Source organism: Mesoplodon bidens, assembly GCF_964165515.1.
Source record: "Mesoplodon bidens genome assembly, chromosome: 8".
In the NCBI taxonomy this organism is placed as follows: Eukaryota; Metazoa; Chordata; class Mammalia; order Artiodactyla; family Ziphiidae; genus Mesoplodon; species Mesoplodon bidens.
In genome coordinates, this window is record NC_138165.1 from 7,250,633 (window position 1) to 7,322,721 (window position 72,089).

Genomic DNA, 72,089 nt, shown 5'->3' on the forward strand with positions numbered 1-72,089 from the left:
TCGAAAGCTCCACTGGCATTTCTCCAAAGCCTTCAGAGGAGATATGTGTGGCCATCCATGGAGTCTGCCTGACTGGGAGCCTGGGGAAGAGGTGTGGGAGCCATCCCGGGTGCCCGAGGTGGGAGGCACGCAGCGGGGAAGGAGGCCAGCCTCCACTCCCAGTGCCCTCAGGTGCCATAGACTGATGCAGCACCGTGATGGAAACACACCCAGAAACAACCAGCACGTGGGCGCACAGCGGTGGCTCAAGCCTGGGGGTCCTCGGTGGACTGGGATCACTCAGAGACCCCAATTCATCCTCTGTCTGACAGGAATGAGAGTTACCCCAGAGCAGCATGTCCGTTCCCTTGTAGGGGGGCAGGCCCATGCCAGCCAAGTGAAAGGACTAGCCGGCCAGCCAGCAGCTGTGATCCACTCAGCTGGCCACGCTCCTGGAACCACGGCCTGGCCATGGGGCCCTTGGATGATCCCCACGGCATGAGTCCTTGGGGGCTCCAGTTGTCTTGTAGATCCCCACGTGTGGAGTGGAGGGTCTGAGAGTTAGAGGGCTAGAGGCCCTCACCAGGCTAAATCTGGACCAGGGGTGCCCTGCTCAGAGGCTCTGCCAGCCCTGGGGATCTCAGGTACCAGAAGGGACTTCAGAAAATTTCAAGGAGCGTGCAGCTGGAACCTGGGAACACACGGGATCTGGTCGGGGCCTGGGGTACCCTGCTTGGACACAACTCCTAGCCCCAGCTTGTCCTGGGTACCCAAGGGGTCTCAGAGAATTTCAAGAAAAGCAGTGCCAAGCGAGGCCCCTTAAGGTGCAAGGGCCAGGGCAGGGGTCTGCTTGCCTAAGCCTAAGGGAGGTGCTTCCAAAGAAAACACTGAATGAGATTTTACCTCTAAGGTTCATGAAAAACCAAACTGCATAAGAATTTCTCTGCCCCAGCCAACATTAACCTAATTGCTATGGGCCTGTCTGGCTGTAGTGGGGCACAGGGGCTTGGCTTGGGAAGGGATGACCCAGGTGCCCCAGGGAGGCCGCTGTTTGAAGAGGGTAACTCAGCAGGCCGGTGCTTCTCCTTGGGCCTTGCCTTCCGGTGCCAGGGCAGGGGTGCCCCACCTGGTGAGTCCTGGTCCCACACCAGACCAGTTAAATCAGAATCTCTGGGGGCTCCTATGCTCAGAGAATGCATGAAGAGGTAGCAGAGATCTGACTCCAAATCCTAGCTCCTCCATCTAGAAGCTGTTTGGCCTTGAACAAGTTAATTAACCTCTCTGAGATTCAGTTTCTGATTCCGTAAATGGGATAGGACTCTGCCTCTCTGGACTGTCACAAATGCAGTAATTGAGACCGTGGACTTGGAGGTCAGGCAGGTTCTCTGTTCTTTACTAGCTGTGTGACCTTGGGCAATTTTCTAACCTCTCCTGAACCTTCATTTCTCCAGTTTTTTTTTTTAATTTATTTATTTTTGGTTGCATTGGGGTCTTCGTTGCGCACGCACGCTTTCTCTAGTTGTGGCGAGCGGGGGCTACTCTTCATTGTGGTGTGCGGGCTTCTCATTGCGGTGGCTTCTCTTGTTGCAGAGCACGGGCTCTAGGCGCACGGGCTTCAGTAGTTGTGGCACGTGGGCTCAGTAGTTGTGGTGCACGGGCTTAGTTGCTCCGTGGCATGTGGGATCTTCCCGGACCAGGGCTCAAACCCGTGTCCCCTGCACTGGCAGGCGGATTCTTAACCACTGCGTCACCAGGGAAGTCCTCTCCAGTTTTTAAATGGGCGTTATAGTGTTACCTCCCAGGGCTGTGGACATGGAGTAGGATAAAGTATTTTAAATACCTAACATAGTACCTGGTTCATGATTAGGAATTTCTTAAAAAGATGATTCTCTTGCCTGTAGCCCTGCCTATAAGGAGTGGATGATACAAATCCCCCATCGGCTTTCAGCGGTCTCCACTGTTGCTTTCCTGTCTGCTCCCCCGCCCCCAGTCCTGACAACACGCACCTCATCAATCCTTGTCTCCCCTAACTGCTCCAGTCATATTAATCTCCCTTGTTCTTTCTTAGCTCCGAGCCTTTGCTCCTGTCAGGGGCAACAGAATGATCTCCCCTCTCCTCTCTGCCAAACTAGGCTGAGCACCTCATTCATGTCTTTGTCAAATTAAAATTTTCTCCATGGCAAAAAAGACCATGAACAAAGTAAAAGGACAAACCAAGGGAATCTATTTACATATTCATATCCATGCAATACGAAGAGCTCTTACAAACTAGTGAAAAAGAATAATAACTCAATTAAAAAATAGGGAGTGACCACATAAGGCAGTTTCCAAAAAGGGAAGTACAAATGGTCAATAAACATATGAAAAGCAGCTCAGACTCACTCATTATTAAAAAATGCACATCAAAACAATGAGATGCCATTTGCACAATTATATTGGCAAAATAAGGATGACAATATACAGTCAGACAAGAGGATGGGGAGAAAGACAGTCATGCACTGTTAATGGGGAGGTAAGCTGGTGCAGCCTCTTGGGACAGCAGCTTGACAGATTTACCGGTATTTTAAACACTAATTCCCTTTGAGAGGGCAATGTCACGGCTAGAAGCTCTTTTACAGTTGTAATTACACGTGCACCTCTGTTCAGTCAACAAATCTGCAGTAAACTCCTGCTGTAGGCACTGTTCTTGGCGTTGGAATGCAATGAGGAGAAGGCAAAACCCAGCTATGCCTGGATTCGTTTCCTATTGCTGCTGTAACCAATTATCATAAACCGAGTGACTTAGAACAACATGGATTTATCAGGTTACCGTTATGGAGGTCGGAAGTCCTACAATCAAGGTTTCGGCAAGGCTGAGTTCCTTCCGGAGGCCCTAGGGGAGGATGCATTTCCTTGATTTCCCAGCTTGTAGGGGCCTCGTGCCCTCCTTGGGTCATGGCCCTTCATCCTTACTCTGACTCTGACCTTTCTGCCTTCCTCTTACGAGGACCCTGTGATTACATTTAGGGCCCGTGGGGATAATCCAGGATGATCTTCCAGTCCCCAGATCTTTCATTTAAATCCCATCTGCAAAGTCCCTTTCGCTACAGAAACGAACATAGTCACGGGTCCTGGGGAGGATGTGGGTCTCTCTGGGAGCTGTTGTGCTGTCTGCAGCACAGCCTTGTGAAGTTACTATTCTAGTGATATCACAAAGATATTCATGGCAGCATTACTTGTAACAACAAAGAACTTAGCAAAGAAAAGCCTAACCATTCACTAGTGGACTAGTTCAACTGGTTATGATACACCCACTTAGGGAAATCCTAGGCTGCCGAAGACCTAAACGGTAGAGCTGGGATCCATCTCCCAGACACCTTGCTGAGTGAAGAGGTGACACCAGAGCAGGATGAAGAGTAAGCTGACAACCGTGTAGAAAGAAAAGCACGTGTGCTTCTACAGGTATAGACCATATTTGAAACTATACACAAGAAACCGCTAACGGACACCGGGATCGGGAACTAGCGTTTGAGTGAGGGTGAGACTTACTCTTCATAATATACCCCATTGTAGTCCTTTCCTGTTTTACTGTTTGTGAAAATAACTTTTCAATGAAAAAACAATCTCGCTAAGGAAAAGATAGAAACGATACCTTCCGTGTCTTACCTGCAGTCTCCATCGCTTCCCCAAAGCTCTGCCCCCATCCTCTTCCTCCATGACCTCTCCTCCCAGGCGCCCTGGGGCAGGAGGGAGTTGTCTGCAAACTTGAAGCCTCGGATGCCCCACCCTGGGAGGACTGCTAGAGGGCCAAGGGTGCTCAGAAACTTCAGGCTGCGGCAGCAGCAGAGTGAGGAGGTGGGATCTGAAGGAAAGTGAAGGCAGGACAGATAGCAGCTAGCTGTTCTCCATTTCATTCATTCATTCATTCAACACATAGAAGTAGGAAACCGCTGTGTGCAGGGTCTGAATCAGGGCCTGGGAGGAGAGCTTGGAGATATCCCTGGGGGATGTGCTGAAGCCCCATCTCTCAAGGTCCCCCGTCTCACTTCAGACCCACAAACCTTTGTCAGCTGCCCACTCTCTGCCTGGTTCTGGGCTGGAATTTTGCCCCATGGAATGATGAAGTCAGATTTGAATGTTAGAGATGCCTTTGGGCTGCAGCGGGCCCAGAGATTGGATGGGCTGAGGATTGAGGCAGGCAGCTAACTGGAGGCTGGTTCGAGGGGAGAGAGGACAAAGATCCAGATAAGACAGTGGCTGCCGGGGAAGAGGAGAGGATCTGAGGATGACTTGTGACAGAATTGAAAGGACTGGGGGAACTGGAGCGCTCGCTCCGGGAACTGCTGCCTGTCGAAGAGACTGCACGGACGACAGCATCTTCCAGTGGGAGAAGCGATCTGGTGAGAAGGTCCTGGTGCGGGACTGTGCAGTGGAGGTGCTCGTGGGGCGCCCAGAGGGTGGTGAAGCTGCAGCAGTCGGAAGGTGAGGTGGCCCAGGCAGCAGGGGTGACATCCGGGAGGGACAGAGAAGCCGCACTGCTGAGAGGGGAGAGGCCGTGTGCACGTGTACAGCATGCTGCTCTGGCTCAGGGTACATCAATAGAAATAGCAAGGTTTTCTAAGGTGTGTTCAGTCAAGCTCTACTGGAGAATGAGAAAACATGCACTTCACTCACCTTTTTCCTCTCCACTTGCTTCTTCATCTGCTTTGGAGGGTGCTTTGGGAGGAAGCAGATGGAGTTGGAGGATAACCACCCCCAGGCACCCCTTGGCATCATCCCTGCTAGGGAGCATGGGGCCAGTGAAAAGAGAGAGTGAATGTCCATTTTTAAGCCACAGGCAGAGAGAAAGAAGCCAGGGAGGAAGGCTGAGGAGGGGTCAGGGAGACAAAGTGGGGTGAGACTCCAAAAAAGGTTGAGAAAATCAGGGGGAGAAATGTTTCAAAAAGTCCATAGTGCATTTTGAATTTAAAAAACATTTTTTGAAAGGAGGCAATGATTAACATGGTCAAATACCTCCAATATCTCTCTCTCTATCTCTCTCTCTATCTATCTATCATCTATCTATCTATCTATCTATCATCTATCTATCTATAATCCATCTACCTAGTCAGTAAATACTTAAGACATGCCTGCCAAGCACAAGGCATCACCTTAGAATCTGCAGGCAATGCTGTTAAGGCACTGTATATTCTAGTCGGTTGAAAACTGAAACTAGCTATAAAATATTTAAATAACAGTTTAACCCTGAAGCCACAAAGGAAAAGGTTGATAAATTTGACTCCACAAAAAATGAAAAGCTTTAGTACAAGGGAAAAAAATCTTCAGGACAAACTGTAAAGGTATTTGACAGACAAAAGACTAATTTCCTTCATTTACATTGCAAGAATCACTGAGAGACAGACCCCGAATGAGTGGATGTGAACAGGAAGTTCTTAAAAATGAAAGCTGATATGGAAGTATTCTCAACCTAACTCATAATGAAAGAAATGTAATTCAAAACTTCATTAACCACATCTCAGGTTGGCAAATATTAAAAGGCTCATTACTACCCAGTGCCATGAGGAGCGTGGGGAAAATAGACAGCTACTTACTACTGGTACCAGTTAACTGGTACAGCCTTTTTGGAAGGTAATTTAGGACCATGTCAACATTTAAAATACATATCCCATTTGACCTAGAAATTCCATCCCTAGGAATGAGCTCTATAGGTGTCTTGCATAGACACCAAGGTGGACCGGGAAGGATGCACACAAGTGGCAAAGATTGCACACGACCTAAATTCATCAACTGGGGACTGGATAAATAAGTGAGGCTATGTCCAGACTGTGGAATATCGTGTAGCCATTAGGAAGGATGAGCTAGAAGTGAAACCAGCTCAATAGAGAACAGGGTGTCTCTCATTAGGACATTACACTGATAAAAAGCATATATACTGTATATGGATTATACTAAATTTTATTTTGGAAGTAGACATGTGAAACTAGTAACCATTTCTGTCTTGAGACACTATGTGATTGATTGTTCCATCAAGTGAGATAAGAAATGCAGGAGCAGGTCTTTGGGTGAAAATCATGACTCTGGTGACTGTTGAGTTTAAAGTACACTTGGGAGGAGGACTGAGCGGGGTTCAATATAGAAAGGAAGGCTCCTGTTATCTAGTTTATGTTTTCAAGTACTCTATGAACTTTTTTATTAAGTACATGTATTATATTTTATAATATATAAAATATTTTAGAGTAGATTGATTTTTTTTTTTTTTTTTTTTTTTTTTGCGGTACGCGGGCCTCTCACTGCCATGGCCTCTCCCGTTGCAGAGCACAGGCTGTGGACGCGCAGGCTCAGCGGCCATGGCTCACGGGCCCAGTCGCTCTGCGGCATGTGGGATCTTCCCAGACCAGGGCATGAACCCGTGTCCCCTGCATCTGCAGGCGGACTCTCAACCACTGCGCCACCAGGGAAGCCCTAGAATAGATTTTAAATTAAATTACATATTAAGACAATACTTGAGCAGTTGGCCCAAGGCCACATGTGACAAATATCATTGAATTTTTCCCCAAAAAATGGCCAGGACAGGAAGTCTCTCTGATCACCCCTCTGTATCATGTTATTTCTCTATTTTGTGAAATCCTTTTGTCACTGCATATTGTTCATGGAGGCCCTTAGGAAAACCCCCTGCAAGATGCCTGAGATGTTCCCACCCACAGCTAGCCCCACCATCTTGCCTCAGTATACAGCCAGGACAGGAGTTTGTTCTGAGTAGTTTCTATTTCTTTGACATGCCAAAACATCGGTAGGGTCTTGGCCAAAGTTAGAATGAATCACTAATTGGGATAATTTTGTGTGTGTGTGTGTGTGTGTGTGTGTGTGTGTGTGTCCCAAGGTGAGCAGCACAGCTTGATGAGTGGGAGGAACCCTGACTTAGGGACCAGGGGCCTTGGGTTCTAATCCAGCTCAGCAGTCGACCAGCTGTGTCCTGTGGCCACCACAGTGCCTCTCGATCTCCATCACCTGTCTCTAAAATGAAGGAATCTGAGCTTCCCTGGTGGCGCAGTGGTTGAGAGTCTGCCTGCCAATGCAGGGGACGCAGGTTCGTGCCCCGGTCTGGGAAGATCCTACATGTCACGGAGCAGCTGAGCCTGTGAGCCATGGCTGCTGAGCCTGTGCGTCCGAAGCCTGTGCTCCGCAACAGGAGAGGCCACAACAATGAGAGGCCCGCATACCACAAAAAAAAAATAATAATAAAATGAAGGAATCCAACTGAGTCATGGTCTCTAATGATCCTCACAGGTCAGACTTTCTGGTTTTTCTACATTTCTTTCTAGGCCTCAACTCAGGCCTTGGTTATATATTCTTGCATTTCTCTACTTTACCTGTAGAGCCTCCTGTAGGACTGAGCCTGCAAAGGGCTGGAGTCCATAGCTTCCTGGGGTGGAGAGTTTGGGCCTTGGAGGCAGATATCCTTGGGTTGGAATCCCATTTCTGTTCCTCACCAGCTGTGTGTCCTGGAATAAGTCAATTACGTTCTCTGAGCCTTGGTTTCTCGCTCTATACAGTACTTTCAAGGTGGTGGTAGAGATTAGAGATGTACCATCTCCATCTCAGGGGCCTGGCATATAATAGGTGCTCAATAAAAAGGGAAATGCTTATAATGTCCTCAGAAAGTAATGACAGGAGGACACAGGATGCCTACTTCCTCGCCTCCTTCAAGTCTTGTCAAATGCCCTTCCTCTGGGCGTTCATGTCCCAACCTCTCTGACCTTCTGTGTCGTGTCCTACTGAAATTGTCTGCTGATGTCTGTCTCATCCACTAGACTGTGAAATCCTTGGGGTCCTGAATCATGAAACCCAGTACCTGGCACAGTGCCTGGCACAGAGGTACCTTTGTCAACTGAGCGTACCCACCTGGTTACCTGCCTCAGGTAGGCCTGAGAGGCGTGCAGGCTTCGGCGGTGGTTATGCCTCAGGCCCAAGCTATCCTTGGCCCACATGTTTCAGCTCCGATTGAGCTAACCTAGGAGGGTTCCTGTATGGATGGGAGCAGGGAGGGCTCTCTGGGCAAACTGAGGTAAGCAGTGACCCCTCGGCCCCGTGCCTGGTGGGGATTCAGCCATCAGCCAGGAACCTCAGGGAGAGGCAAGTCCATTCATCCAGGAGATAAAGAGCCCTCAGGCGCTCCGGGGAGCATCTGTAAATGCCACTCACCAGGGAAGGAGGCTCATTTTTAATTAATTGCAGCCTCTTTTATCAATAACAGCAGGGGCCACAATCAGCATCACAGAATCGCTTTAATTGCCTCTGAGAACTCTCCACACTTCGGGTGCCCTGGGACTTCCCCCTCAGCAGGCCCAGGAAGCCCCAGTGGGCCTTCCTGTTCACACCAATTGCACAGCTCCTCAGGGCTTCCCAGAGGTCAAACCCAAGCTTCTCTCTCCCTGAGACTGCCCTCCGTTTGGATGACTAGCACACTACACTCTTGGGTACCCGAGCCAGGAACCCAGGAATCAGGCTGGAGTCCACCCTCCTCTCCAGGCACTGAGGGCCCACCCCGTGCCCCTTGCCCCTGTTCCAGGCCTCGTCCTCTCTCAGCTGGGCTGCTGTGCCAGTCTCCTCACCGCTCTTGTCCCCTAACCGTCCAGCTCCCTCTCTCTGGAGCATCTTCCCTCTGCCCTCACTCCCCTAGCTGACTTTACTCATCCTCCCAGCCCCGGGGGAACTCTTTCAGGAAGCTGCCCAGGATCTCCATCACCCCCAGCGGTTCACCGTCCTCCGCTGGGTCTCCCTGGACCCCGTATTGGATGGCCTAGCTGTCTGTTGATGGTTCTGACTCCCCAGCTGGACTGATAACTCTTGAGGGCCTGGCTGCAGGTCGCCTCAGTCCCCATGTCCCACAACTGCCGCAGGGTCTGACACGTACCATATGCTTGCTCAGGGTATGTTGGAACAGAATGAAACCCGACACGTTCATAGCAGAAAGAGCCGGAGGAGACAGACAGCTTCCCGCAAGGAAAAGGTGGGCTGTCCAGTGCTGGGGGCACCGCCTGATGCCAGTGGCCGTGGGGCTCCCTGAGACCCTGGGTGAGCACCTGCTGGTGTGGGTATGTGCTCCCCTGCCCTCCCAGACCCCTGGCCACCCTCAGGCAGGCCTGGGGTGGGGCAACTTTTCAGGGGCTCTGGTCCTCTGGTACCCAGACCTCACTTCACAGATGGCATAACCCCGAGACAGTTTGTATAAAGGCTCCCTCCTGGCTCTTTTCTGACCTCTCTGGCCGGCCCTTGGAGGAAGCCCGAAGTCGGGGAGTCCTCCACGCACAAACCGTTGGAGATGCCGGGGGCCTTGGGAATGACTTAGTCCCCTGTCACATTTTCCAAACAAGGAAATGGGCGCTGGAAATCCTTGCATCAAACCTGCTGTGGCAGCCCCTCCTCCCGCCCAGGTTCTTTACCCTGGGGTGTGGGTATGGGAGGCACTGGCAGGGATGGGGAAGGACATGGACTTTGGGTCAGCCTTGGGTTTGGACCGTTAGCCCTGCTGCACACCAGCTTGCTGGTGACCCTGGGCAAATAACCTAACCTCTCTGAGCTTCTCAGTAAAATGGGAGCTATAGAATCTCATGAGACTGTTCTGAAGAATTAACGTATTTAAAGAACCTCGCACAGTACCAGGTCACAGTGAGTGCTTCGTGAATGGGAGTTTCCCAACATCCTAAGGACCCCCTGCACGGGCCCTTTTGAACGGCTTCTGCCCAGGGTCAGCGGTAGATTGGTTGTTAGTGCGCTTCGGGGGAGAGAACGAGGAGAGAGCTTCGCGGAGGCCCGGACGGGGCACAGATGAAGGGGGTGGATTTCTTCTGAGCGGTGCGCTGGATCCGGCCCTGGAGCCTGGACCAGTCTTTCTAGGTCCGGCCCCGGCGGCGCCGGGCAGAGACCGAGGCCGGCTCCTGGCGGGCTGAGCACGGCCTGCAGCGCCCCCTGGTGTCCTCAGCGAGAAGGCGGCCTCCCCAGCCGCAGCGGGTTTGCAGGTAAATGCCCCCCAGGCCTTGTGCCCTGAGCGGAAGCGGGGTCCTGCAGATCACGCGGAGGGGCAGGCGGCCAGGTTATGTTTGTGGGGCAGGAGGCTTGAAACCCGCGCTTCCCCCAGACGGTTCTCCGGTCGCAGCCCTGCCACTGCCTGCAAAGGTCGGTCACCGCCCAGTGTTTACCGATTTGCGGGAGCGTCGCCAAGCCTGTGGTACCAAGGGCCTACTGTGCTCCACGGTGCACCCGCTGTGTTCTTCCCAGACCCAAACAAAAAGGGGCCGAGGGCCAGAGAAGAGCTGCCATCAGCTTATGAGAGGACTCCAATCAGAAAATCCAGGAAAATGCCATTTAAACATGCATTTTAACACACATGCAAATTTCATTTGTTATTTGGTATGATTTTGAGCATATTTAGAGGGGAGATACCATGCAGCTGTTTGGTGTGTGTTCTTTAAGATGTTACCATAGAGATTTGGGGAGGTCGTAGGGAAGGGATCCCAGCCTGGCCCTTGGCCTGGGGGTGTTCACAGAGCAGAGACCCCTCTGGCCCTGACATTCCTGGGCCGGGCCAGCCCATCAGTCTGTGCTCATGTGTCCCCCGTGAACCCTGGCCTCAGGGGTCAGGAACTGGGTCTTAAGTCTTTGTGTCAGGGGCTCCCAGCACAGCGCCTCACACACAGAAGGGACAGGTAGAGGCCAGGTTACAGAGGCAAATGCAAGTGTGAGGCGGTGAGGCTGGGAGCAGCATTGTGGCAGGTGGAAGGAGAAGCCGCACTGGATTAAGCACAGAGGGGCCCCTCGTTAAGAACCCCCTAAACTCTTCTGGTAGGACGTTAAACCTCCGGCACTCATTCACGTATTAGAGCCCCCCAATTTGCTGGTCCTGCAGGGAACGGACTTGACCAGGAAGTGAGCGCTGGGATGAGGAGGTGCCCAGAGGGTTAGAAGGGAAGGCAGGGCACCAAGGCTCAGCGAGGGCACGTCCAGCAGGGTGTGCGTGCAGAGGGCCACTCGTCCCTGGCATCTGCCGCACCTGGTTCAAGTCCGGCCTGTGCCTCTTGCTAGCTGTGTGAGCTTGGACCCACAGCTCCTCATCTGTACAGCGGTCCCAGGAATTCCTACCTTGCAGATATTCTGAAGATAAGTGAGAATGTGTGCCTCGCACAGAGGGAACCCTCAATGACAGTTGCCCTATGACTCCTAGCATTTCCAGTAAAGGTGGCAGTGCAGTCCTCCCCACCCCAGCTTCAGATCTTTCTCCCTCAATGCCCCCAGCACCCATTCTTCCCCTGAGCCCGCTCAGCGGCTGACCTAGGCTCGTGCCCTCTGAAAGAATAGAAACAATCAGATGAGAACTGCCTTGTCCCTTATCTTGCCACCACCAAACCCACCCGCTTCTGCATCTTTATTCAGATTTTCTCCTTCCTTCCTGCTATCAGAGGGGGACTATTCCCACCCCCAACAATTGCTCAGAACCCTCCAGTCCTCGTGAGGACCTGGCTCCTGAAATTGTGTCGTCCCTCCTGAATTATTAATTTCTCCCTTTCTACTGGGTCGTTCCCATCAGTTTACAAACAGGACTTTATCTTTTTATAAAAAATAAAGTCCTCCCCTGCACCCCACCTGTCTTGCTCCAGCTGCAGCCCCATTTCTGTTCACAGCCACACAGCAAAGGTATTCTCTGGAGTCTGTACCCCTGTCCTCCCAGATGCTTGTGCACCAGCGACACACAGAGACACACAGAGAGACTGGGACGGAAAGTCTGAGGTCAGGAGGGGGAAGATTCTGGACTCTTTGATGATGCATATTGCACTCTTATTGTTTACTTTAAATGACAATTTCTTTTCTGCTTATAAATATATACTCATGGAAGACAACCACCAAATCATGGAAAAATATAAAAAAGAAAAGAAAAAACCATCACAATTCTACTGCCAAGCAGAGACATTTTGGTGTGTTACTTCCAATTTTTTTCCCTAAGCATACATTTATTTTTTATTTTTTTTATTATTATTTTTTTTGCGGTACGCGGGCCTCTCACTGTTGTGGCCTCTGCCGTTGCGGAGCACAGGCTCTGGACACGCAGGCTCAGCGGCCATGGCTCACGGGCCCAGCCGCTCCGCGGCATGTGGGATCTTCCCGGACCGGGGCACGAACCCGCGTCCCCTGCATCGGCAGACGAACTCCCAACCACTGCGCCACCAGGGAAGCCCAGCATACATATTTAAAAATGTATAGAAATATATATACTGTGTGCCATGCCCTGTGCTCAGCAATAGGAATAGAGGGATAAGTGGACACACCCTAGAAGCATCCGAGGGAGAACTCAGAGGTCTTTGGTGCTTGATTGAATCTGGGGTAGGCATGGTGAGGAAGAAGGAGGAAGCTTTTTTGTGTGTGTGTGTGGTACGCGGGCCTCTCACTGCCGTGGCCTCTCCCGTTGTGGAGCACAGGCTCCGGAAGCGCAGGCTCAGCGGCTATGGCTCACGGGCCCAGCCGCTCCGCGGCATGTGGGATCTTCCTGGACCGGGGCACGAACCCGTGTCACCTGCATCGGCAGGCGGACTCCCAACCACTGCGCCACCAGGGAAGCCCTAAGATGCTTTCTTTTAACTTACCTTTTCAGTTAATCCTCACAAGACTCTGACAGGGAGGAACTGTTACTGTCTTTATTTTACAGATGAGGAAAGCCCAGGGAATTTCAGTAAATTGACTGTGCAGGTAAAGGCCTGCTACGTGGCAGTACCAGATCCTAACCCAGGCGGTCTGGCTCCAGAACCTCAGTTCCGAGCTGCCCCTGTCCAGCTGGATGCTGGGAAACTCTCTGTGCTCTCCCTGCCAGGCGGGGAAATGATGGGAGTCTTGCACCCAGAGGACCCTGCCGTCTCCATTGTGCCCAGCCAGTATGCTCAGTGCTGGTGTCTGTGCTGCCGGCCTCAGACAGGGCACAGAGTCCCCAGGAAAGGGAAGCAGGAGGGAGGAGAGTTATTTCAAGTGGACGGTAGTGTCACACAGAGGTCATGCCCAACATATGGCGGCCCTGGCCGCCCAGCCTGTTCTCTGACCGTTGAGGATCCGCTCCTGCTAATTTTACCCAGTTCCTCTTCAGTCCCACCGTCAGCCGCCGATCAGCCACAGCACCAGCGTGCCACACACTGCGGCTACTTTCTGTGGTCTCTGTGGTTCTGAAGGGACTTCCTCAGCTTTGCTCGGCCTGAGAGCTTAGCAGAGGACCCACCAGGCGGAAGTGCAGGCAGCAACTCTCTGGGCTCTGTGAATCCCCCTCTACTTCTCACTGGCTGTGGATAGTTTTATTTAGCCATTATCGCTGCATAACAAACCACCCCCAAACCTAGTGTCTTTCCGTTGCAACCATCTGTGATTACTCATGAGTTTATGGGTCACTTGGGCAGTGAGTCCTTCTGATACGGGCTTGACCAGTCTCTGCTGGGCTCGCTAACGTGGCTGGGGCCAGCTGTTGGCTGGCTCGCAGAGGATGGCCTCTGCTGGGGTACCTGGGTCCTGCTTCGCATGTGCACTCCTCCCCCAGCAGCTTAGCCTGGGCTTGGTTTCATATCGTGGCAGGAATTCCAAGCGAGGGAGTGGAGCGGTAGCAGCCTTGGTTCCTGTTGAGAAGAGCTGTGGTCACGTCGCAGAGGCAACGTGAATAGGAAGGTGGTGCGCTGGGACCAGCGTACCCCGGTACTGAAGCTCTCAGTGACTCAATTTGCTTATGTATGAGATGCGAATGATCCCGCCTGTATCATGTGATGCCCTGGTGTGCTGTGTCCTTTTAGGGGTTGGTCGGTCAGGTGCAGCCTCAAGAGGGGACCCAGGAGGGGCGCGGGAAAACAAAGTCTATTACACTCACAGGTCCTAGTGAGATAGAGTCACTGCAGGCTGAGAGGGAGCCACCCACAGGGAGCACCAAGGGGGTGGGCCAGCCACGCAGGCAAGGAGCTGGGAAAGGGTGAGAACCCGGGGGTGAGGGCCTTTGTCGGGGGGTTGGGTGGGGTACACAATCCAACAGTGCGAGGGGATTTCATTGGTGCGTTTGAATGTCATTAGGTCACAGCGACAGGAAGGGAGGAAGGGGAATTTGTGGCAGGGCCCAGCTTATCACACTGGTGCACCTGGTCACCTGGTCACCTGCGCTGGTGCTCATAGCCTGTTTGTGGTGATGCTTAGGCAGCAGGAAGATAAGAACTTTTTTTTTTTTTTTTTGCGGTACTTGGGCCTCTCACTGCTGTGGCCTCTCCCGTTGCGGAGCACAGGCTCCAGACGCACAGGCTCAGCGGCTGTGGCTCACTGGCCCAGCCGCGGAGGACCGGGGCACGAACCTGTGTCCCCTGCATCGGCAGGCGGACTCTCAACCACTGCGCCACCAGGGAAGCCCGATAAGAACTTTTAAACTTTACAATACACCTTGTAAAAGTTGGACCCCATGATTTTGTTTTGAAAGCTAATCTTGTAAAAGGCCTCAGATTAGATTTGCCTCTGGAGAAAACCATTCCTCTGTATGGGGGAACCTGTTTAGTGGGTGGGGATGCAGGGGTCTTTAGTCACAAAAATTAGAGTACAGGCACAACAGGATGAGCCTCCCATCTGAGGAAAGACTATGACGCAATCCCAATACGAGAAGCTAAGTGTTCTGTTTAGCATTCCTTCATTTGTTCAGGCAGTCATGCATTTATTCAGGGAGCCAGTCAGAAAATATTTATCATGAGTCTATGGTGTAAGAGACATTGCATAAGAGAAACTGCATGAACAAAGGACTGGATGTGATCGAGGGGAAACAACACATTAAGGTTGCTGGAGGACCAGGTGAGATTGTCAGGGACACATCCTTGGAAGCCGTGATGGTGAGTTTGACCCACTGCCTAAGGGAATGGGGAGCCACTGAAGGCTACAGGCAGGGAGTGGCATGGCGAGCTGTATCATTTCTAAAGATCTCTCAGGCTGCTGCCTGCAGAACGAATAGGTGTTTGGTGGAGCACTGTGGATACAAGAGACTAATTAGGAGAAGTTCCAGGCACCCAGGCCGCTGGGGCTGGGGCCTGGACCATCCTGGTGGCAGAGATGGAGAGGTTTGGGAGGTAGAATGACTGAGACTTGGTGCCTGGCGGAGGCATGGCATTTGACACTCAGTTTCTGTCTTGGACCCTGGATGGAGGGAGCCATCGGCTGAGGTGGGGACAGGCTTTAGCTGCCTGACCTTCGAGATACCCGTGTGGAGGCACTTGGTGGACATACAGGTGGCCAGAGCTCAGGAGAGAGGTCTTCACTGGAAGTATAGGTTGGGGAATCAACAGCCAAGAGATGAAAACCCAAGCCATGGAAGGCAAATGTTGGGTGTGCTGGGCCGTGTCTCTCAGCTTCCTTGCTGTGATGGGGGGGTGGGGGATGGTCCATTCTCTGCAAGGATTTTTTCTCTTCTGTGCCTGTAAACTGTTGTTTGTTCCTGTGGAAAGATGTGTGTGTGTGTGTGTGTGTGTGTGTGTGTGTGAGAGAGAGAGAGAGAGAGAGAGAGACAGAGAGACAGAGAGACAGAGAGACAGAGAGAGACAGAGCATGCCTACCGACACATCCCTAAGGATGATGGAAGGGGTCCCCCAGGCAGGAACCAGTCCCACAGTGCATCATTCTTGGAGGACGCAGATCCTGGGAGAGGAGATGAAGGTGGGAGAGTTGGGCCTGAGGCTCCAGGGAGGACCCTCCTCTATTTTTGTCTCCTTGTCTCCTTTCCCACCTTCCCCTGTGAGGGGCAGGGGGCTTTCACGGTACCCTCCCTTCCTGATTGCTCTGTTCAGACCTCCTGCACTTAAAACACTATAATCGAGTCAGCCAGGTTTGGCTTTTGATAAGCTAAATGGAAAACACTAGAAAACGATTTCTGCTTTCAACTCTATTTTCATGGCTCTCCTCTTTCTAAAGAGGTTCAGGAAGTCAGCTCTGAGGTTCAGATGGGAGAGATGACTTTTTTTTTTTTTTGCGTTACGCGGGCCTCTCACTGTTGTGGCCTCTCCCGTTGCGGAGCACAGGCTCCGGACGCGCAGGCTCAGTGGCCATGGTTCATGGGCCCAGCCGCTCCATGGCATGTGGGATCTTCCCGGACCTGGGCACGAACCTGTGCCCCCTGCATCGGCAGGCAGACACTCAACCACTGCGCCACTAGGGAAGCCCGAGATGACATCTTTGTTTCAGGCTGTACCTGCCCTTTCCTTCCTTTATGGGGGTGGGGAAATGGGGGGGTGGGAAACTTGTTGGGAGATAAGGAACAGGCAATAAGATTGGAGAGAGAAGGAGGCTGCTAAGACGCATTAGTCACCATTTGCAAAATATTATATCCCAGCGCCCCTGATAGGGCTTAAAATGTCCCTTTCCTCCCTGACTGGCCTACCACTCCCCTGTCTCGAAGTGCCAGGAAAACCTGCATCATTATAGAGGTTTCTGACAAATGAAAACAGCCAGCTTTCAACCCCCCGTCCCATGCCCCTCTCCCCGCCGAGGGCCAGAGAGCCCTCCCGTCCCCCTGCGGCTCTGCCCTTGGTGCTGAGTGTGCAGCTGCAGCCTCTGAAAGTGCATATTGGGTCCTGGGTGGCTGGTTGAGCTCTTGAGGCAGAAAGCCCTGAGGTGTCCACTCCATCTCCCAGCCCTTCCACCGCCCCACCATTTACAAGTGTCCCTGGGCAAGTCTCCTAACGCCCTGAGGCTGACCTCCTTACAGGTCAAGGGTGGACGGTGATGCATCCCACTCTCCCGGATTTCACATCTACCTGAACCATTTACAACACCTGGAGGGAGAGGGCTAGAGCATGTGACTGCGCTCAGAGAATATGTATCCCAGGGGAAGACTGCAAAGGGCGAGGGAGGCCAGATTTCTCAGAGCGGGTGAGCTGCTCTACCTTCTTGGTTTCATTCAGTCGTTCATTCACAAATTTTTACTGAGTCCCTACAGGGGTGAATGAAACAGACAGAAGTTCCTGCATTTATGCAGCTCCCATCCTAATGAGAACAAATGTTCATGCTTAATGGTACATTTCCTATTTTCCAGGCAACCTGGTGCCAGCTACCTGCGGCCTCTTCATTTGCTGCCGAGCAGCTCCAGGGCTAGAGGGAGTGCCCGCTGCTGTGCAGAGATGCTACATCGGATTGATTGAAAGGCTGGTCATGACTACTTCTGTCTACAGGTGAGCCTCACTTTCGGCATTGCATTTCAGCACCCCCTGTACCCTCAGCCTCCCCGGCTCTGAGTTGAGATTCCACTGTCCCCGTGCGTGGGAATGGGGGTGTGGGGAACATGAGGACTCAGTGAAAGGCTGTGGGCAGGGAGTGGGCAGGAGGGACGAGCTAGTGATTTCAGCCACGGCGCAGGGAGGTGCCAGGTAGCGCTTTGAGCTTTATTAGCAAGCCCACTTCAGAGGCGGTCAGCCACCTCAGGAAACTCCTCGGGGAGCATGGCCTCCCTTCGTGGGCTGAGTGTCTTGGCTGTGGACGCCTTGGGGGTGGAGCAGTGAACAGCCGGTGGGGTCAGCTGCAGTCCACGCCCGCATCCTCACTGTGGTTGCAGTTGTGAGAGCCCCAGCTGTTCTTGCTACAGCTCCACAGGGTCGATTCCGACCCCTGACACGCAACGTTGTCCAGCCAGATGGTCCCAGTGCCTGGACACAGCAAAAGCAAGGAGGGAGAGGAGCGTGGGATTAGGGTCCAAGCAGCGTGGCCCGTCTGTCCTCAGGGGCTTCCACGGGGAGCTAGACTGCCAACTTCTCCCACACGTGCCCAGGCCCACCGTGCTGACGGCGGGTCTGCTCTCTTACGGAGGCTCTGCCGCTGTTCTGCTTTCTACCCTTTGACAAAAGTCTCATCCGAGTATTTAAGATGTAGCCCAAGCATGATTTGAAATCTCCTAGGGATCTCTAGGGTTTGTCTCTTCCTTAACTGCCTTTGGAACCAGGCCATTCACGTGGTCTAAAGCACACCTTCCTCAAACCCCCTTGCTTCTGATAGAATTGATTTCAGATCAGGAGCTCAGAGGAATTACTGGATTATTTGATTTCCATAATTTACACGACAGTGTGACCGTCTATGGAGGCTTAATCTGTTTGAGGAAAATGTGTATCTTAAAGGAGTTTTGTAATCCAACTAGACTCCAACTAGACTCAGATTGAAAAGTAGGTATGCATTTTGGTGGGGTTGGGGGCAGGGGTAAGGGCAGAGAACATTTTGGGGTGGGGGCAGGGGAAACGGGCCTAGTGTCCCTGCCAGATCAGCTCAGAAATGGTCTCAGGCCTGGGGCTTAACTCTTTTGTTGAAAGTCTAAACCTTTTGCTGCAAGACATAGCTGAGTCTCTAGCACTCCAGGACATCTTTCCAAAACGGATTTTAGGAGGTCCCTGCTCTGACTCATTTCTCTTCCCTTCACACCTTCTTCTTGAAGATGATCAAGCTTGGGCCACCTAGATAGACCTTCAGGTTCCAGAGAGCTGGGATGACCACTGGGCTTGCCTGCCCTGCATCCTTCTCTGTTCTCCCAGCTCCAGCCCCTCAGCTGTCCAGAGAGTGTCCCTCACAAACACCCTCCGACACATGGCATTCTGGCTTTAGGGCTGGACAGACAGCAACTCAAACAAGCCTTTGCTGTCCCTTTGGGGAAGAGAGCCTTCTTTCTCCTGGGGCTGCCAAGTCTGAAGGATGTAAGCTGGGGCCCTGGGCTGCAGAACTTTTCAGTTGCTTGAACCAATCCTTTTCTTTTAGCCCAACCAAGCTGAGTCACTTGCAACCAATGGTTGCCAACACCCTACCAGGGAGAGAAAGCCCACATCAGCACCTCAAGGACAGAGGCTCCTGGTTGAGGATCGATTCACTTACCAGCTCCCACATTGAAAACGGCAGTTCCCGAAGAGTAACCCAGCATGCGGCAAAAGACAGTGGCATCTGAATTGTCCCAATCGTCATCGCAAATTGTCCCCCAGGCACCATTATAGTAAATTTCAGCCCGGCCTCGGTTCCTAGAGCCAACAATCCGGACGGACACCATGGATTCGCCTGGATGACAAAACACACGTGGAGAGGTGAGGGAAGCAGCCCAGGGCTTTGTGTGAATGCCGGCTCTGCTTTTTCATTTCTGGAAGTCCTATAGTTAGGGAAAAGAAGCCTCCTGCTTGGCTGCCGCCACAGCTGGGAAGATCCCACGTTCTGGCACCAGCACAACCAGCGGCCTCTGTGAACCTGGGCCTGCAGGTGCGAGGCCATGGGGACAGGTCCCTCTGCAGCTGGCCTTGCAAATCCAGCCCACCCTGTTTAGCCTTGTGTTGTCGATAAAAAAGGGGGAAGAAAGAAGGGAGGGAGGGAGGAAGGTGTTATCTGTGGCTCTGTGCCACGGGCAGGCTTACTCAAGGGACAAGCCCTTAGCTTTCCCCCCAAATCTCTCTGAGAACCAAGGCCTCTCCCCCTGGCACACCTACATTTTCAAGTACAGAGTAACCTCCGAAACACACATTAAAGAGAACAGAAATAGCAATTACCTTTTTGACCTTTTTCTCCCTTTGCTCCTTGTGGCCCAGAAGATCCTATCATGAGGAGAAAAACCACACAGTTCAAAGGAAACCAAGCCAGGACCCCCTTGCCCTCCTTTGCCAGCAGTGGGGAGGAGGGGCGGGCAGGAGGGTGGAGGGGTGAGGGTCAGACTCCCTCCTTCAGCTTTGCCAGCCACCTGGCATCATGGGGACTGGATGTGCTGTGGGCTCCCATGGGTGAGCAAGAAGAAATGGGCCTGGGGCTTCCCTGGTGGCGCGGTGCTTGGGAGTCCGCCTGCCGATGCAGGGGACACGGGTTCGTGCCCCGGTCCGGGAAGATCCCACATGCTGCGGAGCGGCTGGGCCCGTGAGCCATGGCCGCTGAGCCTGCGCGTCCGGAGCCTGTGCTCCGCAACGGGAGAGGCTACAGCAGTGAGAGGCCCGCGTACCGCAAAAAAAAAAAAAAAAAAAAAAAAAAAAAGAAGAAGAAATGGGCCTGAGCCACAGCAGGAAGGATTTAAGCTCTATTAGAGTGGAACATTCCAGAGGCATGGAGTTGGAAGTCTCTCCTGCCATCAGTCACGGAGACTGTGTGGTCCAGGGCCTGACTGGGTGTGGTGCCAGCACGTGGTCACCGGCCTGCCACTCGGAGTGGCCGGCCGTGCCTTATTCACCTCTGTAAGCTCAGCGCTGAGGGCGATCCCAGCACAGGACTTGGCCACAGAACCACTAAACCTCTACCCTTCTGGTTGTGAAAACTCCCAGCACCTTATGACAGGTCTCTCCTTAGAAACCTCGCATCAGAAACTGAGGCCTTACCTTTCGCCCCGGGCTCTCCCTTTCGGCCGCCTGGTCCAGGTGCCCCCTTGAGGCCGACCAGGCCTGGGCTTCCCTTGTCTCCCTTCACGCCTGCAGGGCCTGCGGAGGAGAGAGACCACCTCCGTCAGACGCTCTGCTTTCCAAGGGGGACCAAGGGCCTTGGTGTTTGGTGCATGAGTTGTCCTAAACCATCAGGTTCCCCCCTCCCCCCATCAATGGGCTGTTCGAATGTTCAGCCCGTGTGGGCAGGGCGCTGCCCTGATCCCCCGGCTCCTGTGTAAACTCTGGTTGAGGATGAGCGGGTGAAAATCGCCCACAGTATTCCAAGGCTGTTGGTCCTCATTGGACGGCATCATTGTGTGGACGTTCTAGCCATTCTGGGATAATTTGCTGGAACATTTCTAGGATTCAACTTCTCCTTCAGTAAGTTAGAATAGGGATAGAATATCCAGCTCAGGTGGAAGAAAGACTGCTCAGGAAATGTGTCTGAAGAGTGTCGTTTTGGCTTCTCAGGGTAGGGCTGGCGAGAAGACTAGAAATGCCGTGGGCGGGGCGCAGTGACCAACCACTAGCTAAGGCGGAGGCCAACAAGGACCGTGATGATAGTCCTGTGAGAAGCAACAGGGAGAGGGGGGCGCCTTGAGGGCCAAAGGATAGAGGGAGATGGACCGAAGCAGATGTGGACAGGCAGATAGAGGCCACGCAACCCACCTGGCAACTGGAGAGGAAGGTCGCCCAGCTCCTCGGCGGCTGCGTGGCCTGAGGCCACCACCAGGGGCAGTTCTCCTGGCCTTCTTTACCCTCCACCCCCTCTGCCCCCACCCTTATCTCTACACCCCTTCCCCAGGTTTGTCACCCAAAGAGTCTGAGGCTGGAGCGATAGAGCCCTGGAGGCGGAGACACTCTGGGGAAAGGTTACTGAGGTTACCGCCGTGATTTCAGGGTCGACAAGACCCACCCTTGGAGCACGAGCTCTTCCAGTCATCACTGTGAGAAATGAAAATGAAGCTGGCACTTTACCTGGAGCTCCTGATTCTCCTTTTGTTCCTTGCTGTCCTTGAAGTCCTAAGATCAAAATACAAAAAAGGGGAGAAGATAATAAAACTTAGATATTAGACGCTTTTAATCTTAGACAACCTCTACCTTCTGTCTGATTAATGCAGAAGGAAAGGTACATTGGTTCTCCACGATTGTTTAAAGCCTCTTTAGCAGAGCATAAAAGTAGACAGACTGCAGATAAATGGGGACGTGTGTTGGGGTGAAATAGAAATGTATTGGATGAAAGTCTAGGTTAGATGGACAGACCCCGGACTCAGTGGCTGGCCTTCCTTGTCCAGAAATAACCTGACTTGGTGTCTAAATTCAATCCCATTCCTTTCTGCTGCATTTTATTGAAAAAGAATTGAGAGATAATTTGAAAATAAAGTTATTTTTATTTGTAAAAGACTGCGAAGGAGACTCAGTGGCCACTAGGAGCTTTGGGGGGCCCTCACCCTCAGTAGATATTCCATAGGGTTTATTGCTTTATTTCATTGTGGCCCCCAGTGTAGCTAAACATTTATATAGCTAAAGGGTCTCACGTCCAGAAAATGGAAAAATAAGCACTGCAGTCATTGGGGATGATCCTATTTGTAGTTCTAATGTGAAAGTTGCTTCCTTCCTCCCTTCCTTTCTTTCTTCCTTCTTCACATTCATCTCTTTTTTCACTAACTTACATGGAAGACCCACTATCCCCCGCACCATGCTGGGTCATCATTTATTGTGGGATAATAATTTATTGGTTTAGTAACTCCATGGTCTCTCAATTTTAAGTGCAAATATTGATTTTATTTCAGAGAAACAGGACTCTCCAAGACAGTTACACAAAGTTGGGGAAATTAAAGCTCATTATTGACCATGAAGTAACAGTTACTAGAGGGTACCAGTGGGAATGCACTCTCACCATGCTCTTGACTGGTATCCCTCCCACCACGCCAGCTCAGTCTTAACCAAGAACCCACCCATTTGATGATCACTAGAGACCACAAGGAACTCAGTTACCCTCATTGCCAATTGCCTGGGGGAAGTTCCTGCCTTCCACTTCAGTTCCTGGCTTTCCTGAGCACCTACTGTGTGCTGGTCAGTGGAGGGCCGGCGAGGGGCCTGGTAGGCCTCTTCAGGATCCCTTCTTGGAATAATGAGCAAGGAGTCCTGGCTCCTGGCAGCCTTTCAGAGGGCTCGTCTGAGGCCGGGCGCTGCCTGGGGAGGACGGCCCGAGGGCCGAGGAGCTAGGAGCTGCTGCTGCAAGCCTGGGCACCAAGGGAGGCGGGCAGCCCTGGAAAGATCTGAGAGGGCAACTAGTTCTGCCCCTCATCTTTGAGATGAGGACCAGAGTGAGGCTCAGAGAGTGTCTTCTAAAAGCTGGAGGGACCTTCGAGGCTGGCCCTGGCAGACAGGCTCCAGCTCACCCTGCGCCAGCTGTGCCCACTCCGGTCCCTCGGTTTGGAAAGCCTCACCGCTTTGGTCCCCTGGGGAACGGGATCAAGGCTGTGAAAGCTGCTAAGATGCTAGATGTTGCTGACTCTGAAGCCTTCTCTGGTCTCGCCCGTGGCTGACGCACTTCCTCCCAAGGCTGCACAGGGGCCAGAGTCAGAGAAAGCCTGGGCTCGCGCCTGCCTCTGTGACCTTGAGCCAGGCTCCCTCTCCCTTAGCCTCACCTTTCTCCTCGGAGCCTCTGGCTGCCTCGGGGTGGTTGTCGGACTGAAATGAAGTTGTCTGTGTCAAGTACTAAACCTCGTGTCTGACAAGCGGTGCCACAAGGACCCTGGGACCCCGTCGGCACGTGTCTGTGTCTCCTCCAGTGGAGAGCGCCTGGGACACTGGGGTCGAAGCTCCCGCAGGAGCTCCAGGCTTGCTGCCCAGCAACACCCCCCACCCCAGATGTTTGCTGTTGACCTCAGGTGGCCCAGCACGGGCAGTAGATGTGTCCTCTCTGCTTACCTGCACCTGAATTGCAGGTGTCAAGATGAGGAAGGAGAAACCACATTCAGAAACATGTTTTTGGTTATTAACTAGAAAAACGGTTCATATCTAGACTCTTGACCCTCTGTGTCACATCCTAAAGGCTGCCATATTGCACAGATCTCTACCTTAAGAGCCTGTCCCGAGACCCAAGTTTGAGGGGCACCTCACACTGTGATATCTCCTTCTTGCCTCTCCGCCACCGAAGAAGCCTCCAGAGCACCGAACAACAAATGTCCTATATGGACAGGAGCCCTAGGGAAGCCCCTGTTCACTAGGGCCATGGTCCCCAAGGCCTGACCCTTCCACCTCATTTCTCACACCCTCCCTCGCAGCCCCCCACCTCTTGGGGACTCAACCTCGGCTGCTGCCTGCCCTGCACTAGGCACCACACCAGGAGCTTCACATACATCTCTCAGCTTCCCAGCGAGGTCGTGCCATTTCCCTCTTTACAGAGGAGGAAGTCCACACTCAGAGACGCTAGGTGATTTATCCCACGTCACACAGGGAGGGAGTGGTGACGTTGGGGTTAGGACGCAGGGTTGGCCTCCCACTGGTCACTGCGGCTGCCTGCGTTCCACCAGCCTGCCAGCTCACTACTTCCTGGAGTTTCACGTGGGCTCTCCACCTCGTCCCAAAGACTCCCAGTGGCCTTAGGCCATCCCTGACTCCTAAATAAGTTGTCCAACTAGAGTGAGCGTCAGAATCACCAGCACAGGGTTTGTTAAAAACAACTTGCTAAGCACCCCCCCTGCCCCGGGGTTCCTGATTCACTGCATCTAGGCTGGGAATCTGAGACGCTGCATTTTTAACAGGTTTCTGGGTCTTTCTGATGCTGCTGGTCCAGGGACCATGGTTTGAGTAACCACTGCCCTCACTCAGTCTTCAGGGACCAGCTGACAGCCCGCGTCCTCCAAGCAGCCTTCGAATCTCTGAGGAGCTCACGGCCCCTCCCCTGTCTGAGCCCTCCCGTAACCCACTGGCCCTTGATAAAATGCCCTCTGAGATGTGTATAATAGGTGTAGGTTTATGTCTTTAAAACTCCCCTCTTCAAGGCAAGGAAACTGGAATTGAGTTTTGTGTGATTTTGGGGGGTGTGATTTCTCTCCAGGACTAGACTCTGAGAGGTGCTCGCTGAGTGGCTATACATGGATCCAGGGACCAGTAATGACTTCACTATAAATCAAGGCGGCATCCTGATTGGATCAGGGAGACGGAGAAATGGCTGAAAAATAGAATTTAGAAGTTCATGTTGTAAACCTACACTGGAAGGGAATGAATGCTGGGTTTGTCCGCTTAACCACAAGCAAACTGGGATTCCCTGGGGGTCACAGACTCATCACGCCGAAAGGGCTCAAAATACTTATTTGCAAGGTGCTTATTTATAGAAACAATTTCCCCCCAAGAAAATAGTTTAGTTAGAAAGCACATGCCTTCCTGTTGTTTTGGGTTCAGCTGCTGCTCTGCCTAAAATCTTAGAAGGTCCCTGCTTGAAGGGAAAATTGCCTGTTTCAAACCCAGAGTGCTGGCAGATTGGCAGGGACCTGGGTATTATTCTAGAACTCTTCCCACACTCCACAGAGGAGGAAACCAAGGCTCTGGAGGTCATGTACCAACCCATCATCACCTAGCTAGTTGGCAAGTCCAAGGTGATGCACAGGCCTCCTCACTCTGATTTAAAGTAGAAATTTCCAGTACATTAGGAAACTTCCTTAAATACCATCCCAACTTACAGGCTAAGTGCAGCCTGGCAAATTTTGGGTTAATTTAATACCTAACAAATTAAGCTGTATAACAAGAAGTAAGGTAGGGGACCCAAAATTGGGACGCATGTCGACTTCTTCAGATGTGTCTAAGAAACTTAGAGGAAAATGAGGAAAACTCTAAGTGACAATTCAGTAATATGAGTTGGTAGAATTTAATACATTCTTGGACTAAGTCAATACTTAGACATGGGGAATGAAATCAACTGAGAGATTATATTCATGATATAGGGCTTAATTGCTATTATGGATTATTCTTTGTTACTTATCTCTAAAGTAAAACGCATCTTAAAATACAGATGAGAAACTAGATTTCAAGTTATTTGCACTTTGGCTTTGCCTCAAGAGAAACATAAAAGGACATAGAAAATTCAGATTCTTGTTATATTTTAGACATGAAGGTTGTTGAGATGCAGAAATTTTGATCAGATTGGTATTTTGGAGCTTCAGTGTTTTGGCTGCGTCTAACTTCATTTCATGAGGCGAGGTGGTAGACAGAGACATGCCATGACCACACGTTGAAGTGAGCCCTTCCTGATTTCCAATCAAATTTTCCTTTTCAAAATGGCCAAAGGATTTAGAGCTAAAATTTGCTTTGTTGTGGATTTTTTTTTTTTTTGCAATTTTTTTTCCCCAAAGTCAAATGATTCTGCAATCATTTGAAAGATCAAGGGTTAGAAAAAACTAAGTTTGGGGGGTTTGATAAAACCCTGTTTTATGAATGGTGAAGGAAACTACCATTACAGAAAGTTCTTCTCGGCGATAATGTCCTACTTAAATAAACTATGCAGTCTATCTTCCCAACAGAATGGAAGGAGTCTCCTCTTCGCCATCTTTATCTTTAATCTTTCTCAAGGGGTGTGAACGTGGGGAAACGTTCCACCAGAACGGGTTGGAGCGTGATTAGTGAGCGTTCACAGCAGCAAGAAGATTTGGTGACTAAGGTAGGATTTACCCATCTACTGTGGGGTGAGAGGTGCAGGCAATTCTGATTTCTCTGAGTCCTATACTCTACGTTATTCTACACAACAAAATTTAGAAAAGCACAATTTTGGAATCAGACTTTGGGATTAACTCCTGGACTCAGTGTATATTAACTGTGAGACCCTGAGGAAAGGTTTTACCTTCTGGGAGCCTTTGCTTCCTCAGTTGTAAGGTAGGGATGATGAAACTCAGCTGTGTGGATGAACTAAGATCACGGGAGGAAAGGCCCAAACACACTGCCTGGCTTGGAGGCATCATTAGTACTAAACAGAACTCTTACTTTTGGGAATTAATGCATAATAAGGAGATCTAGCTGTTACCTAGGTTAAGCCAAGGCACCCAAATTTCTCTGTTTTCATCCCATACTGCTAGATAGTCTCCTGTGAGATTAATGATTTTATTTACAAAATGGGAAATACATCAGTTTGAAAAACTGGCTTGATATAATCAAAATTGAACCCACACCTCAGTACCTCTAGCTTGGGGAATACCAACATCTTGACATTGACAAGTTTGCATTGTCTTCCATGATGAGATGGTCTGGCTCCCACTCACCACCCACCCTTCCTTCTCCCACTTCAGAATCTGACATTTCCAAAAGTTCATTAACCTATGACTTCAAGATGAAATACAGCCCTGGCTACAGCTAGCCAGTTTACGGTCCTAAGGGAATTCCCTCCTGAGATGTCTATGTAGACCATCAGCTACTTGATCAAGACAAACGTTTGGGTTTGAGCGGGAAACATGTGCAATTTGGAATTTGTTGTAATCATCACACGCCCCAAACTGAAAATGTAATTCACCATGTTTACTTGGGCAGCCAGAATTAAGGAATAGCCCTTAGAATCTGCCTGGTTGGTATTTCCCACTAGGCCTGATTGATGGAGGTTCCCATAAAGGTGCTCACCAGATACGCAGGGACTCTATCATGGAGTTAAGTGATTCCCAGACAGTTGGCCAAAAGTGTCTGTGGGATCTTAGGTAAATACCAAAGAGCCATAACAGGGCCTGAGAGCTCCATGTTTCCTTCTAAGAGTGGAAGAAGCTGCTGCAGCTTCTGCTCTGATCCTTCCAGGACTTGGGTACAGGGAGACGGTGCTACTCATCCGAGTGCCCTGATGGGGGTGGGGGAGGGCTCAGGCTGCCCACAGAGGAAGGCAGCATGACAGAGTATAATGGATGAGGCCTCAAGCTTTGCATCAGCCGGGCCTGGATTCCAACCCTGGCTGCATCTCTTACTGTGAAGCAGCACTAACCAAAGTGTGTTTTCCTTTGGGCTGTCATGAAAATGCTCATGTCAGGAGCTGCTCTTACTACGCAAACCCTCCCAGGACGCAGAGTGCAGGCAAGATTCTCCCCCTTCAGTGGGAGACACAGGCTCAGGGGCCTGGGGAGTGGGTGCAGTGCCCCTTGTGGGTAACATCATGTTTTGTCCCCCATACTCTTTCTTAGTCAAGAATCACTAGTCTGGGGCTTCCCTGGTGGCGCAGTGGTTGAGAGTCCGCCTGCCGATGCAGGGGACACGGGTTCGTGCCCCTATCCCGGAAGATCCCACATGCCGCGCAGCGGCTGGGCCCGCGAGCCATGCCGCGGAGCCTGTGTGTCCGGAGCCTGTGCTCCGCAACGGGAGAGGCCACAGCAATGAGAGGCCCGCGTACAGCAAAAAAAAAAAAAAAAAAAAAGAATCACTAGTCTGGCAGTGGTGGCGGGGGGGTCGGGTGGCGGGGCTCCCAGTTTATAACTGAGGGAGAAGCGCCAACATCTCCATGAAGCCAAGCAGAAAACTCAGTGGTAAGACAGCCTCAGAGTCAGGCACGCTAAGATCTGGAGTCAGGGAAGATGAAAGTATAAAATCAGAAAGAGGCAGACAATTAATCGGGGTCACCTGACCACCACACCCAGATGGAACCTTTCTGGAAGGCGAGACTTGCTGGTGGCCTTCAAGTGGCATTTACAGGGCATTTACAGGTAGCACAGCCCCTGCCTGCACTGACCCACCATCTGTGAAAAGGAAATCAGCTCCCAGGCTGGATGGATTGGAAGGGCATGGACATAGGAGTTGCTTGTGCCAGGGCTGCTGACAAGCATCAGGGAAACTCCAAAGGTCGAAGGCCCAGAGTCCAAGGCTCAGGAGGTGGCATGGCTCAGCTCTCTGGCCAGAGCTCCTGAGCCTCTACCAAAACCTAGACCTGGACTCCAGGGACACACACCTACAGAGCCCTCCCTCACCCTCCAAGACTTCACCTGCTCGGTTCCCTCTCTCTGGACTTGCCTTCCTCTCCCCACATGGCTCAGCTCGACTCATCCTCCAAGACCCAGCTCGAGCTCTTCCATCACTCCTGCACTGCCTACCTTTTGCTAACCCCACCAGGGGCCACTGTGAACTTGAAGGATTTGGGTCAAGTTCCATTTGTTTAAAAAAATCAATCCGTTGACCACTTGTTCAATGAAAACTGAGAGGGCTTGCCCCTGGCGTAGGTCTCTAATGTGGCTCTGGGGTGAAGGCATCCGGGTTGTCTAACTCAAGTATGACCTTCTGCTCTGGCAGTGACTGTCCACAGACATCCTTGGAAGATACACAGCCCTTTCTCACAACCCTGCACTGGCCACAATACCTCCTGGCCTGCACCTGGCTTTCTAAATGGCATGTGGCACTTCTCCATGCAAAACCCACAGAACAGTGTGCCTGACACCATCTGGCAACAGTCCATCTACCTATCTCCTGCACCAGCCTGCACATCTGAAGGCAGGAACCAGCTCTTATGCATCATGGGGGTCCAGCACCTAACACAGTGGACCAGACTTTCTAGACCATCGTAGGTGCCTGGACTTACTTAGTGACTGGAAAAAACACAGTTCTTTATAAAGTAGACCACACTGGTATGATGGTTTATAACCTAGACTACATTGGCATTAACAGTTTATAACCTTGACTAGGTTGGCATGATGGTTTATGAGCTAGTCTCTGTGAGTTGGGTAACTGTGGGTCACTCCTCTTGGCCTGAGCCCCCCTGGGAGAATGTGCAAGAAGGGTTTCTCGACAACTGTTGTCCAAATCCAGAGCCCTGACCCTTGGGACCCCACCGCAGGTCAGTGGGATAGAGAGCACACTACAAGCACCCCTGGAATGCAGGCCAGGAGACAGTGCGGCCAAGGCACCCCCTGCTCTCTTCTTTGACGGTGGAGGTTTGGTCATGGCATTCAAAGCCTCTCAGGGACTCTGGGCAGAGAAAGACAGCCCCAGGGCCTTGGACTCAAAGGGTTCTGGCAGAGGAAAGTGCCCTTTTTAATCCAGGTGCGTCAGGGGCCAGAACACAGGAGACCCTCTGCCTGCTTCTGGTGGGCCTGCTGGGAGGTAGTCCTCCTCTCTGTCCATCCTTGACACCCAGCAACTCCACCTGCCCGCCTACCCACGCCCCCTGTTACCTGTGTCCCCCTTGCTTCCTTTCACACCTTCGGCTCCTGGACTCCCGGGCCTCCCTGATGGTCCTGGACAACAGATACCATGGAGGGTGTAAGGTCTGGGCTGGGTGGATCTTCAAGCATCACTCCCCACGCCCACCACGGGACCCAGGACTTCACCTATTGGCCCAGTGGGACCAGCGCTGCCAGGCTCACCCTTGGCACCCGGGGATCCCGCAGCTCCTGGAAAGCCTGGAAGACCCTTGGCTCCGGGTTGTCCTGAAAGTTAAGTCATGAATGAAAGGCTGGGAGTGGTTGGCAGAGGACCTGGCTGACCACCCCTTCAACACACCTCTTCTCTGCAGTGGCACATGTATCTCTTAACACCTCATAGGTTCCCTGGGCAGCTTAAACTCTAGAAGCCTTGAACTAGCCCTATTAGTGGGAGGAAAATTACAGTCTCAGCAATTTATTAATTTTTTCCATTCACTGCTGCAGACTTTGAGGTTTATGGACTTACTAGGAACTCTGGGTGTGAGCATCCTGCTTCATACCCCTGGGTGGCAGGGTGGAATGAAGCTCTAAAAAAGAATATCAGTTAGGCCTGCCCTCCAAAGCTGCTCTGTTTCTCTTAGGCCAGGCCAGGTTTTACAAAACTCCAGAGACTCTGGGTTAACACTACAGTGAAATAAGACATAGTAGAGTCAGGTCCTGAACTTGACTTTGCCCAGGGACAGCAGTAGCTGGAATGATGCTGATTCCCACAACTCTTACCTTGATCTCCTTTGAGTCCAGGAATTCCAGCCACACCTAAAATACAGAAGGACTTTTAAGGATATTTTTTCCCTCTAGCTCAGCCCACCGGACAAAAAGGGAATACCCACAGGACAACAGACCTGACTGTGCAGACTCCTACCTGGGGAACCGGGCATCCCTGAGTCACCTTTATTCCCCCGGGCTCCAGGGGGTCCCATGACCCCCATGTCTCCTTTCATGCCTATGTCTCCCTTTCTTCCTGAAAAACCAAGGGAATGTGGCCAGACATGGGAGGAGGGCAAACCCGGCTGCCACGTCCATCTCTGACACATCCTGTCCCACCCAAATCCCAAACTCAGACTCCCTGAACTCCTACTTGGTGCCCAGAAGCGGAAGATACAAAGGCTGCCCTCAAGGAGCACACCACCTTGCCCAGAGACCAGACATCAACTCATGAAAAATGGATGAGGTGACCTGGCCTGGCTGATGGGTAGCGGAAGGTCCCAGAAGACGGGATCTCAGGGCCCTGGTTAGTGACCTGGTCCCTGGAGGAGGGACCACAGCCCAGGCTCACCCAGCACTGCCTGGTTTATTTCAGTGTGTGAATTTGAGGAATTAGTTTTTCAAACTTCCCAAACGGAAATCTGAATATTCCAGAAAGCAGATCCCAAGGGCTGAGAACAGAAGCTTTGAGGCACTGATGGAGAGGAAAACATTGCAGCAGCACTTATCCCCCTAGCGGTTCAGAGCCTGGCTTTCCTGGTGGCCAAGGTTTCAGAGTTCCCACTTGTCATCAGCATTCTGAGCTCACCGCAGTCTGTTCTCTCCTGGTCCTCTGTGTCTCCCTCTCCTTTCTGCCACTGCTCAGTGCATATCAATCGAGGGAGCCTCCTCCCTAGGCAGGGCTCGGCAACCCCTGCCCAAACCTGCCAGCCGTCCCCCACAAGGCCTGCTCATCGGTACCCACTGGCTTAGGAAGCCAGCCAGGTCCCACCATCAGCAGAGCTCCACCCCAGGCAACTCCCTCAGGGGCTGGGACCAGCTTGCTGGGATGCAATTTGGTTAAAGGACTCCATTCCATTATTTTCATGATTTCAGAGCTGGAGAGGACTCAGAAGGGGGCCAGCCTCCTCTCTAGTGATTTAGGAAAAGTAGACAAAGGGGTCTGGAGTGGAGAGAAAGAAGCAACTGTCATACAGAACTCTCTGGGTCTAAGGTTTGAGTGACATTAGGTGCAAGGCTTGGGAATTAGCTTCTTTGAGGCGGTTTGGATACTTGAAGAATAATTATTCCTTGATGGAAGACAAAAGAGCCATAAAGAACATGTTTACAATTGAAGTCCTTACAACAGACTGAGGTACAAACAGCAAACAAGTTTTTGGTCATTCAGAGCATCCACGTGAGTGGAAGGCCCAAATGGCACTTCTTAAACAAGGCTAGGAATTATTACCCTGGAGGAATTTGTTGGTGCCCTGTTGCTCTGGGGCCAGGGCCATCATGCTAAGGCAATTGTGTGGCTTTATGAGGTTTCTTTCTTTCTTTTTCTTATTTTTTGGCTGTCCCATGCGGCTTGCCAGATCTTAGTTCCCTGACCAGGGACTGAACGCAGGCCCTCTTTAGTGAGAGCATGGAGTCCTAACCACTGGACCGCCAGGGGATTCCCTGTCTGAGGTTTCTTGAGACTGGTCTGGGCCTGAGTCTGTATTGCTATGACTTCCGTGTCTCTCTCAAAAGTTACAGCCTTGGGAAGCAAAGTAGTACCGGTGAAAGGACCAGAGTCTGGTGGCGCCTGAGGAATCACAACTGCATCTGACTTCAGAACCTGCCCGTCATCACAGCTAAAGATGGAGTGAGGGAAATAGAAGTGTCCCCTGGAACCTCATCACTGTGGCTTTACCCATCTGCTGGGACAAAGAGCAGAAAACCTCAATACCGCTGGGGCGGGTCCCACTTGGTCCGCTAGCCCCGTCCGCTGGCAGTGGATTGGGCAAGCAGTGGGTAAGAGAGATCTGGTGATCTTGGGAAAAGAAATTTGGGAAGAGGTGGGGTAGGTTAGAGTCCTGATTTCTGAAGAAGTGAAACTGATCATTTCCCCTCGCCAGCCACACTGCTTCCAGGCCTGAGTCTGGGCGTGGCAGTGGGTGAGAGTGGGGTGGGAAGCAGTGTGGCTCAGACTCCACAGGCAAAAGCCCTGGCTGTCATCCCCTCTCTGGGGCTGGCAGGGTCACCTTGAGAAAGTCTGGGCCATAGAGAAATGCGGAGGGCCACCTTTGGAGTCATCCTCACAGGTCAACTGTCCAACCACCTGCCTGGTGCATGGATCCCCCGTCAGTCCCACCAAGGAAAATTCTGCAGCCCCTGTGCCCCACGCCCCCCGTCTGCCCATTTCATCGTGCGGCAGCCCAAGTCTTAACTCTTTGCTCCTCCCTTACCTCAGCACAATTGGTTCTCCAGAAACTTTTGCCCGTTGGCCTCCATTCTTCTGCGGGGTACCACTGACAGCAAGTCTATTTTCTCTTCCACAGGAACCTTTCTAATATTTGAGGATGGCTGACACATCCCTGTAAGGGCCCTCCTTCCTGATGGCAAGCACCCTCCGTTTCTTCTAATGTAAATATTTCCTACATGCCAGGTACAGTATCACAATCTTCTGTCTTATATTCCTGTTGTAATCAATCCTCATTGAAGGTTGCTATTCTTATCCCCCTTTTGCAGGTGACTAAATTGAGGCTCGGAGAGGTTACACAGCTAGAGCTGTAGTAGAACCCACATGTGTCTGATCTTGGAACTGAAGTCCTTCCCTTTCCACTTTACAGGATCACTAACGCTGCCTACCATGTAGTGGAGTTTGAACACAGGATCTCCAACCCCTATAGTTGTCCTGCAAAGCATGTATAATTTAATTATTATTATTTTAATGCAATTGCCATTCTTTGCTGAAAGGAAGAGGTTAAACCTCAACAGGCCAAGTGACGTGTCTAGTTACACAGGTTAGCAGGGATGGCAACCAAGCCTCCTGGCTCCACAGCCTCATTCCCCTGCTGCGCCCAGAGCCACCCTGAGGGTTGTCTCTTGGGAGGCCAAGAGACCAGGAGCACACGAGGTGCTCAGTCACAGCCAGAGCGCTCGGGCCGTGCTTCCCAGAGCCTGTCCCCTACCTGTCCAGGGTCAAACCCTCCATGATCTCTAAAACACAGACCTGCATTTTAAACAAGCACCTCAAACGGCTCTTACCCATGACCCATAGCTTGAGAAGCACTACTCTAGAGAGAGCGCTGGCCATCAAGGGAAGATTCTAGATGCTTAAAGTCCTCCTTCTGGAATCAGCCCCTTTGCCCTCCCTACCAGTGGTGTCCCCTCCTTCCCCAGGGCCCCCTCAGGCCCCTTATCGGTCCCTCACCTTCTTCTGCTCTGAGCTCCCAGCATGGCCTGCGTCCCCGCTGGCCTCAAGTTGTACCTGGCAGGAAATTCTTCCCCCTCTCACTTTGCTCTTAGCTTTCCCATTCCTGTCCTTTGCTCACCTGGACAAAAGGGACCACAGCTGTGCCCCTGGGATGCCTGGTGACCCACCACCCTCTGAGTAACCCTGCCCCACTCTGGCTCTGAAGGTTGAGTGAGCATGCATGAGTGAGTTTGTGGCCGGGTGGTGAGTGCGTGTGAGTGCGTGTGTGGGCGTGTATGCACGTGAGTGTATGTGCACACGTGAGCACGTGCACGAGTATGCTGGTGCATGTGTGATTGTGTTGCATAAATGTGTGTGCGCACGTGGGTGTGAGCCCGTGGGTGTTGCAGCGCCTCTGTGTGTTCCTAAACTCTCCTACTCATCCTCCCCCTGAAAATCTCCCCGGAAAAACCCTGCTGGTGCCCTAGAACACTAGGTAGTTTGGGATTCCCCCTTCTCTTAAAGTCCTTCCAAAAATTAGTTACTCGAAAAAGAGTTTCCCTTTATCAAGTTTCCCTCCTGTAATTGGTGGTGTTTTTCACTCTATCTCAGTGGCCTGGAGGCTGAGAGGTTCTTGGTTTGTTTCTTTCCCCCTTTCTTGCAAATCCTCTCATTCGGCTTTTTCCTCCAGTAATGTTTGTCTTTACATCTTTACAACTCAGCAGCCTCAACCCCTCCAGGGACTGGAGGTTTGAGAGTCTAAGTGAAGAGCAGAGTGGACTGTAACAGGGGTGGAGGCCCCCTCCCCCCGGGGGCAGCCAAGCCCTCACATTCTCTGACCCAGCTATGCCGTGGCCATTTGTAAGGCAGCTGGGCAGGTTAAGGCCACAACCTAAAAGGGAGAGACAATCATGTGCTTTGAATCGTTATTTTAACCTCCTAGTAACCCTCTGAGGCACTCTTGTCCCCATTTTACAGACAAAGAAACTGAGACTCAGAAAGGTAAGGGAATGCTCCCGAAGTCACAGAGCCAGTCTATGGTGAAGGTAGATGCGTCAGACTCTGGAGTCTGGACCAAAGAGCTTGACTCTTCCCAGTGAGGCTCACAGGCTTGTACTCTGAGCACCAAGGAGGGGCTTGGAGTGTCCACACCCCTCCAGCCACACCTAGGTGTCTTCCCCAGGATGCAGGTAATTCCCAGTAACCCAGCCCATCTAGGATCTCACTTCAGGTGACCTCCCTCACATACAGACCCCACCAGGTGTTCAGACTCTGGGGATGGCGTGTGTGCCTGCGGTCCCCTGCAGCTGCTCCGAGACAGCCTTCTGTGCACGCTGGAGCACACGCCCAGCCCCTGCTCACCTGCCTCTCCCTTGATTCCTGGTGGACCTTGGGGTCCTGGGGGGCCTGGAAAGGAGAAGGAATTCAGAACGTAGCCTGCACAGAGGAGGAGAAAAAGGATTATGGGGCCGGTAGACAGAGGCAGGTTTCTGCGGCTCCATCTCGGCCGGGGCCCCCTTCTCCGCTGGTGGCCCTGGCAGACGGGGGAGGCAAGGGCCCCTTTGGACCTGGAAGACTTGAGGAGAAGAGGCACCAATGCCCCAACCAACAAGGGGGGAGGGGTGGCAATGCCACTCACACCGTCATTCACTTCACGAGTGTCACTGAGCACCGAGGACCAGCCAAACTGTGTGGAAGGAACACGAGAAAAGACGGAGCTCCTTCCTCCAAGGCGCTCATGGCCCAACAAACGAAACACAGCTGTGCAGGTGATGATTCCCGAGGGAGGCTGAGCCAGACAGACCTGAGTTCGAGCGGCAGCACTGCCACTTTAGCTGGGTGACCCTGGGCACATCCTCATTGTCTGGAGCATCAGCTTTCTCATCAGTGAAATGGGGTTCATATACCACTTATGCAGGGCTGTCCTGAGGCCGCCGCATGGAGACCAGCACGGAGAGCACACCCACGCTCTGATAAATGGTACCCATCCCCGCTGCCACTTACGTCAGATCTCTCCCTTGCCAGGGCTGCTCTGTGGACCAGGGCCTCCCAAAGACTCGGGTGGCCGGGACAGGGCTCCTTGTCTTGTCTTGGTCCATTCTGGTTGCTATAACAACACACCACAGACCGGGGTGGGAGGAGCTGAAACATCAGAAGTTCACTTCTCCCACTTCTGGAGGCTGGAAGCCCAAGATCAGGGGCCGGCCTGGCTGGGTTCTGGGGAAGGTCTTCCGTGCTGCCGACTGCAGCCTCTCGCTGTGTCCTCACATGGTGGCAGGAGCCAGGGCTCTCTCCTCTATAAGGACAGGCCTGCTGTCCTCTCCCCTCGAAGGTCCAGGCGCTGGCCAGACTGGCTTGGTGCCCACTGTTACGCTCTCCAGCCACAGACCAGTATTAGTTCGCTGCTTGGGAGTGGTCCTGGACATCGCCCTGGGCTCTGTCCTGCACACTCTGGGTCAGTCTGAGGGCTCCGTGACTCAGACCCGGCCTTCGGCTGGTTGCTGCAGACCTTGGGTCTTGGAGATCACACTCGTCTGGAGCATCCTTGGTTCCTAGGTCCCTGACCCCACTGTATCCCAGAGAGCTGTCTGCAGCCACCCAGGGTGCCTGTAACTTCGTGCCCTACCCATACGGCCTTCACCTCCTGTCTTGGCCTCCACGCTCTCATACGAGGCCAGAGAAAGGGATTCAGGTCCAAAGCCCCCTTGGTCTGCACACGAGCCGCTCCCCCTTTCCCATCCTCTCTGGGGAGTCCCAGCCCAGGGGTGACGGGCCAACCTGGGATCCGAGTAAAGTTGTCCACCAGTCGTAGTAGGTGCTCCTGCCTGGTGCGGACACGGATAAGCTGGGCTTGCAGGATATGCTCGGGGACCAGCGTTTGATTGTTGTAGGGCATCTCCAGGACCTGGAGCCGCTTCTGCAGATTCAGAACTGGACACCCCACCACCATGCCTGCAGCATCCTTTTAGGGACTTCATTAAAGCCCGAGGCACTTGAGCATAACCCTGACATTCTGTGTCATATGCATAACTCTGCGTCCTGAACAGGTAAGCATGTGTTTAGTGTACCGTGAGGACCTAGAGTGGGCACACAGAACTTTGTATCTTGCACACGTGCACTCCACACTCAGATATGACATTACACGTCCACAGAACATATCTACACCCTGTATAACCACCACGTCCACGAACAACCTGCATGAGGTTAGGAGCTCTGTGCATGCTTGGACATGAAAGCGTGGCCACTAATATGCTGATCTGGCCTAATCATGTGTGACTTTCATATGCGTGTGACGTGTGTTTATGACAACTGGCCACACGGCATTCTTGAGTGACTTCACTATCTGCTGATGGAATTGCTTCATGGCCTAACCGTTTGGACTAGGAGCACTTTGAAAGTCAAATCATGTTAAAATGAAACACTCTGGTCAACAAAGCTACTTCCCATTCAGAGGCAGGGAATCCTTGATGTGAGAGGCACAAGGCACATCCTTGTGAGATCACTGCATCTTTCACTGCTTCAGACACACACAGCCTCACACACGTGGTCCCTCTCTCCCTCCCTCCCTCCCTCTTGCTCTCTCTCTCTCTCTCTCTCACACACACACACACACACTTTCCTTTCTGCTTCCCCCTTTCTCCCCTCACCATTCAGACCACCCAGGGACTGAGAACTCTCTCCCAGCAGACAGGCAGCAGTAGCCCCAAGGGCTCTCTTGTGAACCTGTGCCTTGTGTCGGGCCGGGCCACACTGTCACCCCAGGAAGGACCAGACAGGACCCAGATGCTTTACCTTGCAACACCAGCAGCCCAGCACCTGCGGTGAGCAGAACCAGGTAGATGATCAGCAGGACTGTGAAGCAGTTTATCCCATTTCTCTTCTTGGGCTTTGGATCTGAAACACAACCCAGGCAGACGGCTGCTGCTACAGAGGCTGCTGCAGAGGGCAGAGAGTGGGGCCCCCAGCCTGTGCCCAAATCCCCTCTATATGAGCAGGGGGCTGCCCATGAGGTCCCACGAGGGGAAAGACACAAAGGCCCACGACCCCCAAATCTTCCCCTTGATCCTCCTTGTCACAAGGCAAGAAGTGCCATTGTCAGCCCCTCATTTATGTGGCTGGGCAAAAAAACCCCGTGCACACATCCTTAGCTGGAAGAGCACGGTCCTCAGTCAACCTTGCTCACCGTCAAAGCCCCAGCACGGAACCTGCCCCAGGGATCACTCAATAGATGTACATCAGAGAAATTGATGAATTAACATATTTCAATTTCAAAATTCTGGGAGGAGGAGGATTGTTCCTGTTTTATAAACAATGAGTGGGGTTTGGAACAGTCGAAAAAACCTGTTAGCTTATAAGACAAGATCTGGAAATCACGTCCAGGCCTTTGTTTTCTTTTTAATTACAAAGGTAAAACGTGCTTAATATAATGCATCAAACAACATGGAGAGCATTTCAAGGATTAATAATCTTATAATTAATCCCCTGAGGTCCTAACCCGCTGAGGGAAGCTTTGTTAGCATCCTGGGTTGTGGCCTTCCTCCATCTCCCCTTCCTCTAAGAAACTTACAAACTCACATCCTCCTAGATAGACTTGGGTTTTTTTCTTTTCATTTTACTCTAATGATGTCATGTTACAATTACATATTACAGCACCTATCAATTGTAGCACATGCGCTTTCTGCAGTGAAGTGTTTTTCCATGGACTTCCCTCTAGTTTTCTCAGTAGAGAGAGATTTAACTGCTCTCTTTAATAGTTGCCTCGTATTCCTTAAAGACACGTAGTTATGCTCAGTCTAGCACAGGGTGTTCCCCCCACCCCCATGCACCCCTGGAGTCTAGGCCCACACAGCAGCCTGAGTGAGTTCTCCAACACACAACCTGCTCCAGTCACTCCCTTGCCCTCAGCCCTTCAGCTCACTGCCCTCAGGACAAAAAGCTCCCCTGCTGGTTCGTGTAGCCTGGCCTCCAGCCAGCTCTCTTATGGCCACACCTCCATACATCACCTCCCCGTTGACACTGACCAATGGTCAGGCCAGACCACTGTGGTTACACCCTTGTGACTTCAGGCAGAGTATCTCCTCTGAATACCCAACCTCCCTTCCTTCTTTCTGCATAACTAATTCTTACTCACCCTTTGGGAGCACAGTAGATCTTTTCCTGCTCCAAGATAGATTCTCGGACTCCCCTCGGCTGGGTGGGACCTCGCTCTGCTTCCCCACATCACTGTGTTTTTATCCACTGTGGCCCTGAGCACCTGAACTGTATATATGTTTCAGTCTCCTCCATATGGCCTGGAAGTTTCTTAGGCTGTGTTCCAGCACCAACATGGTGTGCTGGAAAGATGGTGACGGGCTAGATGAACGGATGAACGAGTGGTTTGGGTGCTGAACGTGTACAGAGTTGAACATTTTGAAGTGTTGGGAGAGCATCAGGAATGCAACTTAGGACCTCAGGTGTCCATATAGTCATGATGGTGAAGATGGATAACATACAGAGGAAGCCTCACATTTAATAAAAGATGGTGGATGGTGAATACAATCTCATAGACAGCAACCAAACATGATGAAACATAAAATGTGATGGGAATAGAAAGATAAATTATGCTTCAGAGACACAGGTACCATAGAGGTCAGAGGTGGAGGTGAAGGCCAGCACGGAAGATACAGATATTTTCAAATTACATGTTAGGACCATGGTGCAATGCATTTGAGTAAGGATGATGAGAGGAAAAACAGACATGGTAGTGTGATGGGAGTAGTTCAAGCCCAGAATGCTTTTTAATTCAGAGCTATCACCTGGCATAGAGACCAGGTATTTTAGAAACTGGGAACTTCAAATCTGTGAGCTTTGTCTAACTCACTCTATACAAAGCAGAGGATCTGATAAATTCTTTACCCTTACGTTGATCATTTCATCTCTTAGTGGTTAGAATAAACTGTCAAGGAAATATCTACTATAGTTTGGGGTTGACCAATGAGCAAGAGTAGCTTGAGATGAGAGAATGAAAATTAAAAAAAAAAAAAGAAAAAAGCTTCAGGTGAATAAGAATGAGCTTACCTGGAGTAAGCTATTATTAGCCTGGGTGGAGATTTTAGGGAAGCAGGTTTTAGAAATTTGACAGCTCTATTGTCTGACTCACAGTGAAAATATGGCTCCAGATAGAAATAAAATTTCAATTCCATAAAAGAGCTAAGTGAAGAAAAAAGGCTGCACACAAATTTTAGGGTTCCCAGGCCTTCCATCTCCCAACCCTTCACCAAGTGGCAGAAGATGGCTTGGTAGGTGTACTTCTCTCCTACTGTAACACTAGTGGAGATCAAGTGGGAGCCCCTCTCCCCACATTCTCAGCACTGGGCTACTGGTGAGGCCCAGGGAAGTGGTCTCTGCCCTGTGGGTTTGAGGTCTCCCACCCTCTACTTAGTAGCACTGGGCAATGTAGAGCAGTGTCCTCTGTCCCTGCAGGCAGCACCAGCAGGGGGCAAGAACACCAGTAGCACAGGGAACAAAGCAGACTAGAATAGCATGGTCAGGGCTCTGAAAATTAAATTGCGATTGGAACCATAACCCACAAAATGAGCCAGAATCTATCTAATAAATCTAAATAGTTTATGTAAGAAACCTAAACCTAAAATCATTGAGATGAAACAAATGTTGGAATTATTCAATAAGGATTTTAAAGCAGCCATCACAAAAATGCTTTAATGAGTAATTACAAATAAAACTTTTTAAAAAAAATGTCACAAAATAGAAGATATATAAAAGAACCAAATGGAAATTGTATAATTTCAAAACACACAAAAAAATTTTTAAACCTCAGCACATTGGCTCAATAGTGTAATAAATATGATAAAGGAAAGAATCACTGATTCTTTCAGTGACTGATAGATAGATAGAACTAAATGATAGAACAAGAGAAATTGCCCAATCTGAAAAACAGAGAAAATCATCAACAAAAATAACAACAAATAAACAGAGCCTATGAGATGGGTGGGTCAATAAAAAAGAAACACATAATACTTATATCATTGAAGTCCCAGAAAATGTGTGAAGCTGAAAAAATAATCAAAGAAATAATGGTAGCTGAAAATTTCTCAAATTTGGGGAAAGACATAAACCTACAGATCCAAGAAGTTGGGCAAATCCCAAACATGGTACATTCAAAGAAATCCATACCAAGACACATAGGCAAAAATCTGAAAAATCTAGACATAAAGAAAATTTTAAATCTGAAGAAAAAGAAAAAATTTTGAAAGCAGCCAGAGAGAAATGACACATTACCTATAAAGTGATACCAATTTGGAATGTCAGCAGATTTTTCATCTGAAACCATGGAGATCAGCTAGAAGTGGCACAATATTTTTTGTGTGCTGAAAGAAATGGATTGTCAACCATGAATGCATCCTTTAGCAACGTATGGGAAATAGAGATTCTCAGATGAAGGAAAACTAATAGAAGTTATTGCTAGTAAACCTACATTTAAAGAATGGCTAAAGGAAGTTCTTCAAATAGAATGTTAATGATAGTAAGAGAAGTCTTCGCACTTCCGAAAGGAAGAACAAGAATAAGGAAAGAAGAATGGGTAAAATACAGGGCTATATATTAGACCATACTTCTCCTCATGATTTTTAAAAATCACATTTGATGGTTGAAACAAAAATTATGATGCTGTCTGATGTGGTTCTCAGTGTATGCAGAGGAAATACCTCAGGCAATTCATTTTAAAAAGTGAAGATAATAAAAGGACATAAATGGAAATAAGATTTCTACACTTTACTCAAAGTGGTAAAATGTTGATACCAGTAGACTGTGATATGTTATGTATGTATATTGTAATGTCCAGAGAAACCACTAAATAAACTATTCAAAGAGATGCACCACAAAAATCTTATAAATAATTAAAAATAGAATTCAAAAAATGTGCTCAAGTAACCCATAGAAAGGTAAGAAAAGAGAAACAGATGAATGGGAAACAGAAGAAACAGAGAAAATACAAAATAGGATGGCAGATTTAAGCCTAACATACCTATAATTACTTTCATGTAAATAGTCTAAATATACCAAGTAAAGGGTAGAAATTGGCAAAGTGAATGGAAAAGCATGACCCAATTATAAGCTGTCTATAAGAAACCAAACAGGGCTTCCCTGGTGGTGCAGTGGTTGAGAGTCCGCCTGCCAATGCAGGGGACATGGGTTCGTGCCCCAGTCCGGGAGGATCCCACGTGCCGCAGAGCATCTGGGCCCGTGAGCCATGGCCGCTGGGCCTGCGTGTCCGAAGCCTGTGCTCCTCAACGGGAGGGGCCACAAGAGTGAGAGGCCTGCGTACCGCAAAAAAAAAAAAAAAAAAAAAAGAAACCAAACAGTAGAGCTCCTATTCACATGAAACAGATTTGATACAACTGAAAGGAGAAATGGACAAATCCCAATTATAATTGGGGACATTAATACCCCATTCTCAGCAATTGATAGAAAATCAGCAAAGGTATAGAAGAACTGCACACCACCAGCAACCAACAGGATCTAATTAACATTTATAGAATACTCCATGCAACAACAGAAGAATACACATTCTTTCCATGCATACATGGAATATTTACTAAGACCATATCCTGGGTCATAAAACAAACCTCAACAAAATGTAAAAGAAATTAAATTTTACAGATGTTCTCTGACAATAATGGAATAAAAATAGAAATTAATAACATACAGACATAAAAATGTCCAAACACTTGGAAAAAATTTTAAAACTTCTAAATAATGCATGGGTCATAGAGAAAGTCTCAAAGGAAAAAAAAAATTAAACAGAACTGAATGAAAGTGGAAATACAACGTACCAAATTATGGGCTACATCTAAAGCAGCACTGGAAGGGAAATTTACAGCACTAAAATCTTACATTACAAATGAGGAAAGATCTCAAATCAGTAAACTAAGTTCTTACCTCAAGAAACCAGGAAAGAACAGTAAAATAACCCTAAACAACCAGGAAAAAGAAAAAGAAATAATAAACACCAGAGCAGAAATCAATGAGATTTAAAATAAGAATACAAAAGAGAAAATAAAAAACAAAAATCCGGTTCTTTGAATAAAATCAATAAAATTTATAAAGCTCTAGCAAGACAGACAAAGATAAAAAGAAAGAAGACACAAATCACCAATATCAATAATAAAGCAGGGTATATCACCACAGATGCTGCAGCCATTAAAAACAAAATAAGAAAATACTACCACTAACTTTATGCTCACAACTTGGAAGAAACGAAATAGTTCCTCAAAAATCACATACTACAGGGGCTTCCCTGGTGGCGCAGTGGTTGAGAGACCGCCTGCCGATGCAGGGGACACGGGTTCGTGCCCCAGTCTGGGAAGATCCCACATGCCGCGGAGCGGCTAGGCCCGTGAGCCATGGCTGCTGGGCCTGCGCGTCTGGAGCCTGTGCTCCGCAACAGGAGAGGCAACAGCAGTGAGAAGCCCACGTAATGCAAAAAAAAAAAAAAAAAAAAATCACATACTACAAACACTCAACCAAGATGAAACAGATAATATAAATATCTATGCCCATTAAATACATTTAATTTGTAATTTAAAATCTCCTGTAAAAGAAATATCCAGGCCAGATGATTTTATTGAAATATCCTAACAAACGTTTAAAAAAAGAATTAGCCCCAAGTTCAAACAATCTCTTATGGATAACAGAAGAGTAGAAGACACTTCCTAACTCATTTTGTATGATAAGTATTACCCTAATATGGAAACCAGACAAAGACAGTACAAAACGAAAACTAAACATCAATATTTCTCATGAAATTTGATACAAAAATTCTCAACAAAATAGGAGTAAACCATATCAAGCAATGCATCAGAAGGATTTACAGGGGCTTCCCTGGTGGCGCAGTGGTTGAGAGTCTGCCTGCCGATGCAGGGGACACAGGTTCGAGCCCTGGTCTGGGAGGATCCCACATGCCGCGGAGCAACTGGGCCCATGAGCCACAACTACTGAGCCTGCACGTCTGGAGCCGTGCTTCGCAATGAGAAGCTGTGAAAGTGAGAGGCCCGTGCACCACAATGAAGAGTGGCCCCCACTCGCCGCAACTGGAGAAAGCCCTCAGACAGAAACGAAGACCCAACACAGCCAAAAATAAATACATAAATAAATAAATTTATTAAAAAAAAAGGATTTACATACCATGACTAAATGAGATTTCCAGGTATGCAAGACTGGTTCAATATTAGAAAATCAATGTAATCCACATATCAATAGGCTAAAGAAGAAAAATCATATAATCATATAGTTGATGCAGAAAAAGCACTTAACAAAATCTAATTCATAATAAATTGTCATAATTATCACTCTCATAATAAATAACAAATTTATCATAAACCTGTCAGCAAACTAAAAAAGAAGAGAACATCCTCAAGTTTAAAAAAAAAAGAGAATCAACAAGCTATCTAAAGCTTACAGTCAGTCTTAATGGTGAGACAGAAAACTTTCCTCCTTAGGTTGGGAACAAGGCAAGAATGTCTGCTCTCACTCCCTTTTTCTGTATACAACTGGCAAACAAGTGCAAATCGAAATTTAAAACACAATGGCAGGACACATTGGCTCAGTGGTTAAGAATCTGCCTGCCAATGCAGGGGACATGAACTTGAACCCTGGTCTGGGAAGATCTCACATGCCATGGAGCAACTAAGCCCGTTCACCGCAACTACTGAGCCTGCACTCTACAGCCCGTGAGCCAAAACTACTGAGCCAGTGTGCCACAACTGCTGAAGCCCTTGAACCAAGAACCCAATGCTCCACAATGAAGAGTAGCCCCCCCTCACCGCAACTAGGTACAGCCTACGTGCAGCAACGAAGACCCAACACAGCCAAAAATATATAAATCAAATACATAAATTTATATAAAAATGGCATTTACAATTGCTCCAAAGAAAATGAAATATTTAGATATTAAATTTAACAAAATGTATACAGGACCTGTATGTTGAAAGTTACAAAATCCTCATTAAAAAAAAAAGACCTAAATAAGTGCAGAAACATACCATGTTCACAGATTGCAAGACTGAACATAAAGATGGAAAGATGTCAATTTTCAAACTGATCTAGAGGTGTAATATAATTCCTACAAAATCCCAGCAAGGTTTTCGATGGTATAAATTTATACCAAAATTTATATGGAAAGGCACAAGCCCCAGAGTAGCTAAAATCATCTTGAAAAAGAAGAATAACTTGTGAGAAATAATGTTACCTGACGTTCAGAGTTACAATAAATCTACATTATCAAGACAGTGTGGTATTGGTGCAGGGATAGACATGCAGATTAATGGGTCAGAATAAAGAACACAGAAATAGATGCACACAAGTATGCCCAACCGATTTTTGACAAAGATGCAAAAGTAATTTCCTGGAGGAAGAAGAGACTATTCAGCAGATGGTGTTGAAGCAATTGGACATCCATAAGCAAAACACACAAACCTTGACCTAAACTTCACATCTTATTAAAAATCAACACAAAATGAGCCATGATATTGTAATGTAAAACTGTAAAACTTTTAGAATGAAGCATAGGAGAAATCTTTGGGACCCAGTGCTAAGTGAAAAGTTCTCAGACTTGACACCAAAAGCACAATCCATAAAAGGAAAAATCAGTAAATTGGACCTCAATAGAATTAAATACTTTCGCTTTGCAAAAGACTTTGTTAAGAGGATAAAATGACAAATTACAGACTGAGAGAGAATATTTACAAATTATGTATCTGGCAAAAGACTTGTATCTTGAGTATATAAAGAATTCTCAAAATGTTTAGTTTTAGTTTAGATTAGTCAAAAAACAATCCAATTAAAACACTGGCAAGGGCTTCCCTGGTGGCGCAGTGGTTGAGAATCTTCCTGCCGATGCAGGGGACACGGGTTCGAGCCCTGATCTGGGAAGATCCCACATGCCACGGAGCAGCTGGGCCCGTGAGCCACAGCTACTGAGCCTGCGCGTCTGGAGCCTGTGCTCCGCAACAAGAGAGGCCACGACAGTGAGAGGCCAGCGCACCACGATGAAGAGTGGCCCCCGCTCGCCACAACTAGGGAAAGCCCTCGCACAGAAATGAAGACCCAACACAGCCAAATAAATAAATAAATAAATAAATAAATAAATAAATAAATAAACACTGGCAAAAGGCATGAAGAGACATTTCACTGAGGAGGGTATACAAATAGCAAATGAACACATGAAAAGATATTAGCTATTAGGAACGTCATTAGCTATTAGGAAAATACAAATTTAAATTACAATGATGTATCACTATCACATGTCTATCCAAACGGTTAAAATAAAAATAGTAATAATACCAATTGCTGGCAAGGATTGCGAATCAGTTGTACACTGCTTGTGGGAATGTAAAATGGTGCATCCACACTGGAAAAACAGATCAGCTGCTTTTTGTGATACTAAACATATATTTAGAGTCCAGCCATTGTACTTTCGGGCATTTATCCCAGAGAAATGAAAACTTGTGCTTACACAAAAACTTTTTTTTTTTTTTTTTTTTGCAGTACGCGGGCCTCTCACTGTTGTGGCCTCTCCCGTTGTGGAGCACAGGCTCCGGATGTGCAGGCTCAGCAACCATGGCTCACGGGCCCAGCCGCTCCACGGCATGTGGGATCTTCCCAGACCGGGACACGAACCCGCGTCCACTGCATCGGCAGGCGGACTCTCAACCACTGCGCCACCAGGGAAGCCCCACAAAAACTTTTATGTAAATGGTCATAGCAGCTTTCTTTGTAATAGCCCCAAACTGGAAAAACAACCCAAATGTCTTTCAATGGGTGAATGGTTAAACCAACTGTATACATTCATATCATAGAATAATACTCATTAATAATACAAGAACCAACTACTGATGCGTACAACAACTTGGATGGATCTCAAGGGAATTATGCTATGTGAAAAAAAGCCAATCTTTAAAAAGTTACATGCTGTGTAATTCTATTTATATAACTTTCTTTAAATAGCAAAATTATAGAAAGGAGGAACTGATTAGTGGTTGCTGGGGGACAGTGATGGCTGGGCGGGGAGAGAGGGTATGTGCGTCTATGAAAAAGTATCATGTGGGAGATTTTTGTGGTGATGGAACTGATCCATATCTTGATTTTGGTGGTGGTTACACAAGTATACACATCTGATAAAATTGTAGAGAACTACATTCACACACCCAAATGAGTGCGTGTAAAACTAAAGAAATCTAAATAAGCTCCGTGGGTTGTACCAATGTCAGTTTCCTGGTTGTCATATTGTACTAGAGCTAAGCAAGATGTTATCACAGGGGGAAAATGGGTGAAGGTCACAAAGACTTCCCTGTACATTTGTTTTTTGCAACTTTCAGTTGCAAAAATTTACAATTAGTTCATAAAAACAAAGTGAAGAAACACCTCTGGGTAAAGTCAGATTTTTACAATTTACAATTATTTCGCAATAGAAAGTGAAAAAACACCTCTGGGTAAAGTCAGATTTTTACCATTTACAATTATTTCACAATAAAAAGTGAAAAAACACCTCTGGGTAAAGTCAGATTAAAAAAAAAAATTCTAAGAACTAGTGACACGACAAAAAATAAAGTCAGAACAATGACATGAAATGAAAGTAGTCATCTCAGCAAGGCTGACCCTGAATAGACTCCAGGGTTAAGGTTTGTTAGCAGAATATTTAACATCAACTTCAGAGCAGGGAGAAGGGTCAGCTAGGGCCAATGTTGGGGCCGCTGCTGAGTGTTAATTAAAACAAACAACAAAACCCCCCATAACTTTCTTTCATAATTTGTATTTTTTGGGGTCTTCTCTGTCAGGAAGGATGGTCTTCAGATGGAAATTGGTGGGAAGAAATATCATGAAGAAAAGTGTGAGACCTGATATAGTTGAGGGCTTTGGATGAGAGGGCCAGATTACATTCCACAGACCGGCGAAAGGTTGCCAATGTGGTAACAGAACTTGAGAAACCAGACAATCAGGAGACTGACAGGAAGACCTGAGCCAGACAAATGCTCATATTTTCAAGAAGGTGAAAGGAGCGCATCCCAGAAAGATAGGGTCCACAGGGACAAGTGTGAATTCTCTCGTTCAGGCTCCAATGCTCCATTGTTGGAGGGGAGAGGGGCTGATACCGGTTCATAAGGGAAGACATGGGGTTTCGTTGGACCTTCAGGGCAGCAAGAGCCAGCAGTCTGTGGCAACGCTTCAGAAAACGAAAGCAATCTTCAGCCTACAGAGAGCTAGGTAAGTAGATAGATAGATAGACAGATAGATGGATAGATAGATAGACAGGTAAACGAGGCTGGAGTCATTTAGTGCTAAAGTAAGTAGTTTTTTTCATCTCAGTAAAGCCCTGAGGGGATAACTGTGGTACAGAGCCTCACAGTGAGAGCTGTCCATGATGACACTCATCTAGTAAGTTCCATATGTTCTTTGTATGAGGACATAGAAGTTGTGAATGCATTTAGGAAAGGGTTCCATCCAAACTGGAGCGATTTTGTTCTGGGGTTGGATTTTTACCTCGTGGTATCTATAACCCCAGCCACAAATCTGGGATTCACCCTTGACTCTTGTATCATCCTCACTTACCTTGTCCCCCCACTATAGTCCTACTGATTTGACTTTAAAAAAAATATATTCATTTATTTATTTGGCTGCACCAGATCTTAGCTGCAGCACGTGGGATCTCCGTTGCTGCATGTGGGATCTTAGATGTGGCGTGTGGGATCTAGTTCCCTGACCTGGGATTGAACCCAGGCCCCCTGCCTTGGAAGCATGGAATCTTAGCCACTGGACCACCAGGGAGGTCCCTGATTTGACTTCTAAAATTTCTCCGGAGCATTCTCATTTCCTTCCACACACCCACTGCCTCACATCATCTCTTGCTGCCAAGCTCCTCTCTGTCCTCAGGGTGACTCTTCCCAACCTGTCCCCCATCTGTGAGGGTGAGTAATCTCAAGTACAGATCACTGCCTCTCAGCCCAACTTCAGTCTCTTCAAAGCTCCCCATTGCCCCTGCCACTTACACATTGGCCCTTGCCCTCTCCCTCTACAAGGATTAAATCATGAGCCGCTGCAGCGGCTGACCTTCAACACCCCCTGAAAGGAGTTCAGGGTGGAGATCAGGAATGAGGCACTCTGTGCTCTGGGAAAAACTGGCAGAACAGGTCTTCAGATATTAGATATTTTCAGGAGAAGATTTTATGAGCCCAATTCTCGCATCTCCTCGTATTTAGAAAAGCACTAACATCATTAGCAGTGACATCTGCCCCTTTTGACTAGCAATGAGCCTCTGCCAACGTGTGTGCTTGACTGCACGTCCCCCCGTCACTAAAGTCATATATAAAGCAGTTTCTCAGAGCTCTCTGAAATGCTGTCTCCCAGGCTATAGTCCTCATTTTGTCCCAAATAAAACTTAACTCGCATCTCTCACACTGTGCTTTTTTTTTTTTCAATAGACACCCTCAGGATAAAGTCCAAATTAATTGGTCCTAGTCTCAAACCCCACTGAGCTTCCCCACTCAATTTTGACTGCACAATATGGAGCTATTTGTATTTTTTCTGAATATTCCTTGGGAAGGTGTCATAAACACGCTGTGCCCTACCCCTGCTCCAGCCTCCATCTCCTTTCTCTAACGAATCCTTTTTATCCATTAAACTTTAGAAGAGGTCTCAGCTCTGCCCTCCAGGGTCCCACATCGGCTTAGACCTGTCCATAAAGTCCTGTGCAAATCTCAACGACAGCCAGTAATGAATTGTATAGAAATGGGTTATGAATAGGCTCTCTCTGCCGCCCTCCATCCAACATGACTGTGGGCTCCCTGGGGCCAGAGGCCGAGTTGATCCATGTCTATTTTCTCAGTGCTGAGTGCAGTGTCCAACATGGAGTAGGTGCCAAATCTGTTTGATCACCTGACTTTGCTTGAACATTTTTAGGATCTTAAAAAGTCATGTGTCCAGAACGCTGCCTTCTCCAAAGTTCTGAATAACCAACAATTATTAAAGTCATTTGCACTCCTGCCTTCTTTGTTACCCCACTGTGAACACCTAAAGGCAGAACACTGGACCCTTAATCTTTGTACCCCCATAATTCCAGCCACTGACCTGAACAAAACAGACCCTGGGCGAGAGGGACAGTGAGGCCAGGGGACAGAGATGCAGCTGTTCCTGCACATACAGTCTCCAGAAAAGAGAGTGGGAGAGGGAAAGACTCATCAACTTGGAAGACAATTCCAAGAGGATATTCTGAAATGGGAAATCAGAGATCCCCTGTGGGAAGCACTCACCAGTGACTTTGAAGCCTACAAATTCTAGAAGATTTTAAAAAATGCATCACCTGTGTAACACTGAGGGCGAAAATAAAACAACAGTTGACTGAATTTTTAAAATCTGAGTTTAATCTAAGACAAACTAATTATGAAGCTATAACACACCCTAGCCCACACCAAATGGAGAACACACTCCCTGAGGAACACATGAGTTTTCACAGAAGACATCTTAAAGAATTGTAACAGAATGGCATTAAATAAATATGACACTTGGCTTCGGTTTTGTGGAACTTTTTCATCCCTCTTGTTTTGCATTGTCCTTTCATCACACGCGTCACAGACATAATCTGTGTGTCAGAGTGAGACACTAATAAAAAGGAGGAACATATAATAAGCATTAGCATTAATTGAAGGGAAAATATTTAAGTACAATTGAAAGGAGTCATGAAGCTAAAAAAAAACCCTGTATGCTAAAGACACAGCATCTATTACTCGCATTATACAAATTTCCAGTGGAAGCATGGAAGCATTCCAGAAATGTATTATTGACTCTCTAAGGTGCAGACCTAGACTCTCAATGGACTTGTCTATTCTTATGCCGCCAAGAGAAAGACTACATCACGGGCAATGCCATTACTGGGGACTAGTACTTTACCATTAAGTTCAAAGGTCTCCATTGTAGACAGCATGTTTGGTCCAGAGTCGTTCTTTCTCTGGTGCTAGCTGAGAGCTCTTTCTCCTTGAGAATTTCCTCATTTCCCATTGCTAAGCTTTATAGATGGCCAAAGTCCTGGAGCCAGCAGAAATGCTCCCCACAAGAGGAACCACTTGGGGAAAGATTGTTCCCTTTTAACTACTGCTGCTACTGGTGGAGCACACAGCACTTCCCTTGACTCTGATTTCTGAATTTGCAAAATGTTTCCTGACATGATCAGGATTAGGCATTTCTCCAAAATGGGCTATTCACATGTGGAGCTCCTGCTTAGTGCAGCTGCTTGTTCAAGGGGGTGTGGGGAGTTGGGACACAAGTCACAGGCCCTTGACCCCACCCCTTGCTCCCAGGCCCCTGAGAACAGAGCTGATGACCCCCTGCACTTTCTCCATTTGTCCAGGTCCTGCCATCAACCCAGACCCAGTTTATTGCTGTGGGACCTCTCCCACCCACAGTGAAACCTGCCTCCTCTGACCTACTTCAACCCTTAGAGTTCATCCTTGCTGCTCAAAGTGTGGGCCATGGACCAGCAGCATCAACATCACTTGGGAATTTTTTATAAAGGCAGAGTCTCGGGTCCCACCCCACAAAGACTGAAAACAAATCCACCGTTTAAGAAGGTCCCCAGGTGGTGTATGTACACATTCCAGCTGGAAGCGCATGGCTCCACCTCATCCATTTTAGTGTTGAATCATGTTTCCTCTCAACGCTTTCCTGTGTTCTCTCTGTGCGCGTGCACATGTGCGCTTGCTCTGGCCCCAGTAAGATCTGAGCTACTTAAGAGAAACCCCTTTGCCCTGCCCCCTACACTGGGCACTCCCTACCAGGGAGGTTGTATAGCACGGTAGTTAAGACACAGACTCTAACATCTCGAATGCCTGAGCTCCAATTCCACCTCCTGCAAGCAGCTGTGTGACCATGGGCAAGTCATGTTAGCTTTGAGCACCTCGCTTTCCTTGTTTGTAAAATAAGGAAGGTGGTAATGATTTTCGTGTGCGTTAAATGATTTAAATGGTATAAGGTGGCCAGGATGAGCACTAACACCATGGTGCTGCTGCTATCACTAGAGACATTGTGAACCCACTGTGTCCAGGGAGATGAAGGAAACAGCCTTTGCCTTAAAGGAGCTCAGTCTAGTATGCGGGATGATCGTGGATACAACTGAATTCCAGAAAATGGCTGTTGGTGATTGGACCACCTAGGAGGACAGAGGTGGCCCGGAGGCAGAGAAGGCAGGGCTGGGAATGCCGCAAGGAGCTTTTCCATCAGATCTGGGTTTAAAGGGATGACTTGGAGGGTCACCTGTAGAGCAGAATAAGGTCAGGGCCTTGCAGGTGGGAAAGATGGCAAGTGTAGTCTCACAGTGGCCGGATGCTTGCGGACCACGGACCACTGGACTATCTGGGACATGAGAGGTGAGGTGGCAGGAGACGAGGCTGAGCTAGGTCAAGTCCCTTTCTTTGGCCTGTGGCGTGGCAGAAAGTAAAGGGGTAAGAAAGTCAGGAAAGAGAGTTACTGGCAGCGCCCCACAAGGCAGGGGTCCCCATTGTGCCCACATTTCAACATTCAGGAGGTCACCGGTTCGGGCTGAGGGCTAGGAGCAGAAGCCAGGACAGAAAAATTAAAGGAGAGAATTGGCAGTGAGGAAATGAAGGCAGCTGGCAGCTCCAGTCACAAGTTTAGGGGGGGTACCCCCCAAGAGGGCAGGGTGTAAGGGCCTCCCCTGTGGGCAGGAATTCCCTGACAAAGGGGTGCCTCTTCTCTCCTCCTGGTCAGCTCAGCTCTGACCAAGGGCAGTCCTCACTCATGGGGGTTCAGAAGGGACACTTTGGAAAATGCTGTGCGTTAATTACCGAGTGTAGCCTCCTTTGGAGGGGGCATTTAGTGGATGTCAGGTCTCGTCATTTAGCTCTGGCTCTGAGATCAAACAGACTTGGGACCCAAACCCAACTCTTTCATTAACTTGCTGTGTGACCTTGGGTGATTGACTTAGCTTCTCTGAACCTCAGCACAAAGTAATAGCTCGTAGAAGGATTAACACATATACGTTACTCACAACTCCCAATAACTTGTAACTTTCCTCTGATCTTGTGGTTAGAAAGTGATGAAACCAGAATGCAAATCTAGGACTTCCTGCCTCTACAGCTTGGTTTAAATCTAGTTTAATCCAAGGGCTATAATCCAGAAGTTCACACCAGATGGGCTTTCTGAAAACCCACATGCCATTCCCCCACCCCAGCCAGAGTTTCTGGTTTTAATAAGAAGCCTCATGGTTGGTTCTAATGCACAGCCAGGCTGAGGACTGCTGTGAAGAATAGTAAAGCAGTCACAGGCAGCACGGAGACCTGTGTGAGCCCTTGGGACTCCATCCTGGGAGGATCCATGCGGTTGGACAATAGGAAATTACTGATATTCAGCCCATTTGATAGTTGATAAATAAATACGTCATAGGATTCAAGCTAATCCATCCAGTCAGCAGGGCCAGACTAGGCAAATGAGGCACTAGCGTGGGGTGCAAAAAATTCAGTAATCAAGCTAAGTAATATATATATATATTTTTTTTTTTTCTTTTTTTTTTTTTGCGGTACGCGGGCCTCTCACTGTTGTGGCCTCTCCCGTTGCGGAGCACAGGCTCCGGATGCGTAGGCTCAGCAGCCATGGCTCACGGGCCCAGCTGTTCCGTGGCATGTGGGATCTTCCCAGACTGGGGCACGAACCCGTGTCCCCTGCATCGGCAGGCGGACTCTCAACCACTGCGCCACCAGGGAAGCTCTCAAGCTAAGTAATATTTTAAAACAATTTTTAAAAATCAAAATTAATGCAAAAAGCCCATAATGAAAACAAAATCAACATTTTAAATAAACCACAAAGATCCCATGCTGCATTTTGCAATGACTCTGGTCACCCTCTCACCTGTTCCCAGCCCTGATCCTTCCTCTGTGTTTCAGCATCCTCATTTGCAAAACGGGATACCAACAGTTTCCCTGTTTGTCCATAGGGTGGGGTGAGGATAAAACGAAATAATAAAAGTCTAAGTGTAAGCGAAAGGGCTTTCAGGGGAATAACATCTTATACCAAGCCGGCACATAATGTAAAACTCCTGCATTGTCGATGCTACCCTTAAAAATACCTTAAGTCTCCCATAAAGTGCAAAACACACAATTTGGAGAATATTTTACAGTTTTTCCTAAGTCCCACTCAGACACTTTTATCTCCAGAACACAGATCTGGCTGTTGCTTCCCTTGAGCACCAGATGAAGTGGTTGACTTGCATTTGGGGACCATGCTGCTCAAGAAATGCAGGGTTTGGCTTTCTTTTTCTTTCAGAGTGCATATAATTGCATTGGAGAATTTAAATGTATTTTCAGAGGGGTTCTGGTGTAGTTCTATCAAGGTCTGATGTTCTCCAAACTGGCTTCATTAGACAGGGGTAATGGGGCTGGAGTCCTAGACAGCACAACCCAACTCATGGTAGCCTCTGCAGAGCTTGACTCTCTATAAACTAGCATAGTCAATAGGCCACCTGGCAGATGACCTAGAACTCCTGAGTAACCCCATTCCCGCTTAAAACTGGGGCAACCATGTTAACACATGATGTAAAAATCAAACCAAAGTATTCAAAACAAACAAACAAAACCTCACAGCAAACAGGCAAGCCAAGACTCTGGGATGGTCCTTGAGTCCCCGTCACACCTCACTGGCAGCTTGGCCATTTGTTCTGTCGTCTTCTTAAGCTCATCAGTGGAGACAAAGGAAAGAGGGACCTGGGCTAAAGAAAATGTAAAGGAGACAAATATTAACCATTTCTATCTATTGACTTTAGTTTTCTTGCCAGTTGTGCATGACCATAGTGGTCGGTGTCTCCCAGGCCTAGCTTAGCACCTACTTAATCATTTCATTAATGGTACTTCACGAAGCATTATTACTGCAGAGTCATTTTAAAAATAAAAAAAAAATCAACAACACAAATGATCATCATTAGGTGAACAGGTGAATAAATTGAGGTATGTCCATTCAATGGGATACTAATCAGTAATAAAGCGAAAGAAACGGCAACATGGGTGAATCTCAAAAGCCATTATGTTGAGTGAAATAAGCTAGACCCCAAGAGAACATATTGTATGACTTCAGTCATATAAGTTTCCAGAACAAGCCACACTCATCTATAGTGTCAGAAAACAGAGCCACAGTTTCCAGGGGTGGAGGTAGGGGAGAATTGAGTATAGAGGAGCCCAAGGGAAATGTATGGGTTGATGGCAGTGTTTTGTGCCTTGATTAGGGTGTTGGTTACAAAACTCATCAAATTTTACTTTTGAAAAAAAAATATATATATATACAGTATGTAAATTACATCTAAGTAGAGTTAATTAAAACAGAAATTAAAGAAAAAAGATGACAAAATTATTATTGTTGGACCTTGGCCCACCTCGCAGAAGTTTGTCCTTTGAGAGCCGCTGGAGGGTGTCGACGGGGTGAAGTGTGTGTGAGGCCTCGCCGAGCCACCACACCTTCTCTCCCCTGTGGAGGGATGCTCACACACATTTTGGGATTGCTGCATCAGGACTGCAGCCTGTGTTCTCACAATAGAGGGAAGAAAAGGGAAGCAGACTGGTCTATGGTGAGACTTTCCCACTGACCCAGCACTCCCACCCAGGGCACACCCAGCACAAAGGCCAGCGAGGCAGCTGTGCTTCCCTGGCCTGATTTTAAAAACACAAGTTCTCCTGACCACAGATGCCACCCTCTGTCTTCCGAACACCTACAGTGTTTTCACAGGGGTCAAACATTTTCTTACCCCAATTTAAATGTATCCCGTTCTTGGAGATTATTCATACTGACGTGTAAACAAGCAATATTATTCCTTTCCCAGAGAAGGTTTTGGGAGTTGGAGGAGATGCAGGGGCAGGTGAGAGTTGGAACCACCCTGGATTCTGGAAGCCCCTGCACAAGAAAATGTTAAATATGCACTAAAAGAAAAAGAGCCACTATTAGAAGTTGTACCAAGGGTCACCTATGCTAATTATCATTGATCTGAAGCAATTTTGCCTGCGCAATCCTGGACTGAGAGCAACTGGGATGGAACAGAGAAGACAGGAAATCAGTCAGAATTGCCTGAAGGTGGTTGTCAGTCATCCCCCATTCATTCAACAGATGTTCATTGAGTTTTTACTCTGTCCCAAGCTCTGCACTGGTAAGAAAACAGATTCATACCCTCTCTGATGATCTGGCTCTTCCCCTCTATTAGTCACATGCTGTCAGGGTCATACCCTACCTTGTCATTTTTACTCATAGGGAATCCTTCATAATCACTCATCCATTCTACTTTCTGGCCACAGCACAGATCTTTACAGCTCTTCCTTCAGTATGCTATTTCTAACAGTCCTTTGCCTCTAGGATTTCTGATGTGTTATTCTGCCACTCTTCCACTGTCCATTCCCCAGTTCATGTCCTTTGTCCCAGTTAAATGTATGGTCAGTCATTTTAATCACCCCCGGTACACATCCTCAACTCCCTTGCTCCTGTTTTGCTTCATTGTACTCAGTTGACAAAAAACATGGCAGAGGTTAGATCCAACCCTCTCTGCAACTGAATGTAACTGGAGTCAATGATGTGATCATGGTGGTGGTCTCATTTTAATCTTGGGACATAAACTGCAAATGAACCTTAATCCCATCTGGCGATAAGACTATAGTTCTTTATTCAAGTAACTCTCCCAAACAACTCTTTCATCTTCACTTCGTCTCCTGTCTTCACTCTCAGCTGATGACCTTGCCCTCCTCTTAAGAAAATTCAAGCAACCAGAAGTGAAACACCCGACTCCCACCACTGCCGGCATCTCTACCAAGATGCCATCTTCCCGCCTTCTTATGACTTAGATGAACTGTCCAAGCTCCTGTCAAGAAGCACTCTCTCAACCTGTGCACTAAATCCCATCACCTCTCACCTACTTCCGGGTATTTTCCCAGCAGCAGTCCTTCCTTCTCTCTCCTCTACAACATCAATGATACAGTCTCCATTGGATTGTCCCCAACTGCTGAACATACATACTATTAGTTTTCCATCCTGAAACATTTACTCTTGGTCCACTTCATGCAACTTACTACCTAAATTTTTGCTCTCCTCTGTGGAAAACTTCCTCAAAATTGTTGTTGATACCCATTGTCAGTAATTCCTCTCCTTCCATGCTTTTTAAATCCACTCCAATGGAACTTTTATCCCCATCGCTTAACCAAAACTACTCTCATTAAATCACTAATGGATTCTACATGGTGTCCTCCTATGGTCAAATTTTAGTCCTCATATTTTTTTTTATCGGTAGTACATCACAGCGTTCCTCACTCTCTTCTCCTTGAAAAAGTCTTTTATGCTGTCTTTTAACACATTATTGACTGGCGGATTTTTGCAGAAACTAGTGCCTGTGGCCGGAGATTTGTTATGTAAGTGAATAGTGAAACGTCTCCAATCAGTAACGTTTGGGTAACAAAAGACGTATTAAGACGTCTCTGGTCAATAAGTTGTTAAGACATAGCACTTTCTTGATAGTTTTCCTACCTCACTGGTCACTCTTGGTTAATTTTTCTCATTTGTTCTCTCTTTCCTCACCTATTTATGTTAGGATGCCCCAGGATTTGATCTTTTGTCATCTTTTCCATTTATACTCACTTCTTTGGTGATGTTATCTGGTCTCATGTTTAAATTCCACCTATGTGTCATTATTCACAAATTTATATTTCTAGATCAGACTTCACTCTTGAACTTCAGATGCCTATTTCTACATACATGTTACATAGACATCTCAAGCTCTATGTGATCCTATTTTGCTCCATATTAGTTGATGGCAAATTTATCACTCCAGTTGTTTTGATCAAAAAACCTGACACTAACCTTGACTCCTTTCTCTCTCACACACTCTTTCTCTCTCCACATTCAATCCATTAAGAAATCCTTTGGCTTTACCTCCAAAATAGATCCAGAATTCGAAACTTCTCATCATCTCCCCACTACCACTCTGGTGCAAGTCACCACAATCTCTCTCCTGAATTATTTCACTAACTTTGTTTTTTGTAAAGAAACAAGATATTAATATAATATTCAAACAGTATTTACTATTCTTTTCTTTCCAGTTTTATTGAGATATAATCGATATACAGCACTGCATAAGTCTAAGGTGTACAACATAATGATTTGACTTACATACATCATGAAAAGATCACCACAATAAATTTAGGGAATAACCATCATCTCATATAGGTACAATATTAAAGAAATAGAAAATAATTTTTCCTTTGTGACGAGAACCCTTAGGATTTACTCTCTTAACAACTTTCGTACATAACGTTCTGCAGCATTAATTATATTTATCATGCTTTACATTTCATCCCTACTTCAATAATTTTCTAACTGGTGTCCATACTACCATAGGGTCCACATTCAATATAGCAGCCAGAGTTATCCTTTTAAAACATAAGTCAGGAGTGATGTCAGGGAAGATGATGGAGTAGAAACTAGCAGGAATCTATCTCTCCAGCTGAACAACAATTATACTGACAGAAACTGTGTGAAGTGACTATGTTGTAACTCTGAAATTTATTTGAATATTTGCGGCTTCTATGAAACAGCTTGGCGGATAAATTGCAGTTCATTTCTACTGATTTCAGCCATCAGCATGGTGGCAGCTAACCATCTCCTACCTGCCCCTCACCCCATGGCAGGCATTTGTAGGGACAGCAACACACATTTCTAGCATGACTTGATAGAGCCAGAGTGTGCAATAAGGACCTTGTCCTCCAAATAGTGGGGTTCTGTGTTCTGACTACAGATTGCTCCTTCAGATTACTAACGGGAAGACATGAAGGCTGTACGCCCTTGTTTCAACCCTCACCAGCTGAATCAGCTTCAAGGAGATTTACAGGAGCAGTACCTGCTGTTTTGGGCATTCAAAAACAACCCTATATATGGCAGAATTTAGAAAGCAAGTTGAGGGAAAGAGGCAGATTCAGAAGAGAGCTGAGAAAACCTTAGGTTTTCACTGTAAGCTGATCCCCAGCACAGAGACACCCTAGAACAATTTTTGAAAAATTAAAACAACACAAATTTTTTTTTAATTAAAAAAAGCCAGCAATCCAGAGAAAGATGCTAATTTACAGATTTACTGCATTATAAGATTCAAATGTCTCAGCTTTCAACCAAAAAAATCACAGGGTATACAAAGAAATAGGTAAGTATGGCCCATTCAAAGGAACAAAATAAATGGACAGAAACATACTTGAGGAAGCCCAGATATCAGATTGACTATACAAAAACTTTAAAGCAATTCTCTTACAGATGCTCAAAGAGCTAAAGGAACACATGGACAAAGACAGAAAAACAATGCATGGACAAAATGAGAATATCAACAAAGGGGTCAAAAATATAAAGATGGACCAAAAAGAAATCCTGCAGCTGAAAGGTACAATAAGTGAAATGAAAAGTACACTAGAGGGTTTCAAAAACGTATTTGAGCAAGCAGAAGAAAGAATCTGAAAACTTGAAGATATGATCATTGAGATTACTGAGTCTAAACAGAAAAAAAAAAGAATGAAGAAAAAGTAAACACAGTTTAAGGGATCTGTGGGGCACCATCAAGCTGACCAACATACACATTGTGGGAAGAAGGAAAAGAGAAATGGCAGAAAGAATATATGAAGAAATAATGGTTGGCCACTTTCCATATGTGCTGAAATACATGAATACCTGCAAATCCAAAAAGCTCAACAAACATGTAGGATAAACTCAAAGAGACCCATAGTGATACGCATTATAGTCACATTGTCAAAAGATGAAAAGAATCTTGAAAGCAGCAAGACAGAAGTGACTTCAAGGAATCCTCAAGAAGGATCTCTGTGAGGCAGCACAGAACACTACAGCAGCAGAGTTTTTGTCTGCTGTTGAAATTACGTTGGGATAGATTCTAATTAGAATGTTATAACTTTAGGATGTTGAATGTAATGGTAACCTAAAAGAAAATAGAATTTACACATAAGAAAATGACAATAGAAATCAAAATGTTTCACTATAAAAAATCAGCTAAACACAAAGAAGGCAGTAACGAAGGAAATGAGGGGAAAAAAGCTATAATTCATGTAGAAAACAAATGACAAAATGGCAGAAATAAATTCCTCCTTTCAGGAATTATTTTAAATGTAAATGATTAAACTCTCCAATAAAAAGGCAGAGTTTGGAAGAATGGATTAAAAATATATATAATTCAACTATATGTTGTCTACAAGAGACTCATTTTATTGTATTTTTTTATTTTTTTGTCCTTGAGATGTTTTATTTCATGAATTTTTATGCCTTATGCCCAAATAATTTTTTTTATTGGAGTATAGTTGTTTTACAATGTTGTGTTAGTGTCTGTGGTGCAGCAAAGTGAATCAGTCATACATATACATATATCTACTCTTTTTAAGATTTCCTTCCCATTAAGATCACCACAGAGATTGAGTAGAGTTCCCTGTGCTATACAGTAGGTTCTCATTAGTTATCTATTTTATCCATAGTAATGTATATAAGTCAATTCCAATCTCCCAATTCATCCCACCCTGCCTTCTCCCTTGGTAACCATAAGTTTGTTCTCTACATCTGTGACTCTATTTCTGCTTTGCAAATATGTTCATCTCTACCATTTTGCTAGATTCCACGTCTAAACGATATTATATGATATTTGTTTTTCTCTTTCTGACTTACTTCACTTTGTATGACAATCTCTAGGTTCGTCCACATCTCTGCAAATGGCACTATTTCATTCCTTTTTTTTTTTTTTTTTTGTGGTACATGGGCCTCTCACTGTTGTGGCCCCTCCCGCCACAGAGCACAGGCTCCGGACGTGCAGGAACAGTGGCCACGGCCCATGGGTCCAGCCACTTCGCGGCACACGGGACCCCCCCTGGACCGGGGCATGAACCCGCATCCCCCGCATCGGCAGGCGGACTCCCAACCACTGCGCCACCAGGGAAGCCCTATTTCGTTCCTTTTTATGGCTGACTAATATTCCATTGTATATATGTACCACATCTTCTTTATCCATTCCTCTGTCAATGGACATTTAGGTTGCTTCCATATCCCGGCTATTGTAAGAGTGCTGCAATGAATATTGGGGTGCATGCATCCTTTTGAATTATGGTTTTCTCTGGATATATGCCTAGGAGTGGGATCGCTGTGTCATATTGTAAGTGCTATTTTTATTTTTTTTTATTTTTATTTTTTTTGCAGTACGCGGGCCTCTCACTGCCATGGCCTCTCCTGTTGCAGAGCACAGGCTCCGGACACGCAGGCTCAGTGGCCATGGTTCACGGGTCCAGCTGCTCCGCAGCATGTGGGATCTTCCCAGACCGGGGCAAGAACCCGTGTTCCCTGCATCGGCAGGTGGACTCTCAACCACTGTGCCACCAGTGAAGCCCTTTAATTTTTTAAGCAACCTCCATACTGTTCTCCATAGTGGCTGTACCAAATTACATTAGCACCAACAGTGTAGGAGGGTTCCTTTTTCTCCACACCCTCTCCAGCATTTATTGTTTGTATCAATAGATTTTTTGATGATGGCCATTCTGACCAGTGCGAGGTACAAATCAAAACCTCATTGTAGTTTTGATTTGCATTTCTCTAATCATCAGTGATGTTGAGCACCTTTCATGTGTTTATTGGCCATCTGTATGTCTTCTTCAGAGAAATGTCTATTTAGGTCTTCCGCCAATTTTTTTATTGGGTTGTTTTTTTTGATATTGAGCTGCATGAGCTGTTTGTATATTTTGGAGATTAATCCCTTGTCAGTTGCTTGGATTGCAAATATTTTCTCCCATTCTGGGGGTTGTCCCAAGTACACATGGACATGTTCTAGAATGGATGGATGTTCAGCCACAAACAAGTCCCAATATATTTTAAAAGATAGATATCATACAAAGTATCTTTTCCAACCCCAATGAGATGAAGTTAGAAATCAGTGACAGAAAGAATACCAGAAAATTCACAAATATGTGGAAATTAAACAACGTATTCTTAAGCAACTAATTGGTCAAAGAAGAAATCACAAAGTAAATTATAAAATAGCTAGAGGTGAATGTAAACAAAAGTATAACATACACTTATAAATGTTAAAATAAATATTTTGTTATATATATTTTACCACAATAAAAAAAGTAACTCAGATTGGCCCGAATAGCCTAATAACCTCTCTTGCTGGGTAACAGGCCCTACACACAATAAATCTGGAGGATGGGAGCCTATCTTCCCCTTTTTTCACCCTCAAGTCTTGTCCTTGCCCCACAGTCCCCAGGAAGTCTAAGTTCAGAAGGATATTGCCTTTGGGTAGAAGCAAGGTTCATTTACTAGCTGGTCAGTGTCATATGACTTCCTGGGAGACCCAAGGAATCAGTGGAGTGATCTGAACCTAAAAAGTCATGGGGAAGTGGGAGCCTGTGAAAGAAGACCCAGGGATGGAATATTTGCTTAGGTTTCTCTTCTCCTTCTGACTCATATTTCTGGACACCCCTGGCAGCAAGCATCTTGTACTGGGAGGGCTGAATGGCCATGTGGACTGTAAACACTGGGTGAAGAGGCATTCATTTGCAATCTCAGAGAGCATCTAGAGAGCTTCAGGAAGAAAGGAAGCAGTGAGTTGTTGTTTGAGGTGACTAACAGATGAGTAGACAGATGATACATGACTGCTCCCTCACGGTGAATGGCTAGCTTCACATATCTAAATAGAATTCTGTTTCACTTTGACTCCCCATTAGCTGAAGCAGGAGCAGGGTAACGTATACAGGCTGAACTCAGGATGGGTGAAACCAGTGCTTACTTGACTATTCCCCTGGAGCTAAGCTCGGATACAAGTGGAGAAGAGATGAGTTCTCAGGTCCCTCCAGCCACTCAGAACTACTGAAGCTGTGCCAGGTACTTGCTCTGGATTGCTAGAGTAGACAAGTATGGGTGTGGGAGCTGTCCACACCCATTTTCCCTTTCTGGAGCCCCCCAGCTTCTTTCATCAGTATTACATTTTGTCTATTGTTATTCAGTCCAATGTGATCAGGGGACCTGCAGTAACTCTGCCAAGCTGTAGGCAAGCAAACAAAGCGAGGCCAATAGCATGATTCCCTTCTGGTATTTAAATCACAGCTGGAGGGACATTAGCTTAAAAATAGTTGGGGTTTTACTTCTTCCTAGCAGTGTTGTCCTGAGCAGGCCATTCCTGCTACTTGACCTTAGCCCTGCCCTGCTACCTACCATCTCAAACTGCCTCAGTTTCTCTCTTTTCTAAGCCCAGTTCTTTCAGTCAAGTCTGGAAGTCCCTGACAGTCTTCCAATAAATTTCTTCTTGCTAAGTTGGCTAGATTTGATATAGATTTTTATTGGTTATAGCTAAAGAACCCAGGTTCCCTTAGATTTTCACAAAGGGCATCCAGGGCCTTCTTCTGACCCTCTTTCTGCTCACCTGTCAGGTCTGTGTGCCCTGTGTTTCTGGATTCCCAGTGCTTTGGGTCCGGTACCCCCATCAAAGGCCTTAGCCTCATAGGACCCAACCAGCCTGAACTCAAGCTGGGGGAGGGGGGAGTCTCATAGTTTTCAGAACTAATATGGTTGAATCACTCCCCGGTAACCCAATTCAAATCCAATAATTATCGATACTTTTTTGACAGTTCTCAATTTTACCTATTTCTGAAAGGAACAATTTTTTCAATAGTAAAATAGCAAAAAAAAAGTTTTAAACAAAAACAACAATGACAACCCAGAAAAAACATCATATGGTATTGAGTAGAGTGTCCCTTTCAAATAGTCCCTAGGAAATGACTCAGGGGCGGCCCCTCCCTCTTGTAAATCACGACTTGGTATCAAGTCAAGAATGCTCCAAAGACTCTGGATGAGGCATTTTTCCATTTGCTTAGTTAAGACTGCCTGCATTTGAGCTCCGTTCAGTGACTGGGGTCTTTTCCACTTTTGGAGAGTCAAGGGGTGGCAGAAATCATGTTCTACTAAAAGAGGCTGATGAGTCTAGTTACTTGAATGCCCAGCCTCACTGGCAGCCAAGCATGGGTATGTGGCCAACCAGGCACACCCTCCATGTTCCTTTAAAGGAGAAGCTGGGATTACTGCACACCAGAGAAGGGACAGTAGCTGCAGCCATGCCAAGGGTTTCATCTCAGCCCTCCCTGGCAGCATGGGCAGCAGGAGAGTGGTAACAGCAGATGGATCCTCACGGGATGGGTTCTGTAGCATGATTTTGGCTTGTATCCCTGACCCTGACCTTCTCCTAGGCCTGGTTCTGCAGTCTTATCAGCAATTCTGTGAGCTCCCAGTAGTTTTCCAGTAATTTCCTTCTCAGTTTAAATCAGATTTCCATTTCTGTTGCTTGCAATGAATATTGCGGACTGTTGCAGAGAGCAAGAGATGTAATCAGCAATCCAGACCTTCAGGAGGCCCTAGTGTTTAGATTTTTGGAAAATAATAACGTCAGGTTCCTTATTTGCTTGGCAAATAAGGGCCTCTCTAACTGTGCCAGTGCCTACCTCCTAGACTCTTGCTGCCCTCTCCTCCATTTACCCATGTTTCTCTGGTCGCCCTGAATTACTACAGTTTACCAAGGCTGTTTGTTTAGCTTGAAGAGACTTCCCCACTCCTAAATCTCATCTGACAAATCACCGTCACTCAACTAATGGCACCTGGTCTATGAAGCCCATTGAGTAGGACTGACCCTTACACTTCCTACCCACCTTTTCAACGTACATTCTGCAGAGATTTGTGGATAGTATAAAGAACTCCAGTAGTTGTGCTTATTGGTCTCCTCCCTAAGCTGTGAGCTCCCCAAGAGCAGGAACCACACATTCCCATTGCTTTAACCCCAGTTCACCCCAGAGTGAAGAAATGAAGGAATAATTGGGAAACACCAAGATGCTGAGAAGGGGCTCCCACACAGTTTGTGAGCAGCACCCAGAATTATGTGTCTCCCCCATGATATGTGGAAGGAGACAGGAGGAAAGGGCAGGTCAGAGGCCCTTTTATTCTCTTATTAACTTGTTAGATTGGATCAAAAGAATGGTGATCCAGAAAGGCTTTGTGAGGACCTGTGGTTTTTTTTATCCAGCACAAAATATTGTCCTGTGAAAACTCTAAGGAATTCTATGGCCAATTCCATCTGAGATTCATTCTTCAGGGTCCTTAACCTTCGTCCCAGGATATTAGCAGTGGTTACTGATGCTGGATATTCATCTTCGCAAGAACTGGACACTTTAACAGAGACCCTAGACTGTCAACTGACTACATTTCTGCAGAGGTGAGAGACTGGGGGCCAAAGGTCTTTGCTGAGGCTGTACTTCCTCACTTCTCTGCCCTTGTTGGGGAATTGAATGGACACATGAAGGCATTTCTAGTCATCTGAAGCCAAACTCTGCCCCTCCCTCCTTTTAAACTATTTTTGAGTAGGAAGATGTGCAATAAACAATACAACTTTGCCTCCATCATTTGATCTGACCCTGTGCTTTTTGTTAGATGAGGCTGAAGTCTTGGGGCTCATGATTCTAAAGTCTGTCCTGAGTATGGTGAAACCATGTAAAACATACATGCAAGGAGCTGTATTATTAGTCTACAAAAGTCCCAGGCTATTACTGTCTTCCTTGTGTCATTTCAGATCACAGAAAGGAGTTACCTAACAATGATTGTGCAAACTGGATATGAATAAGAAAGGAAGTGAAGTGCTGATGCAGAGTTTTTAAAGGCTGGGTGGAGGGAGCTGAAGTAATTGCATTTTCCTAGACTCACTTTCAAAGTGGTCAATTTTATAGAATCCCTTCCCCAGGAAAGGGAAGTGAATGTTTACATTTTAGGACCTACTCTGAGCCTGGCACAGTTAGACATTTACACAGGTTCTTTCTTCACAAGGATCCCCTTTAAATGTAAATGTCAGTGTTTCTTTTTCACAGATGAAGAAACTGAGGCCCGGGGCCATTAAAATACACATGCCAGGGGCTTCCCTGGTGGCGCAGTGGTTGAGAGTCCGCCTGCCAATGCATGGGACACGGGTTCGTGCCCTGGTCCGGGAGGATCCCACATGCCGCGGAGCGGCTGGGCCCGTGAGCCATGGCCACTGAGCCTGCGCATCCGGAGCCTGTGTTCCGCAACGGGAGAGGCCACAACAGTGAGAGGCCCGCGTACCGCAAAAAAAAAAAAAAAAAAAAAAAAGAATGCTGCTTTGGCTTCCTGGGGATGCAAAGTCCCTGTCCACGTTGAATCTAAAAACTCAGGGGACTCAAACTTCCTCTCCTTGAACTGTGTCAACGTGGGCCAGGCTGGGAGGCTTTTTGGAACCCTCAGATGTTGAGTATTGACTGGACAGGACGTGCAGGTATCTGGCCGAATACTTCCTTATTCCAGCTGAATTCTTCCTTATTGCAGCTGATGTTCTAGGGTCAGACGATGGATGGGGGCACCTTGGAACACTTGAAAGGCCTTCAGTCTTTACAGGAGCTGGGTCCTTTCCAGGTCAGGACTCACAAGTATCTAGTCTTCTCTTCTAGGCCCATGGAGGATTTACGACTTAGCTCCCTTGATTTCTTTGGAGCCATGAGATTCGTTCTGGCTAATGGCCCATGAGTACAAGTTGTATGTGGTTAAAAGCTGGTGTGAGTGTTCCATGTTCTCTCTTGCCCTGCCACAGTGACTCGGGATGCCCCATGGAAAGATAGCAGAGCTATAGGATAGAAAAAGTGTGAACTGCTCAGTCATCACATGGAGGACGGCTGCCCACCAGAATGCCATGAGGAAGAAATAAACTTTGGTTGGGTTAAGCCATGGAGACTTCATTATCAGTTTGTTACTGTAGCTTGACCTGGCCTCTTCTGACTCTTTGACACCTCAGAGAACTGATGGGGAGCAGAGACTGGGAGAAGGTGAGAGCCTAGAGGTGAAATCCTTTACTTTCTCTCTTAGTGCTCCGTCTTTGCATGCAGTGCTCTTGTGCACCCTCTCCCCACCTCCCTCCACCCACCACCTCCCTTCAGTTATCCAAAGATCTACCATGGTGCTTCGCCACTGGTCTGTCACTACAGACAAGGGGATTTCCCTGACAGCCTTGCTTCATAATCTGCTGTGATTCAGAAAATATCAGGGCCGAAGGGGGCCCTGGAGCCTACCCAGTTCTGCATCTCATTGAACAGAGAGAGAATTCATGGCTTAGGTGGTAACGTGACTTGTCCAAGGTCACACGACACCTGATGATAGGACTGGTACCCAGGTCTCCTGACTCATAGGCCCAAACTTTCTCCTCCATCTCTTCCCATTGAGCTAGGTCCTAGTCTCAACTAAGGGTGATAGGCATGTTATTCTACATCTCTTGTGTTAAGAAAAATTTATCAAAATCTTGAAAATCAAAAGGAAGCACAGCAAATCCTTTAATGTTGTACCAGGGCCTTGTTTAACAAGCCTGCTAAAGGGTTATTAATTCTCTGGGAAACCATACTTGTGCTTTATACTATTTGATTAGAGCCTGGATACAATGAAATTACATGTTTAGCTGTAGATTTTGGTCTGGCAAAAGAATATAACCCCAATGGTTATGCTTTTATTGCCATATTTATTGTCACATTGGTATGACATTAATCAGTGTTTATCTAACCTGACAATCTTTTTCTTTTTTTCCCTCCCTTCCTTCCTTCCTCCCTCCCTCCCCCCTCCCTTCTTTCTCTCTTTCTCTCCCTTTCTTTCTTTCTTTCTTTCCTTTCTTTCTCTCTCTCTTTCTTTCTTTCTCTCTCTCTTTCTTTCTTTCTAAAAATACCTTTTTTATGACTTCTCTGATGGTCCAGCAGTTAAGACTCCATGCTCCCAATGCAGGGGGCCTGGGTTCGATCCCTGGTCAGGGAACTAGATCCCACATGCCACAACTAAAAGACCCCATACGCAGCAAAGAAGATCCCACATGCTGCAACCAAGACCCGGTGCATCCAAGTTAAAAAAAAGATACCTTTCTTGATGGGCTATATTAATCTAAGTTCTTAAATCGTTCTTGGAACTAATTTTACCATCTTACCAGTTCTCTCACTCATTAACTGATATGTTGAATAAAATCTGTGACACAGGAGTACTCTATATTTGTAATGAAAGTCATGTTCTTAACTTTTTAAAATTATACTTTGACACTTGAGATAAATATCCACTATCTGACAGCACCTACCATAGTGTCTGACTTAGAACTGGAAATCATAAATGTCCACTGAATGAGTGACTGAATTAAGGTCTATCCATCAAGATCATTGATCATAGACCTGCATTTTATCAGGATCTTTAATATCTTAACTCAAAGGAGAAGCTCTGATGTAGGAACCTCAGGCACCAGGAGAATCTGATAGGGAAATGTTTGGGTTTTTATGAGCCTTGCCTGATCTTCCTTTATAGGCTAACTCCATCTTCACAGAGAAACAAAGTCCTTTTGTCCTAGTGACCCTGGGGACACACCGTCTACCTCAGTGGGAGAAGCTGGGACGGGTATAGTCCTCTAAGTTACTCTCATACAGACCCAACTGTGACCTGTACATCCCCCTGAAGTTAAGAGGGAGAGTCAGTCTGTAATTCCACCCTCTCAACCTTCCCCCATATTTCAACAGCTTAGCTGGTCATGTCTGATATTCAGTAAAACTGCAACAGGCAGCCAGGAGCCAGAAGAACTTATTCCTTCTCCTACCTGCTCTAATGATAGCCCTTGTACCAAGAGCCCTGTCTTTCAGAATGACGTGGCTTATAATGGTGTCGTTCCCCAGAAACTTCTACAAGAGCTTCTGATTAATCTTCCCTTCCACCCAAAGACATTGTCAGGTCCTCAAAAATGTAAGACAAGTTAGCCTTCCACGCTCCCATAAGCAGACCCTGATACCCAGACAGAGGGAGGTCTTCTGAGTGTGGCTGAGCAGTGTCCTTCACCTGCCCAGGAACTTCACTTGAGCTGAAGGAAACAGTTCATTTTGCCTGTCATGATTTAGCCTTACCGACAGTGTTTATCATTCAGCACAAGGCTTGGATGGGACTGAGTGGATTGGAACTAAAGCAGCTGATTTATATTCAGAGCGGAGTTTAAATTAACTGCGCAGAAGTCAAATCTCGCATTGCTCGTGTTTGCTTTTTCTGAGCAGTGCCGAGGGCTTATGCTTTGGTTCATCCAAATTCCTAATGGCCCAAGTGCCCCAATTATAGATGCTTTTGTGAACATCTGTAGCTCTTGAGAGCTGATGCAAGGATGATTCAGGAGAAGCTTTGGTGTCCTTCAGCTGGTTGTAGGCAAGTGACACCGCGAGAAGCATGGCTGCTCTGGGCCCAGAAGAGCTTTGGCTGCGTGGAGTGACTGTCTTAGTCCTCCATGCCTCTCTCCCAGCTAGATCTCAGGACAACTCCAAAGGGACTTGCGTGCTTTTTAATGGAATGGATACTGGTCAGGGGGAGTGGCACGTGCTATAAATGAAATAGGACTGAATCGCTGGGAGATGAGCACCTAGGGGTCATCATCCTATTCTCCCTACTTTGAATACATTTGAAATTTCCATAATTAAAAGTTTTATTTTTCTTTTAGTGGAAGAGACTTGTTTTTGTGGACCAGAGACCTGAGAGAGAAGAGGAGGAAGAGGGACTTTGGAAGTTCATTCTTAGAAAAGCCCTCGAAGCCCCGACAGACTCCCCTACTTCTGCTGCCCCGCCCTGTGGGTGAATAACCTGTTGGAGGAGCCAGGAGACTGCAGCAGACTCCAGGGCTAACTGCTGAATGGAAAGTCTCTGTGTGGTTGGCGCTCTTGTTGCACACCCAGCAGTCACCCCACCTTTGTCCTTGCTGGCAGACCTCCACTGTGTTCAGCAACATGCTTGCAGGAGGTAGACCCAGATCCTGGGAATGAATCATGCCAGTGATTGGTTTAGAAGTGGCCATGTGACCTAGTTCTGGCCAGTGAAATACAAGGGAAAGTCTTTGGGATGGGGCTGGACAGCTAGGAAGTATTTTCCGCTCTCATAAACAAAAGAGTTGCACTAGGAGAAGCCTTTCTTTCCTGGGTGTTTACACATGCTGTCATGTTCTGTCAAGGACTTGAGGCCTCCTTTTTCTCCCTGACCTCATCTCCTATGAGGGTCTTCCTCCATCACACTCCTCCAACCACTGGCCTCCTTGCTTTCTTAGAACATGCTAACCACACTTCTACCTCAGGGCCTTTGCACTTGCTGTTTCCTTCTAGAATGCTCCTCATCCAGATCTTCACTGGCTCCTTCTTTCACGTCCTTCAGGACTTTGCGCAAATGTTAGTTTCTCAGACATTTCCCTGCCATCATTAAAAAAAAATTCCCATTCTTCTTCTCTTCCTTTATCCTTATTCTCCCTTTTTATGTTCTCCTCAGAACATACCACTAACATACTATGTAATTTTTAAATTTATTTTGCTCAGTGTCTCCCTTTTCCCCACTACAATGGAATCTAGGGTAGGGATTTCTGTAAGTTTTATTCACCATTGTGTCCCCAACACCAAGAAAAGTGCCCAACACATAGTAGCACTGTTAAATATTTGCTGAATGAATGAATGAACTGATGCTACACTTCAAGCTTCAGCAGTCATTTTGTGACCATGAGGGGAAGTGAAGAAAATCACAGAGAAACAGACCCACAGCCCCATCATCATGGAGCTGCTCACTTAACAACTCTGCCTGTGAAATATTTTTATTGAGGTAACATTGTCCTAATAATTTAAGCCACTGATAGTTGGGGAATATTTTACTTGTGACTGAAATCATCCTAAATGATACACCCTTCAAAGCTGCTGGTATGAGAGTCAAAGAAGACTTTGTCATTCCATCCCAGGAGGATTGAGGCAGAGGCTCTCCAGGAAAGGGATGGGGAATCGGGCTCTGGAATGCCTGGAGTCCTATCTGTTGAGGAGGTGTGCAGCCTGACCTCTACCTGCTCCCTAGTGCACTCAGGGTCTCAGTGTTTCCACCAATGCAATGGGCATTCTAATACCCATTTTCACTATAGATCCCAGATCCAGAAACTTCAAAGGAGTTTCAGGCCTTGGTAATCAAGAAATAACCTGTCAGCCTGTCTGTTTTGTAAATGAAGTAACAGAAGTTGGTGGCATTGGGGTGGGTCCCCTTTAGCCACACAGCTCTTGAAGCAGGACTGAGACAAGGGCCGAGAACTCTTGCCTTCTCTGTTGATATTCTTTCTATTTATACTAGTTCCAGAATTCACTGTCATTCCTGGGAGGCTGAGAATTTCCCTCTTACAATACGGGGAAGTGGGATGTTGATGATTATCTGGTCCTCTGAACTTGCCTAGACAGGTAAACCAGCCACTGGCAGGGACGCTGGGACATCCACAAATAAGGTTGTGAAAATAGGGTTCAACCTGGTCTCCATGAAGTATCGGGGGCTCTTTTACAATGTAAGTCACATCCTGTCACTCTCCTGCTCAAGAACCTTCCATGCACTTCCATTGCTCTGAAATTGATATCCAAATTCCTTAGCCGATCCTACAGATCTTTGCTGGATCTGGCCCCCACTTCCCCATCCCCATCCCCACCCCACCAAGCTCCAGGCACAAGCCTTTCCCTGTTCCTGCGCCTGAGTCTTTGCAACCATTGTTCTCTCCCCCTGAGGTACACTCCCAGCACTTTGCATGGCTGACGTTCTCAACCTCAAGGTCTCCACCTGTGTATATTCCTCTTTAGAGAAATACTCTCTGACCTCCCTCCCTACCTAACATGGCAGCATCCCAGTTCCTCTGCAGCATCACTCTGTTTATTTCATTCATAGCACTTATCACCCTCTGTAACTGTCTTGGTTGCTTATTTACTTACTGAATGTCTTCCCAACTGGACTGTCCAGAGTGCAGGGACTGTCCTCTCTTCTTAGCTGCATTTACAAGGCCTTGCTCAATGCCCAGCACATGACAGTGCTCAATAACTATGTTGAGTGAATAAATGAAAGGATAGATAAATGCTTCTGCTCACCTCCACCACAACGCCAGATGGTCAAGCCCCAGCAGGACACTGGCCTAAAGATCCTTGACGGCCCTGGACAAACCAAAAGTGTTGCAACCACCATAAGAGAGTGATGCTTCAACTCAGTCCAAAGGGGACCATGCAAGGCAGCCAGCCCTCTAGGGTGTGGAACTGCTTCCAGCCATCACCCCAAGTCTTGCCCTGAGCAATCCTCAACCTTCTAACCACAGAAGGGCTGTCTCCCCAAGTTTCCCCTGCTGCTGTTTGGAGGAAGGTTTGGCTTTCCTGCAGCCAACTGGACAGTGCAGCAATAACTGAGGGGTAACCGGTGGGATGTCGGGGCAGTAGAGAGCAGCAGTCCTCCAGGGAGGCTCCCTGGGTCTTTCCTATGCTGATGTGATTTGTGGGAGCATAGTCAGAGTAGCATCCCACAGATCAAGTATGCTTGGGGAATTCCAAGGATAAGGGAATGGAAACCCAACCCTTATATTAGGGGTGGAATTTG

At 47.6% G+C, this 72,089-nt stretch overlaps 1 protein-coding gene across 1 annotated transcript; it reads right to left on the reverse strand.

Moving 5' to 3' along the window:
• Positions 1–17,354: 17,354 nt before the first annotated feature.
• Positions 17,355–50,642, reverse strand: MARCO (macrophage receptor with collagenous structure; the record flags this gene model as incomplete). Its single annotated transcript, XM_081242969.1, is given in 14 exon segments — positions 17,355–17,636; positions 18,844–19,020; positions 19,500–19,544; positions 20,310–20,408; positions 21,330–21,374; positions 29,483–29,545; positions 29,639–29,737; positions 30,233–30,268; positions 30,375–30,473; positions 34,959–35,003; positions 36,375–36,527; positions 37,389–37,490; positions 50,535–50,570; positions 50,573–50,642. Coding segments are annotated over 14 exon segments (1,200 nt in total). The 3' UTR covers positions 17,355–17,505.
• Positions 50,643–72,089: the final 21,447 nt, after the last annotated feature.